Source organism: Eucalyptus grandis, chromosome 11 (genome assembly GCF_016545825.1).
Source record: "Eucalyptus grandis isolate ANBG69807.140 chromosome 11, ASM1654582v1, whole genome shotgun sequence".
In the NCBI taxonomy this organism is placed as follows: domain Eukaryota; kingdom Viridiplantae; phylum Streptophyta; class Magnoliopsida; order Myrtales; family Myrtaceae; genus Eucalyptus; species Eucalyptus grandis.
The window spans coordinates 28,714,129-28,786,217 of record NC_052622.1 but is presented as its reverse complement, the minus strand read 5'-3'; the positions used below and the strand labels follow the sequence as shown (position 1 = coordinate 28,786,217).

The following is a 72,089-nucleotide window of genomic DNA, read 5'->3' as shown; positions in this document are numbered from 1 at the left end:
ATATCTATAAATTTTACCTCAGGTTTCAACATCATCTATATACACTATGGACACATTTCCCGTGTAACACAAGAAAAAGAAAGCAAACAATTGAAGATTTGCTGCTTCTAACTGGTCTATATAACTTATAGACTTAATGTCCCCAGCATAACCAGCACTTATCATGAGAGTTGTTAGAGTAATTAAATATTATACCACATATTCATATAAAAATTGGTTATGGTCTCATAAGATTTTACATGGTATTAGAACAAAAAGTCCTGAGTTCAAATCTTTATAGGCCCTCATTTGCCTCCCCAATTATATATTCCCCTGCTTTAGACTTAGGCTAGGCTTAGGCCAAAGTCCAACCTGTGCGTGAGATGGAGTATTAGAGTAATTAAATATTAAATCCCATCTTTGTCTAATAGCTTAGACAATGATCCCACAAAATCTTCACAAAAGTATTTCTTGAATCACAAGCAACTGCACCACTTCAACATCATTGGCTGGGCACGGTTTGTTCCTTCTAACTAGTCTATGTAACTTCCTTGAATTATTCCTGATTGAAGGTTGAATTGCTCAATCTAACCACCTGCTGTTTCCAAAATTCAAAATTTCCGAATGCACTAATTATGCAAGCTTGCCAAAAGATCTGCTTGTCAAAGACAATTGTAACTTCACCTTCACTAGAGCATGTAGGCACTGTTTTATGGTATATATGGAAGGAGCGCAACAACTCCTATCTTCAAGAACCAAGTTCTTGATCCGATAAGCACCCTCGAGGAAGTAGAGATCGAGCGAAATTTTTTTGAGAAATGAAATACAAACAATAACTTCATAGAGCAAAGAAGTAGAAGCCAACCTCGGATTTGGATTCCCTTGAGAAAAGGTTAACATAGATGGGTCATTCGAAGGAGTCCCAGATGCAGCGATCGTTTGCATATGCCGCAATTATACTAGAAGGATCATCAATGGATTTGTGAAATTGGTGAAGGCAGCCTTTGCAGTTCATGCCGAATCCCTAGCCCTAAACAAAGCTCTAAAGTACCTATTGAAGAGGAAACATGAAGACATCTCCTTGGATATTGATTGTGCCGAACTATTAAAGGTGCATTTGGTACAAGTTGTTGGAGAAAACTCCTATGATGTTTTGAAGCTGAAAAAACTTATCTAAGTTTTATTCTGAAGAATGCTAGACTTCTGTGTCAAAGTCTATCTTACATCAAAAGTCTACCCACTCTGACAAGTTCCAGACTAAACACAAGAATGAGGATTTAATCAGACTTAGAATTATTTTTTTCCTTTCAAGGTTTCAGTACATACAAGATATATCAGGCTTTCTGGTTGGAAATATCACCTACCATATTGGTTATCTTTATTGGAATCAATTTGGAAAAAGCAAATCCTTTTTGGAAGGCAAGTTCATTTGGAAAGAATCTACTTATGGAAACCGATATCTTGATTGTATGGGTAAACATGATTGACAGGCTTTCATCTGAACCTTCAAATGGCTCGAGATCTCCGTGATTGATTCTGTCCAACGGGTAAATTGGAAGAATTCATTTGGAAAGTGCAATGGTCGAAAAGACATAGATGAGTATTTAAGGAGGTTTTTCAAGTCATTCGAAGATGTGCGTGAAAGAAGAATTCCAAAGTCTGAAACTTCTGAATCACTCGTTCTTTATCATTTAGTGCTTAAACTTGTATTCAAAAGAGAGAAACTCTAAAGAGTGACTTTGTGAGAGCAATATAATCATCTCACTGAAAAGTCAAGATCACAGGGCTGTAACATTCTCTTTCGATTCATAGTGGAATATAGCCAGAAAGCTGTCAGCATGGAAGAGTGGATATAGGCTTCATCTAAGCTGAACCACTATAAATCTTGTGTTTATTTTTCTCTTCCCTAAACTCCTTTGCTTTATTTTTTGCGACATACTTTTGTGCCTTGAGATAGTTGTTAAAGTCTGAATCCTTCTGCAAAGTCAGTAGTAAATCAGACTTAGTTTAAAAATTAAAGTATTTTTTACTGCAGTTCACAAAATCTGTTTTAAACACCTATTCACCCCCATTAGGTGTTTATAGGGCACGTTTGGTTCAACTTTGGGGAAATGGCTTTGCATTTCCTCAAGTATCTTTAGAGGAATGGGCATTTGATGAAGGCAAATGTGTTTGGGTACTCTATTTTGGTATATTTTGCAAAGTGGCTTTGAGGTGAAAGGAAAAAGGAAAAAAAGAAAAGGAAAAAGGAGGAGGAGGAGATGCTCAAGGAGAGGGGAATGAACAGGAGGCAGCCAGAGCTGGTGGTTGTGGTGGTGGGGAGGCGGCATGTCGCGCAACCCACGAACCGTCGCTTGGGTTGCGGCCTCAAGTGGCGTAGTAGAGGGGAACGAACAGGAGGCAGCCAAAGCTGGTGGCAGTGGTGGTGGGGAGGCGACGGGTCGTGCGACCCACGCACCGTTGTCGCTTGAGGCCGTGACCTAGGCGGCGTCTCCTAAGGCCGTGACCTAGGCGACGGCGGTGCGTAGGTCACATGACCCAGGCGCTAGCGGTGCATGGGTTGCACAACCCAAACGGTGTCGCCTGAGGCCGAGCGACCCAAGTGCGGGCAGTGCATAGGTCACACGACCCACACATCGTCGTCACGGCCTCTAGTGACGCTTCTTGGTGACCAGCTCCGGCCGGCTGAGCTTCACCGACAGGTTCAAAGAGGAAGACGATGAACAGTAAACTTTTAGGGTAAAAGGGGAAGACGCAATTATTAATGAGGACAATATTGGAAGGAAAGAAAATCATTAAACCCCTATTTAGCATTTCAAAGGCAAGCATTTGGTTAAGGAGCCTTCAAATGTTGAACCAACACCCTAAAATTTTTCCCAATGGGCTTAAAGCCCCTTGGGAATGCTGAACCAAATGGGGCCATACTAGCCCTTACAATTGGTATTAGAGCATGTGTGCTTATTTTATTGAAGTGTTTTTGCTTCTAAGCTAAAGATCTTCTATGGCTAGTATATTGGCTCTAGGATTGCTTGAGGGACAAAGCAACACCAAACCTCTTTATTTCGATGGAAAGGAGTACAATGTGTGGAAGAACAAGATGAAGGCGTTTCTCAAATCCAGAGATCCCTTGAAGTGGGATGCTGTTGAAATCATAATCAATCCTAAAGCAACATCAGCTTCAGACAAAGGGAAAGAAGTGATTGATGTTGATTAAACAACACAAACTAAAATTACCAAGAGACAGGCTCTTGATGCAAAAACAATTTACTCTTTGTACTGTGCTTTGTATTTTACTGAATATAATCGAATTTTTTCTTATGAAACAGCAAAAGAAGTTTGGGACAGATTACATGTTACCTATAAGGGGACTGACCGTGTGAAGAAAACAAAGATAAATATTCTGCTTGGACAATATTTAGCCTTCATAATGAAGCTTGGAGAATCTATCTCCGATATGTTTGGTCGCTTCACAGAAATCGTAAATGGCCTAGCTTATTAAGGTCAACCAATTTCTGGATCAATGAAAGTCAACAAACTACTGCGTAGACTTTCAAAGGACTGGAATCATGTGAAGACTTCAATCAAAGAGACTCAAAGGATTATGCCTCTATTACTAGATGAACTAATAGGCACACTTCAGTTGTACGAAGTGGAGTAGATCAATGATGAGAAAGATCCAAAAGGTAAGAAATCAATTGCTTTAAAATCTAACATTGATTCTGATGATACAGATTCAGAATATGATATGGATGACGAAGAAATAGCATTTATGATAAAGAAATTCAGAAGACTAAACAGAAAAGGTAGAATGTTCAATTGGAAGAGGCAGGGCTTGCAGAATTTCCAAAAGAAACCTACAGAAGAAGCTGAAACTAACAAGGATGTAATATGCTTCGAGTGTAAGAAAAAGGGGCATATCAGACAAAACTGTCCATTGTTGAAAAAGAGAATAGGGAAGATTGAGAAATACAAAAAGGCTCTTAAAGCAGAAACTTGGAGTGACACCGAATGTAAAGAAAGAGAAGAAGAATTCGCAAACATATGTCTGATGGCTCACTCAGATTTAGACTCAAAATCAGAAATAGACACTGATTCAGACAACGACAAAGAAGTTGAGGTTAGTAACTCAGAAATTCATGTTAAAGTCTCTATGTATATAGATGAACTTTGCCTCAATTTTAAATCCTCTCTTAAAAGGATCTCTGAACTGAAGAAGGAGAATTCTAAGCTCAGGCAATAGGAAGTTTCTTGGAAACAAAAGTTTGAAAGTCTGAAAAGAAGTTTTGATGAGTTGAAAGAAAATTATGAATCTCTTTCAAAGGAAAATGTTGTTTTGAAAAAGGAAATCTCACACATTACAAAAAGATTTTCAAAAGGTTCAGAAAAACAAAAACAAAAATTCTTACAACTCAAATACCCTATTTTAACAAATCTGGTCTAGGTATGAGTTCTGAAACTATTCATTTAATTGATTTTCCTAAAGTAAAAGAGATACTTAAGCAAAGGTCTGCAAAGAGCTTTTACAAAAATTATTTTCAGAAAATATTTGTTAAACCTATTGGCTGAAGTGTTTTAAGATGTTTTAAGTGTAATAGCTCAAAATATTTCAAGAAAGATTGTCCCAAGGTTTGGAGACCGATTAAGAAAGATTGGACAAAAACTATTTTTAATACTAACACTCTGGACCCAAGAAAATTTGGGTACCAAAGAAAGTTTGAGTATTTTATTTTTTTTTTTTTATTTTATTTTTTTTATTTTTTCAGATCACAGGTCACTATTAAAAGAAAGATTAAATGGTACTTGGATAGTGGTTGTTCTAGGTATATGACAGGAGACTCAAGTTGTTTCGTAAAGCTTGACAAACTTAATGGAGGAAAAGTTTCTTTTGGAGGAAATACTAAATGAAATATTATAGGCTGTCGAACTGTGAAGATTGGAAGTCTCACTATCAATAATGTTTCCTTGGTGAAAGGTTTAAATTACAATCTTCTGAGTATAAGTCAGCTTTGTGATACTAGTTCAGAATAAACTTTCAAGAAGGCATTTGTTCTGGAATAAGTCAAGACTTCTCTCATTCCTTTACTAGGCGAAGGCATGGCAACATATAACTTATGGACTTAAATCCAGAAAGCTCTCAGTGCCTTATTTCTATTCAAGATGAGGCAAGTCTTTGACATCAGAAGCTTGGTCATATAAATATGAAGCAGATTGCCAAGGTTTCCTCTAAGAAGCTCGTTCGAGGGCTTCCTAATTTGGGTTATCAAAAGTTTGGTTTATGCACTCCCTGTGTCTAAGTAACCTCAAGGACCATACGAAACCAAAATTTAGTTTGCCTGTTCTGAATCAACGTTCCTTTACTTTGAAAAGCCGAAGCCCATACTATATACGGAACTTTCAAATGAGAAATACACGAAACGATTTTGGTGGAGATTTCTGCTTAAAATCCTCTCCTGCCCCATCAAACTTGTTGATATGACATCTTTATATTGTCCTAACAATATGGTAAAATGGTATCACGGATCACGTATGTATATTGACAATGAGTAATGGATGGAGACTTCCAGAAAAGAAATCCATCAACCGGTGGTCCAACTCCATTAGGACCATAATAATGACTACTTCAGCAAAATGCATGTAAAGAATGGGCTAATAAGGTCGGAAGCATCAGTGGTCCAGATTGACGACTTTTTTTTTTTTTTTTTTTGGTCGAAAGATTGATGACTTGATTTGATGCTTTTGGACATAGAGTCCTATTGCATTAGACTGTTCAAGTTGCAATAAAGTTACACGCGATGTATATTGGAAGAAGAGACTTTTAATGTGCGTATTCTTTCTTCTCTTGTTCACATAGGCAGATGCGTTGTCAGACTAAAATTTTCTTGAACCTTTCGAGTATAGTTACCCCGACAGTCACCTATTGCCCATTGGTGTCGCACAAGTTGAGAAAGTCTAGCGTCATTTTGAAAACAGGAGTAGCGTGATAACGCATTTCCTTTGCTCAGCCCAGTCACCATTTTTACAACACGAAGTAAGAATGGTTTATGGCCCAGTCACCATTTTGATTGAATACCTACAACCCGAAGTAAGAATTGTTTACGCGGGCACGGATGGACACTATTTTCTTTCATATCTGGTTAGGGGAAATCTCTAATTTGCGGGTTACATACATGAAGGCAACCCGCATTTAATTAGAACTATAAGTAAGCAGCAATAAAAAATCAAAGTAAGCCGAACCTATCCTCTCCTCAGCCGGCTTACACTCCCTTGCTCCCTGCTTTGTCACCTCTGGAACCACGTCGTTGTCATCTCTGTTACCACCCACCACCATGTCATATATAATCACAATCTACCAAGGAGAATGGTAAGAAGGCCAACGACAAAGTGACGACCACGACAGCTTGAAGGGGCTGATGGCAACGTGGAGGGCGACATTGGCGGAGCTGCATTTCAGAGTAAGACAGTATAGTTGTGTGTGCGAGAGAGATGGTCGTTTTTCTTTTGTTTGCTAATATTTTTACCTGTAAAAATATTCGTTAACTAAGTCAAGTCTAAAATTGCCAACAGTAATGTGGCCCTGCTGCTAAACAGTCTGAGTTCGATTCCCATGAGCACCATATACACATATATATACATAGAAGAGAGGTGAGAAACTAAAAGAAAAATCCAAAATTTTTGTGCAAATCCATCACCAATCGGAATGTAGAAAGAAGATTTTTTTTCTATATCTTAAGCGAAGTATCATCTGAGTTGAATTACCTATGTCAAACCATAGTGGAACTGCCATGTCCGTATGTGGAATTTTACAAAAATAATTCATTCAACGATAATTATGAAATCACATTATATATGGCTCCGTCTCTTTCTTAAGTTACTAGAAATTGTTGTTTCCTTCTTTTCTTTTAGCATGGACTAAAGCTTTTTGTAAATGTGTAATATAGGTCCTGTTAATGAGTATCCTAATATATTTCTTAATTATCTAATTATATAAATTTTGATTTTCAAAATATTTATTATAAGTAACATGAAAAAAAAAAGTGCTTTAAAACTATAAGTTTTCATAATTTGATTACTAAATAAGCATCTCGATGGCATTCGGCACTACATGATTTTCTTAGATATAATTTTGATGTTTTCTAGAGATTTTTAAAATAATCATCTTATTTCTTATGATTATGCATATCAATGAGATTCTTGTGTATTTGATTTGCATATCCTTGATTGATCGTATTTGATCTAATCATGTGTCATCTAATAATGTTTATCATAGGCCATGTAATTTTCATTAGGTAACACTTAGATAAACTGAAAATTCCTTAATTCTTTCTTCCTTAATACTTAGCTTGGTATTAGAGTTAGATGATCCTATGATGCTAAGGTGCACCATGTGAACAACAATGCACACCAAGAGCAGATACTGTATATCATGTCATCCTCCTTTTCAATAACTACTAATATCTCTCTCAATGTTGATCCACAACATTGTTCCGAAATAACACCAGCCAATCTCTCAATGGTGTTCGTAATAATGCTAGCAACAAAGATCGCATTTCTATCCACAGACAAACACCACCACCAAACTCACCGCCCTTAGATCTATTTCATAGTAGTGCCAGTCACATCAACCACATTTCTTCACATTACTCATAACAACGCTATTAGCACTAGTTGCATTTGTTCACTAGTCCATAGATGAACACCACATTAGATCTGCTATGATAAGAGCCTCCTGCCACATAGCTTGCACAACATCTACAACAATTAGAGGCAATTGATTCCAAAAGGTGGATAAGTTCTAAATATGGAACCTAACTTATTAGAACCGATTCTCAGTTTTTGGGACATGGAATTTACTCTAGGACCTGCATTGTTTTTCTAGTCCATATCTAGTGTCTACTCGAGAACATTTTTTGTTCCTTTTTTTTTTCTTTTATTTTATACAACAAAATCATATGAATAACAAAACTATTCAAAGTAAAAGATGAATGAGAGCGAGTGACTAAAAGCGAGTCAAGAACGACCCGAGGGTTGTGAGGTTCAAACAAGTGAGGGTGAGCTATGAGCAAATCTATGGTGCACTTAATCTTATGACTTGGTCATACTTCGATACAGTGTGCCTAAGTAACCTCAAGGACCATACAAAACCAAAATTTAGTTTGCTTGTTCTGAATCAACGTTCCTTTACTTTGAAAAGCCGAAGCCCATTATCGCGACCTCCCCGAAGCGAGTCAGACCACTTAAGGGTTCGGCTAAGGGATTGTTAAGTCTAGATTTAATTCGGGCTCTTCCAAGCCCATACTAATTCGTGACTTAGATTCAAGTATTTAACATGCAAATGAATTTTATCTAGGAGTCGCTACTAATCAGTTTATGGTAGATCGATTAGACACCTAAGTAAAATAGCCGGAGAATTATTTTACTCCTACGAACCAGAGATATTGGGTATGGAGACTTTGTTACAGTAGATTTCTCCAATACCCTTTCGATTTTTTTTTTTTTTATTTTCAAAAATGTTTTTGCAGGCAGTTTGAATTTATTTTAACTCAAATCACTATCATGCAGTGGGGTGATCACACGGATGCTCAACCATTATTAAACATTCAATAGATAAAATAAATTGCACCAAAAAAATTCAACACACTAAAGCAAGTAATTTTTTTTTTTTTTTGGGATTTTATCTTATCTTGAAATTAAAACTTACATATATAACACGCACTTTTAACTACATGGCCTAACCCTACTAACAAGCAACTTCTTAACTAAATGAACCTAACATGCAGACTATTTGACATGCACCTATTTTTGTATTTTTTTTTTTAATTCGTAATAAAAAAAATTAAACTATCGAAAAATGAATAATTTTCTATTATGTTTTAGGGGTTAATTTGACTTAAACCCTATCCTATCTTAGAAAAATATTTTTTAAAGAAAAATGAGATTATCAAAATGTGCAAACGTTATCTAAGAGTTTGTCTATATATATAAATTCAATCCTAATCCATTCCAAAAATTATCTAAAAGTGCAATCCTAAAAAATGCAATCCTAATTTACTAAACTAACACACTCAGATGCAAGATTTGATTTGATTTTTTTTTTTTTTATGTTTTCCAAGACAAGCATTCTACCTAAACCACTCAAGATATTCATCAAATGAAGGATTAAAATAATTGAAAAAATAATCCGTTGTCTCATGGATTAAATTAACAATTATTTTAACCATAAACATCACAACATATAAGAAAGTTCAAAATAATTAAAAATTTGATCCGAAGTCTTACAGATCAAATTAATAATTATAACAATTTAAGAATTAAAATATTATCAAAATACCCCAAAAATCAATATAATTTTAAAAAAAAATGATCTGACGTCCTACGGATATTTTTAATAATTACAATAATTTTGGACAAAATCTTATGGATAATGCCTAAAATATTCATAAAATAAACATCAACATCCAATATTCCAATTTGAACATTAATAACAAAACTTGATAAATAAATGAAAAGAAAAAACTAAAAAAAAACTACCTTGACTTCTTTTTTTCTAAAAACAAGGGACCGGTCGCGGGATTTGCGGCCAAATATAAATAAGGTAGCAGAAAAAGGAGGGAATGCAGAACCTGTTTTTTGGGTCAGTTATTACGGGTTACGTATAGCTTGTATGGTGCACTTAATCATATGACTTGGTCAAGCTTCGATAAAGTGTGCCTAAGTAACCTCAAGGACCATACGAAACCAAAATTTAATTTGCTTGTTCTGAATCAACGTTCCTTTACTTTGAAAAGCCGAAGCCCATACTATATACGGAACTTTCAAATGAGAAATACACGAAACGATTTTGGTGGAGATTTCTGCTTAAAATCCTCTCCTGCCCCATCAAACTTGTTGATATGACATCTTTATATTGTCCTAACAATATGGTAAAATGGTAACACGGATCACGTATGTATATTGACAATGAGTCATGGATGGAGACTTCCAGAAAAGAAATCCATCAACCGGTGGTCCAACTCCATTAGGACCATAATAATGACTACTTCAGCAAAATGCATGTAAAGAATGGGCTAATAAGGTCGGAAGCATCAGTGGTCCAGATTGACGACTTTTTTTTTTTTTTTTTGGTCGAAAGATTGATGACTTGATTTGATGCTTTTGGACATAGAGTCCTATTGCATTAGACTGTTCAAGTTGCAATAAAGTTACACGCGATGTATATTGGAAGAAGAGACTTTTAATGTGCGTATTCTTTCTTCTCTTGTTCACATAGGCAGATGCGTTGTCAGACTAAAATTTTCTTGAACCTTTCGAGTATAGTTACCCCGACAGTCACCTATTGCCCATTGGTGTCGCACAAGTTGAGAAAGTCTAGCGTCATTTTGAAAACAGGAGTAGCGTGATAACGCATTTCCTTTGCTCAGCCCAGTCACCATTTTTACAACACGAAGTAAGAATGGTTTATGGCCCAGTCACCATTTTGATTGAATACCTACAACCCGAAGTAAGAATTGTTTACGCGGGCACGGATGGACGCTATTTTCTTTCATATCTGGTTAGGGGAAATCTCTAATTTGCGGGTTACATACATGAAGGCAATCCGCATTTAATTAGAACTATAAGTAAGCAGCAATAAAAAATCAAAGTAAGCCGAACCTATCCTCTCCTCAGCCGGCTTACACTCCCTTGCTCCCTGCTTTGTCACCTCTGAAACCACGTCGTTGTCATCTTTGTTACCACCCACCACCATGTCATATATAATCACAATCTACCAAGGAGAATGGTAAGAAGGCCAACGACAAAGTGACGACCACGACAGCTTGAAGGGGCTGATGGCAACGTGGAGGGCGACATTGGCGGAGCTGCATTTCAGAGTAAGACAGTATAGTTGTGTGTGCGAGAGAGATGGTTGTTTTTCTTTTGTTTGCTAAGATTTTTACCTGTAAAAATATTCGTTAACTAAGTCAAGTCTAAAATTGCCAACAGTAATGTGCCCTGCTGGTAAACAGTCTGAGTTCGATTCCCATGAGCACCATATACACATATATACATAGAAGAGAGGTGTGCAACTAAAAGAAAAATCCAAAATTTTTGTGCAGATCCATCACCAATCGGAATGTGGAAAGAAGATTTTTTTTCTATATCTTGAGCGAAGTATCATCTGAGTTGAATTACCTATGTCAATCCATAGTGGAACTGCCATGTCCGTTTGTGGAATTTTACAAAAATAATTCATTCAACGATAAGTATGAAATCACATTATATATGGCTCCGTCTCTTTCTTAAGTTACTAGAAATTGTTGTTTCCCTCTTTTCTTTTAGCATGGACTAAAGCTTTTTGTAAGTAATATTGGTCCTCTTAATGGGTATCCTAATATATTTCTTAATTATCTAATTATAAAAATTTTGATTTTCAAAATATTTATAATAAGTATCATGAAAAAAAGTGCATTCAAACTATAAGTTTTTGTAATTTGATTGCTAAATAAGCATCTCGATGGCATTCAGCGCTACATGATTTTCTTAGTTATAATTTTGATGTTTTCTAGAGATTTTTAAAATAATCATCTTATTTCTTATGATTATGCATATCAATGAGATTCTCGTATATTTGATTTGCATATCCTTGATTGATTGTATTTGATCTAATCATGTGTCATCTAATAATGTTTATAATAGGCCATGTAATTTTCATTAGGTAACACTTAGATAAACTGAAAATTCCTTAATTCTTTCTTCCTTAATACTTAGCTTGGTATTAGAGTTAGACGATCCTATGATGCTAAGGTGCACCATGTGAACAACAATGCACACCAAGAGCAGATACTGTATATCATGTCATCCTCCTTTTCAATAACTACTAATATCTCTCTCAACGTTGATCCACAACATTGTTCCGAAATAACACCAGTCAATCTCTCAATGGTGTTCATAATAATGCTAGCAACAAAGATCGCATTTCTATACACAGACAAACACCACCACCAAACTCACCGCCCTTAGATCTATTTCATAGTAACGCCAGTCACATCAACCACATTTCTTCACATTACTCATAACAACGCTAGTAGCACTGGTTGCATTTGTTCACTGGTCCATAGATGAACACCACATTAGATCATGACAAGAGCCTCCTACCACATAGCTTGCACAACATCTACAACAATTAGAGATGATTGATTCCAAGGTGGATAAATTCTAAATATGGAACCTAACTTATTAGAACCAATTCTCAGTTTTTGGGACATGGAATTAACTCTAGGACTTGCCCTGTTTTTCTAGTCCATATCTAGTGTCTACTCGAGAACATTTTTTTCTTCCTTTTTTTGTTCCTTTCATTTTATACAACAGGATCATATGACTAACAAAACTATTCAAAGATAGATTGAGAATAAGATGCCAAGAGAAATACTAGGTTTTTCTAGGAATTATGTGATCAGTTCCAAATTTGATCCGGTTAGTTAGAATTAGGAATTGAACCTCTCCAATGAAAACTTGGATTGGATAGAATCAATTCGATTCAGTTTCTAGATAGAATCAGTCTAGTTGTACGATGCTAATGACAGCACATAACAACCACAAAAACAATGACGTCAAGTTGTCTCTTCAGCACACTAATTTAGTACACTAAGGGCGCGTTTGGTAACGTTTCTGTTCAAAAATTGTTCCAGGGAACATAAATAGAAAAAATTATTTCTGTTCCAGGGAACAATTTTTGAACAGAAGAAGACGTTTGGTAAACTTGTTCTGGGAATAAAAAATGAACAGAAACACGTTTGGTAAATTTGTATTCTTTTTTTTGTTTCTTTTAATTTTTTTAATATTTTTATTTTATTTTTCTTATTTTTCTTTCTTTTGTCTTTTTTCTTTTTTTCTTCTTTTGCCGATCGCCGACCTCGGCCATGGCCGGCGATCGGCCGACGAGGGCCGGCGACCTCGCCCAGCCATGGCAAGGCTCGCCGTGGTTGGGCGAGGCTCGGCCTCACCTTGGCGGGCGAGCTTGGGCTCGCCCAAACCGGGAGCCCAAGCTCGCCTAGCCATGGCAAGGCTCGCCGTGGTTAGGCGAGGCTCAACCTCGCCTTGGCCGGGCGAACTTGGGCTCGCCCAGCCTTGTCTCGCGCCGGCGAGGCTCGGCCTCGCCGGGCCACCGCTAGGCCGTCGAGCCTCACCGGTGGGGGCGAGCTCGGGCTCGCGGGATCCGGGCGAGCCCAAGCTCGCCCGGCCAAGGCGAGGCCGAGTCTTGCCGGGGCTGGCGATGCTCGGCCTTGCCGGGGCCGACGACTCTCCGGCGAGGTCACCGGCCCTCGATGGCCGGTCGCCGGCCATGGCCGAGGCCGACGACCGGCCAAAAGAAAAAGAAAAATAGAGGAGAGAGAAAATTTGTTCTTAAAAATTGTTCCGAAACAAGAAACTTGTTTTTTTTTTCTCGTTTCTATTCCAAATGTGTTCCTTGGAACAAAAAAATAGATTTGGAACAAAAACGCAAACAAACACGTTTCGTTGTTCTTTTTTTGCTCCCCGAACAAAAAAAACAAAAATTTTGTTCAAAAACAGAAAAAAAAAAAAAAGAATGAAAACAAACAGGCCCTAAACTGCCATGGTGATTCACCTAACATTTTTTAGGTTTTTTCATCCAAACTAAATTGAATTCTATGCACCTTGAATTTGAGGTGCTGTTGGAGATATTACTGATATTTTCTGGGGATATTTGGAATATTTCCACATTTCTTGTGATTGTAGATTTATTTTGAAGATTATTCATATGTTAATTGTCCACATCCTTGATTGATCGTACTTAATTTTATTAATTAGATAGTAATCTAATAAAGCATGTAAATAGACTCATGTACTATTCATTAGATAATACAATAATATACATAAAATTTAATTATTCTCTCTTCCTTAATTCTTATCACATCTTATCCACTTCATCACCTAGGGGAAGGTAAGATTGCCATTCACCCAAATACAATCAATCCTCAACGGCACCCATGCGTCATCACCACGGGTGATTTCAACATAAGCATCGGGCGGATGTTTAAAACTTTGACCAAGTAGAGGACAACCGATATTTATCACCATATTTATTGATTCAAGTGAAACTAACGATTTTTAAAATAATCATCATTTATAACACAATTGAATCTAAGCAGGTTCTTAAAAGGCTCGAGGAGAAAAAAAACAGGATGAAGAATCGCCAAGGGACAGGACTCTCCAATGTCACCTCTCGTATTCCCTCCTAAGAAGGGAAAAAAAACATCTACCTAAGAATGGAGGGGCCTTCCGTTGTAAATATAGATACCATGTCATCTCTTTAGAGATGGCTGTCACCGGGTAGAATAGTGCCATGGCTATGCATGCCTAGGGTAAGGAGGTAGAGCTTCAAAGAGTTCCTATTAGGTTAGCATGTGTTTCATACAATGTCTTGTGACCGACTTGCCAACCTGGTATTTCTTGGTTTACAAGACACTGTGTGACAAAAGAAAAGTACATAAATAACTGTAAACTTTTAATACAGTCCTTATTGGCAACAGTGCAGTGTCACTGCAAGCCATTTCAAGACGTTAACAAATCTTTAACAAAGTGGAGGACAAACGATCTATATCTCTGCGTTATTACTTCTGTGTGTCCTATTAACAAACTTATCGCTTGGCGGACAAGCAAGAGGGGACCAAGTTCCCCGTCCGATGTTTAGCCCCATAGTGATGTCACGGAAAATGAAAGGAGAAAGATAATTTAAGCCCCAATAAAAAGAAATTCAATTAATTATGTGCCCCAATATGATAGCAAAAATCAAGATGCACCAAATAAATTATACATGCCTATTCAATTCGTGGTCACCTTAAAATAGAAAAAACATTGATATGGACATATAAACATTTAATTCCAGCTAAGATACTAGATCTCTATTCAATATATCTGATATGAAGTGAAAGTATATAAACTTTTGCCGTTGTCAAAGGAGGAGACTTTGGCAAACCTTCGATGCAAGGAACATGGTCCATATCATTAATATTTAGCACTTGCTTTAATTTTTCTTATTTGTCTCATCGTTCCAAAATTTGAGAATAACTAAAGGCCGGTGCAACTTCAGATAAAAGATTTCGAATCGTACTACATATCTATGTGATATATAAAAGATTTGCCCATCCCTAACGACTACATCGTTTTTGTCCCCTTATCAAAATGTATTAAAATATCTTTTAGTAATTATTTCATTACATAGATCGAGTATCTGTTCTATTCTGGCGAATTAAGAAAAAATCATTGATTTGAGGGGGAGCATATGCATTGCATTCCACCTGTATTTATTTTTATTTTTTTGATGCCCCAGGAACTGCCGTACAGCCGGCAGTCGGCTACGTAAACCTAAGGCGACGCTAGCGCAAGGACTCACCTCCCACGGCGCCGCACTTAAGTCACGCAATTGCACATACGGTAACTCGAACCCCCCAATCGAGATGAGGGAAACGCCTGAACCAACGTGCGCACAGCGGGGTGGGACCTTCTACCTATATTAGTTGTTGGAAAAAACTCCGTTATTATTTTGAAGTTGACAAAACGTTTCCATCAATATAGTCTAAAGACTTGCAAACTCTATCGTTAAAGTCTGAAGACCTCTAGACTCAAGATTTAAAGTCTACCATCACTGACAGTTTCTAGAGACGAAAAGAAGACTTATTCAGATGCGAGTTTATCTTTAAGAATTTGGTTTGTACGATTGAAGAAGATCTTACGGCTGGAGATATCATCTCGTGATTAATTATTCTTATTGAAATCAATTCGGATAATCAAATCTATTGATTGGCGAAGTATACTTGGAAGGTTCTACTTATGGAAACCTAGATCCTGATTGTATAAGCGAGCAAGATTGGTGGGCTATCATCACATTCCTTAAATAACTCGAGATTTCCTTGATTGATTCTGTCCAACAGGTAGATTGGAAAAACTCATTTGAAAAGTGTTAATGGTTATAAAGGCATGGATGAGTATATAAGGAAGACTTTCAAGTTATTCGAGTGTGTGCTTGAAAGAAAATTTCCAAAGTCTGAAACTCCTAGTTCTTTGCTATTTCAATCATTGAGCTTAAGTTGTACTCAAAAGAGGGATCAAATACTTGTGAGACATTGAGGAAGTGTAGTAAAGTTTCTACACTGTGGAATCAAGGATGTGAGACTGTAAAATCTTTTTTGATTCTTAGTGAAATTTAGCCAGTGGGCTGTTAATGCGGGAGAGTGGACGTAGGCTTGGTCTAAGCCGAACCACTATAAACCTTGTGTTTCAATTTTCTTTCCCTGAACTCTTTACCTTAATTCGTAGCTTTATATAACTATTTATAGTCTTTTACATCTTCAGTCTATTATCATCAAAAGATAAGTCAATTTATTATGTCTTGCTAAACTTCTTTTAACACCTACTCACCGCCTCTAGGTGTCCTTACTAGCCCTATCAATTGGTATCAGAGCTTGTGTGCTCATACAATTGAAGTGTTTTTACTTTTGAGTTAAAGATCTATGGCTAGTATGTTGGCTCCAGGTTTGGTTGAAGGCCAGAGTAACACTAGACCTCCTTACTTTGATGGAAATGAATACAACGTATGGAAAAACAAGATGAAGGCATTCCTAAGATCGAAAGATCCTATGGAATGGGATGTGGTAGAAAAAGGAATCATTCCTAAAGATGCATCAGTTTCAGAAAGAGGAAAAGAAGTTGCAGACGCTAGCGAAATGATACAAGAAGAAATAACCAAGAGACAAGCTCTTGATGTTAAAGCAATTTACTTTTTATATTGTGTTTTATCTCCTACTGAGTATAACAGAATTTCTTCTTGTGAGACGGCCAAAGAAGTCTAGGATATGCTACATATTACTTATGAAGGAACTTATCGAGTGAAAGAAACAAAAATCAATATTCTACTCAGACAGTATGAAGCCTTCAAGATGAAGCTAGGAGAATCTATCACTTACATGTTTAGTTGTTTTATAGATATTGTAAACGGTCTAGAGTATTAGGGATAGCCAATCTTAGGACCAATGAATGTTAACAAATTGCTGCGTGGACTCTCCAAAGACTGGAATCACGTGAAGACTTCAATAAGGGAAACTTAAAGGATCATGCCGCTTTCTGTAGACGAGCTGGTTGGCACACTTCAATCTTATGAAGTGAAGCAAATCAACGAGAAAGAAGATCCCAAAGGTAAGAAGTCAATTGCTTTAAAATCTAACAATGATTCTGATGATATAGACTTTGAAGATGATAAGGACGATGAAGAGCTAGTACTTATGATAAGGAGATTCAGGAAACTGAACAAAAAGGGAAGAAGATTTAATTGGCAGAAGCAAAGCACTCAAAAGTTTCAAAACAAATCAACTGAGGATAATGAAGCCAACAAAGATGTGATCTATTTTGAATACAAGAAAAATGGACACATCAGACCCAACTGTCCTCTATTGAAGAAAAGAATGGAAGAGCTGAAAAATACAGAAAGGCACTCAAAGCAGAGACATGGAGTGATACTAAATACGAAAAAAGTGATGAAGATTATGCCAATATTTGTCTAATGGCAAAATCAGAATCAAGCTTAGACTCTGAGATAGATTTAGACTTAGACTCATACTCAAATAGCGAAATCGAGGTAAGCAATTTAAAAATTCCTACTAAAGTCTCGAAATACATTAATGAACTTTGTATTAGTCTCAAAACCTCTCTTAAAAGGATTTCCGAGCTAAAAAGGGAGAATTCTACACTTAAGCAATAGGAAAATTCTTGGAAAGAAAAGTTTGAAATTCTAGACAAAAGTTTTGTTGTTTCAAAAGAAAATACATTTTTTAAAAATGACATTTCAAATATCTCAAAAAGGTTTTCAATAGGATCTGAAAAGTTTGAAAAGATTATTTCAATACAAAGATCTTATTTCAACAAATCAAGCTTGGGAATGACTTCGAAAACTATTCCTCTAATTGATTTTCTAAAAGTAAAGGAAAGAATCAAACAAATACCTATAAAAACTTTTACAGAAACCATTTTCAAAAAGTCTTTGTAAAACCTGTTGGCCGAAGTGCTCTCAAGTGTTCAAAATGCAACAGTTCAGAAAATTTTGAGAAATAATGTCCTATGGTTTGGAGACCTATTAAGAAAGAATGGGCAAAGACTGTATATTGCACTAATTCCCCTAGACCCAAGAAAATGTGGGTATCAAAAAAAGCTTGAGTTTCTTTTTTAATTACAGGTCACTATAAAAAAAAAAGGTTAAATGGTATTTGGATAGTGGCTGTTCGAGACACATGACTGGAGATTCAAGTTGTTTTATAAAACTTGTGCAAATAAATTGTGGAAAAGTCTCTTTTGGTGGAAATAGCAAAGGAAGAATTGTTGGGTGTGGAACTGTAAAGATTGGAAGTCTCACAATCAACAATATCTCCTTGATGGAACTAAATTACAATCTACTTAGCATTAGCCAATTGTGCAACACTTGATTCAAAATCAATTTTCAAGAAGGAATATATGTTTGGGAACTAGTAAAGATGTTTCTCAATCCTTTACTAGACAAAGACATTGGAACATTACCACCGATCGTAATGGCTCCGCTGAATAAGAGCTCCATTGATCCTTCCTCAAAGGTGAGGGGTTCAAAACTCAGTAGAGGCATTTGGTGTCTTAAGTGTGGTGCCGAGGTGGTGGGTCCTCCGCTAGCGTCACCCCAGGGTTTGCTCGCCGGCTACTGACTGTACGGGGTTCCTTGGGTCATAAATAAAAAAAAAAAGACATTGGCATATTTATCTTCTGGATATAAAACCAGAAATATCTCAATGTCTATCTAATATAAATTCAAGATGAAGCGAATCTTTGGCATCGAAAGCTTGGCCATGTCAACATGAAGCAAATTGCCAAGATCTCATCCAAGAAGCTTGTTCGTGGATTGCCCAACCTGAAGTATCAAAAATCTGACTTATGCACACCATGTGTGTTGGGAAAACGGGTTAGAAGTTCTTTTAAACCAATAAATCAGAAATCTACTAATCGTGTTTTGCAGTTTCTGCATATGGATCTCTTTAGATCAACCAGAACTCAAAGTATTGGTGGAAAGAGATATTGCCTAGTAATTGTGGATGATTATTCTCGATTTACTTGGGTTTACTTTCTGGCAAGTAAGTAAGTCTAAAACCTTTTCTCACTTTTCAAAATTTGCCAAGAAAGTTCAGAATGAGAAAGGATATGCCATTTCAAGCATACAGACAGACCATGGAGAATCAATTGATTCAGACTCAACCTGAAGAATTTGAACTTGCTCCAAACTTTACAAAGCCTACCTCCCCTGAAATGGCTCAAACTTCTGAAGAACAACAACGAACGGAAGTTGAAGAATCAACTGAAGTAGAAGATCATCAAACTATCAGACCGACCAGTAACTAAAAGCACAAGTCTAGTCATCCCAAAGAACTCATAATCGATGACATTGATGAAGGGATTCGCATCAGATCCAAAAAACAAGAAGAGTCTAGTGTCGTGGCACTTATTTTTGAAATAGAACCCAAAAGCATAGAAGAAACTTTTAGCTGACGAAAGCTGAATTAAAGGTACGCAAGAAGAACTCAGATAGTTCAGCATTAACGATGTCTAGGAACTAACTCCTAAATCAAAAGATAAATCTATTATTGGAGCTAAATGGGTTTTCAGGAACAAAATGGACGAAAAAGAAAAGGTGGTCAGAAACAAAGCAAGACTCGTGGCCAAAGGATATACGCAAGAAGAATGGATAGACTATGATGAGACCTACGCACCAGTAGCAAGGTTAGAAGCAATTAGATTATTACTTACTTTTGCCTGTTATAAAAATTTCAAATTATTCCAAATGGACGTCAAAAGTGCATTCCTAAATGGATTTATCCAAGAAGAAGCCTATGTGGAACAACCTCCTGGATTTGCAGACCCAAAAAGACCAGACTCAGTATTCAGACTGAAAAATACTCTATATGGATTAAAGCAAGCACCTCAAGCATGGTACGACAGGTTAAGTAAGTTTTTAATTTAAAATGGTTTTGTCAAACGAAAAGTGGATATTACCTTGTTTATTAAAAGAGAAGGTACAAACTTTTTACTTGTTCAAATCTATGTTGATGATATCATATTTGTATCACCTAAGAAAACCTGTGCAAGAAGTTTTCTAAGTCTATGCATGATAAATTTAAAATGAGCATGATGGGTGAACTATCATTCTTTCTTGGATTACAAGTGAAACAATTGAAGGAATGAATTTTCATTCATCAAGAAAAATATGCAAAAGATCTCGTTAAAAAATTTGAATTGGAGAATTGCAAAAAGACTAAGATACCAATATCAAGTTCTTCGAAGCTGGACAAAGATGAAGGAGGAAAGAAAGTTGACCAGAAGCTTTACAGAAGTATTATTGGTTCACTTCTTTATCTTGCTGCTTCTAAACCTGACATTTTGTTTAGTGTTTGCATTTGTGCTAGATTTCAATCAGATCCCAAAGAATCTCATCTAAGTGCTACAAAACGCATCATCAAATACATTGCAACTACTTCAAAGTTAGGTCTGTGGTATCCCAAAGAATGAGACTTTACTCTCCTTAGATATTTAGACGCAGATTTAGCGGGTTGCAAAGTTGATAGAAATAATACTTCCGGTACTTGTCAATTGCTAGGAAACAGGACAGTATCTTGGTTCTCAAGGAAGTAAAATACTGTAGCTCTTTCAACAGTAGAAGCAGAGTATGTGGCTCTTGGAAGTTGTTGTTCTCAAATCTTATAAATAAAACAACAACTGAGAGACTTTGGAATCGAAAACCCATGCATCGAGATTAAATGTGACAACATTAGCGCAATTAATCTCACAAAGAATCCAATTCTTCATTCAATGGCAAAACAGATAGAGATTCGACATCACTTTATTAGAAATCATGTTCAAAATGGAGAAGTTATGATTCAATTCATTGATTTAAAGAATCAACTGGCAGACATATTTACAAAGTCACTGGGAAAAAACCTATTTGAGTCTATTTGCACCAGACTGAACATCACATCTTTTATCCAGTAAAGTCTGAAGGTACTCAGACTCAGAGGTAAAGTCTGAAAGTGTTTAGACTCAAAAGACCAAGAGTTATGACTATAAGTTATTTCAATACTAGCAATTTAATTTTTGGTTAAAGACTTGAAAATGTACGGTTACTTTTTAATCGCTAATTGATTGAAATTATCTTTCCAAGTTTTTGAATTTATGGCAGTTATTCATTTTCAAAAAGGCAATTATTCATTTTCAAAAAGGCAGTTATTCATTTTCGAAAAAGCATTTTTATGACGATTCATTTACCTTGCTTCACTTGCTTTATATACTGTTGAAATTCGTCTTCTCTGTTTTCATTCTCAAACCCTAAAATACTAAACTCTCGTTTGCTTTCACTTTCACTCTCAATTAACCCAAAAAGTTTTCACATTTTCGAGCAAGTTTGAGAATTTCTCCCTTGAAGCGACAATGTCTTCGAGAAAGTTTTCGAGAATCGCAAGCAGGGGACCACGACACATGCCTAAGGGTCCTACTCACTTCGACTTGACCGAGGAAGAAGATTATTCTCATCAGCAACAACCAAGTAAGCAACAACATTCTCAATAGCGTCAATCTCCTCCACCGCCTCAACCAGAAAAAGAAATAGTGGAAGAAATTGAGCCTGTAAGAACGTTGAGACTTAATGTTGCTTTCTCGCTTTACTATAAGTTGAAAGAATGAGGTACTGCAATGTCTTTGATTGACGAGTTTCTTAGAGAAAGAGGATTCAAGAATGAAACCTTATTTTTGCGAGAGATGGAAAACTTAGGAGTTGCAGAGAAAGGGTTGGCTAAAAAGACCTTTGCAAATTTTCCAGGTGACCCGCGTTTTGGTACTGCTAATCAAACACAAGAACAGGACGACAATGAACGAATGTTTGCACATTTTCAGCCTAGGATGGGAGTGGCTGTTAATGCTGTTGGTGATGGAGCGAGCATTTTCCACTTTAAGGAGCACAAGAAAGTTTTCTTGAATTTACTGAAAAGAGGGGTTATGAACCCTAGGAGTGTTGACTTTGATTTTCTCGATTCAGTAAAAGTAAATCTGCGAGAGAAGTTTGCACTTCTTCAATTGGAGCATTTTTGTTCTAAATCTACAATTGCTTATCTGGAACTCACAGAATACTTCTATTCGAATTTATCCTTTTTGGATGCGAACAGTTTCTCTTTCACAGTAAGGAATAAGGAGTTTTTGGAAAGAGGGTGTTTCCAACCAATTAGTGTGTCCATTGCTCATGCTACTTCGGAATTGGTATGAGACAAGAATGTTGAAGGCAAGATCTCCTACTCTAGGATGAATGCCTCAAACATCTTGTTGCACAAAATTGTGACCAACTGCATCTGTCCAAAATCTACATCAAAGACAGATGTCTATCATTCTGAAGTAAAGCTAATGTATGCCATCAATGCTGGCTACAAATTCTCTTTGCCTCACACCATCCTATTTTATATGTACAATGGTGAAAGACAAGAGACAACTCCCTCATTTTGCTCTTATCACGCGCATTTTTCGACATTTTAAAATCCACATCCCTGCACCTTTATGTATAACAAACATTACTCCAATGGTGATTGGATTTAAAATGGTCACCAAGATGCGACTGAAAGAGCTTAATAGGGTATTGGAGCGCATAAAAAAGAAATTTGTCAAATTGAAACAAGACTCTATAGCAGCCAAGAGAAAAGGCAAGGAGCCCATGGATGCTCCAGTGAAGAGAAAGAGATCTCTCATCTTGCAGAACAAAGATGATGAGGATGAGATGACTCTTTCAAACTTGAAAAGTTTTGTTAGCTTTCGCGAGACTAGAGAAGAGACTGAGAGAAGAGAAGAAGAAGAAGAAGAAGAAGAAGAAGAAGAAGAAGAAGAAGAAGAAGAAGAGAAGAGGAAGATGAAGGAAGAAGAGAAGGAGAGGAAGAAGAGGCTTGAGATGACTCTCTTGAGCCTACATTGACTGTATCCTTGTCAAACAATTCTGAAAAGACAAGGAGTGGAACTGCTAGTGAGAAAGCAAAAATAAAAACATCACTCTCTTGCTGAAGCAGAACAGGAAGAAGAATCCTTTTATCCTCCTAAAGGCACACAAACAAGGGGAGATGCGGAAAAACAATGTATTTCTTCGCCTATTCTCACTAGTGATGTTAGTTGGTCTGTAACAGATCCAGAAGATGTGTATGCCTCTCACCATCTAGAACCAGAATTCGAGACATTCACTCCAAGTCACAATAGACAAACTGCTGAAGACCCTTCACTCTCAAAACTCCAGGAATATATTCAGCTGGACCCAGTGCTGTATTAACTTATTCAACGGACTTGTCACGCATAATGGATGTTCTGCTGGATTTAAAGAATGGTCAATATGGTTTGAACTATGAGATAAAAGATCTAAAAAAGGCTCTCTTGACTACTTCAGTGTCATTGCAAAAACAACTACTCACCCTAAAGACTCAAGTACAGACAAATGTGAAGGGTGAAGATTTACAGCCGCTAAAGGAGACTATAGCAAATCTTGAGAAGACAGTGAATTCTATGGGAGAATTCCAGCTTGTTCGCCTGTCCAAACAACCTTGACTCTAATCTCACTATTTTCAAACAACTCTTTTTATTTGTTCTACACTTTTTGCTGTTAACTAAAAGGGGGAGAAGTTTGATGCATATTTGACTTTGGTTTGGACTATTTTACCTTTGAATTTATCTTTTGTTTGGTTATGGATTGGACTTTTTGACTTTGAACTGTTTGATTTGATCTTTTGATGCTTGCAGTAACTTAGGTCGTGATAATGATTATGGAAGGATAGATATTTTGCAGGACTAACATGTTTTCTGTGATTGCAGAATCGTTACTATCAATGTCCTAATCTACTTATCTTTTATGAGATATCTTGTTTTGCTTAAGTGTTGTTTTGCAGGACAAAAGTGTTCAAATCTGTGGGAAAGTTTTGTCACCATAAAAAATGGGGAGATTGTTGGAGAAAACTCCCTTATTTTTTTGAAGTTGACAAAATGTTTCTATCAATATAGTCTGAAGACTTATAGACTCTATCGTCAAAGTCTGAAAACCTCCAGACTCAAGATTTAAAGTCTACCTTCACTAACAGTTTCTAGACCGACGAAGAGAAGACTTATTAAGATGTGAGTTTATCTTTAAGGATTTAGTTCGTACGGTTGAAGAAGATTTTACGGCTGGAGATAGCATCTCGTGATTAATTATTCTTATTGAAATCAATTTGGATAATCAGATCTGTTGATTGGCGAAGTATACTTGGAATGTTCTACTATGAAAACCTAGATTATGATTGTATGGGCGAACATAATTGGTGGGCTATCATCACATTCCTTAAATAACTCGAGATTTCCTTGATTGATTCTATCCAACGAGTAAATTAGAAAAACTCCTTTGGAAAGTGCCAACGGTTATAAAGGCATGGAGAAGTATATAAGGAAGACGCTTAAGTTATTCGAGTGTGTGCGTAAAAGAAAAATTCCAAAGTCTGAAGCTCGTAATTCTTTGCTATTTTAATCACTGAGCTTAAGTTGTACTCAAAAGAGGGATCAAACACTTGTGAGACCTTAAGGAAATGTAATAGAGTTTATACACTATGGAATTAAGGACGTGAGACTTTAAAATCTCTTTTGATTCTTAGTGAAATCTAGCCAATGGGCTGTCAGTGCGGGAGAGTGGATGTAGGCTTGGTCTAGGCCGAACCACTATAAACCTTTTGATTTCAATTTTCTTTCCCTGAACTCTTTACCTTAATTCGTAGCTTCAAATAACTGTTTATAGTCTTTTACATCTTCAGTCTATTATCATAAAAAGACGAGTCAATTTATTAAGTCTTGTAAAACTTCTTTTAATACATATTCACCCCCCCCTCTAGGTGTCATTACTAACCCTATCATTAGTATCACTTCTTTCAGTGAAAAAATCTCATATTCAAAAGGCACCAACGAGAAAAGGACGCTATTATAGCTAGCAATGACAAGGAAAATCTGGAAGAATTGAAAGGTGGAAGAAGATTGTCCATTAATTGCTAAGTTTATTTTCTCCTTTTCCTCAAATGAAAAATTGCCCGCATCCACGTCTGATAATGCTGATTAAGGGGTACATACGCGGTACCCCTAATTAGGGTGGCATTTTTCCCTTTTGTTTTCTTTCCGATCATTTTGATTTTCTAAAGGACTAATCTCAATGTTAAGAAAGCAAATTACGAAATATTGGAAGAAAATCATATACAACAAAATACAATAAACTTAACTTTTACATCGATATGAATTAATATATAAGAGTTAATAATGATAGTTGACCACAGAGTTGACCGTACAGATTTCAAAGACAAAGGATTGGATAATAATAATAATAATAATAATAATAATAATAATAATAATAATAATAATAATAATAATAATAATAATAATAATAATAATAATAATAATAATAATAATAATAATAATAATAATAATAATAACAAGAAGAAGAAGAAGAAGAAGAAGAAGAAGAAGAAGAAGTTGAAAAGCTAAAAATGTACATTAATTTATTTGGAAGATTGGATAAAGGCAATTTCCATGAGATTTCATTCTCGAACAAAAATATATATTTTTGATTTATTTCATCTATTCCATGACCACAAAGGAGGAAGGATACACAGTACATCATAATTTAATGAATTAAAGTTAAATTCTTTCTTTGGCCTTATCATCAATTATAAGAGTTATCTTGTACAGTTCATTTTTATTAGGTTACACTCGGGAGCAATTGGTTGGAAGAAACTTATTGTAAAATGACCAATTAATTTTTGTCACACTTGGTTGGAGGAAAAACTGTACACAAAGTCTTAAACTTATTGTGTGATGGTTAATTCAGTTTTAAACCTTTTAATTGTGTCATTTTAGACTTAAAACATTTTAGCGATTTGCCAATTTAGTCATTTCGCCCAAAATTAATTGGAAATCACTAATGTGAATGTCGACCAACTAGCGGGGCTATCTTAAATGGCTAACTGGCATTGCCATGGACACTTTTTTCATTTTTATTAAATTTTTCAGAGTTATCAGTTTTTTCTTTTTATTACCTTTTTTTTTTCTTTCTGTTCCTTTCGCCCATGGCTAGTACTTGGCCATGGCCAGCAATTGGCCACAAGTAAGGTTGTTGTGGCTTGGGTGAGGGCTACGCTCACCAAATCTAGTGAGGTGACCCTCATTTGTGGCCAGTCTATGGTCATGGCTGCGTATTGATCATATGCAAATGGAAAAGGAAAGGAAGGAAAGGAAAAATGGAACAAAAAACAAAAACAAAAATTGAAAAAAAAAATACAAATATTGTTTACATCAGCACTAGTATGCCACATAGGATGGCCAATGACTAGGGGTGTGCAACCGGACTGGGTATACTCGAGAATTGGACTGGCCCACCCAAAAAATAGGGTCGGGAACAGGTTCCGGTTGAAACTGGTCGAGGAACCGGTTCCCAAAATTCAGAACCGGTTTAAACTGGTCCGAGAACCAGTTCCAAGTGATTACCCACCTATAAACCGGTTCCTTGACCGGTTTTGTAAGTGGAGGTCTAAAACCCTATTTTTTCCCATGATTTCTATTCTTATTTCTATAATCATATGACGTTTTTCCTGTTAGCTCTCTCAGACACGTATGACACTCCTCTTTTGTCGTTCTCCTTCCTCACTCACTTCCCTCCCTCACCAGCTCCCTCTTGCACCGTGTGACAAACGGATGGCGTTCATCGCCACCAAATTCTTGCGTACCACGTGGATTAGCTCATCTAAGTTCTCTTTTGTAGGAAGAGTTATGCTTGCATAAATGAACAAATTCATGTAGTAGTTGTGGGAATAAGACTAATATTAGACCCATGTTTGTTGCTAATGTTTATGCAATGTTATGGTTTTTGATTTCCCTTATGATTTTATTTATGATCATTAGCCATATGGATCCTTAATTTTTTCGTTTAGTAAAAAAGTTAATGTATTTATTTATTACAAGTGCTTAATGTTTTAATACAAATTATGAGGATTACGTTATTTTCTCACGTATTATTGTAAAATTCAAAGTCGTATAGGATATCGGAAGGTTCCAAAACAGGTTCCAGTGGAAATAAGATTGACCCTGAAACCGGACCGGAAAAACATGGTGGGTTGGGTACAGTATTCAATACAAACATGGTTGGGTATAGAGTCTAAAAAAGGGGAACCGATTATAACAGGGTCGGGTACAGGGTCCGGGTCTAGACCCTACCCATCCTGGACTCGATCACCCCCTACTAATGACCAACCGGTGTCTACATCAATAATATCTGGCCAAAATTAAATTAACAAATTGTTAAAAGATTTATAACTAAATTGCCAATCTCGTCCAACCATTAAGAAAAAAATTGACAAATGTTCAAAAAGTTTAATGCTAAATTAACATAATTGAAAAGTTTAAGACTAAATTCGCATAATTGAAATGTTTAAGATTGAATGGATCATTACATGATAAGTTTAAGATTGTTTAGACAATTATCCCCTCAGAACTATGGCAACGAAATACTATATCCATTTTGTTTGATAAGTTGGTGGTCTCGTCAAAGGTGGTGAAAATAACATTTCATCCTTGTTGCTCAATTCAATGGTGGAATTTGTGGTCGATTATCCATGCAAATGCAGCAAGCACAAAATTTTACCGCCATCGCTCCATGTAATGGTGACAATGTTTTGATTGCCTTGTCGTTGCTCAATGCAACGTCCAAAAAATGTTTGATTTTGTCATTGTGGATCAATGCAATATCAATGAAATAAAAATTTCTAAGCCTTAGGTGTTTTCTAGTATGCTCTACTACGACAAAGTTAATATTTCATTTCTATCGGGTGGATCAATGGCCACATGTTGGATGTATGCCCTAAAGCTACCTTGTAATAGTTACATATTAGGGATTTCAGTTGTACTATCATTATTATTATTTAATTAATGGCAGTGACGTATTCATTCATTTATCCAATTATTTTACATTTACGAATGATTATACAAAATCAGTTGCAACTAAACCTATTCTTGAGACGTTAAGAATATATGTGACGGGTTCATAGTTAGACTAAATCTTTAAATCGTTCCGGTCAATGGATTATTGACTGAATATTAATAATCCCGTTGAGACCGGTGTGTTCTTAATTTCACAATTAAGTATTGGATACTTAAGGGAATGATGAGTCGCAAGTCATTGGGTATTGTGATGCCTGAGTTAGAACACGAGCGTTTGTATTAGACAAGTTTACTGAACGTAACACATATAGAATGATTAGCGACATGAAAGCTTTTAGTGTGGTCAATGTCTAATTGTTCATGCTTTTGTCTTGTGTAAATAATCCTTAGACCTGAGACATAGTGTTAACTTGTGTATCAAACAATTATGGTTCACAGGTGCACGTAATATTGGGTCATTGATCCGTCTTTATATCTTATGGTCATAGTTTGTTCATATACAAAGTTACAGGTGTATGCAATATGGAATCTGTCTATTTGTTACATGCAAGACATAATAATGATGTCCTATGCAATCTAATTATGACAATGCATTGAAATCCTCGACCGGGGTTGTAATCGAGAATAAATTGTTTATGTCTTGAATAAAATGCATGTCAATTAGATTTGTGCATATGATCGAATTGGTGATTTGACAAATATTCCATGGTTTTTGTTCAATTGAGACATAGTAAGAAAAAATGATTGAATTACACTGTAACCAAAGTGGATAGGTTCATTATGTTCTTAAAACAATCACACTATCTGGGTGGCCATGACATATTACTAGATGTCAATCATGGCTTGTAAGACCCAAAGATTAATCGCAACAATTAATCGCAACAATTAATTCTTTTGTGAGTACTAATGTGTTAGTACAAATCTTACTACCAGCTTAGTGATGAACCTAGGGATGTCACATACCCTAAACAATTAGGATAACGTAGAACAAGAGAGAGAAATAATGTTGCAAATGTGTTTGCAATTACTGCAATCTAATTGTGTCAACTTGAAATTAAATTAAATTGGATTTAATTTAATTTGTATTATAGTCATGATCCTACATGCATATGATGCACATGCATGCCCAAAGTAAATATATGTTAATGTATTCCAAATGCACAGATAAAGATTATGTCATTTTTATTTTTATTTATATATAAAAGAGGGGATTGATTAATTATTATTATTATTATTATTATTATTATTATTATTATTATTATTATTCATTTATTTAATTAATTAAACAATGTGTGTTATTTTTAATAATGATAATTATATTAAAAAAAATTGTAAAGTTTCGTGCATAAAGGTCAGTAATCGTGCATGGATGGTCAGCAATTGCTGACCATGCATGGTTAGCAACGTTGCTGATTTGAGAGGGCATTTTAAAATGCTTAAAGGAGAGATAAAAAAGTTGTTGCCAAAGATAGAGAAAGAAAAGAGCGTGCATGTTCTTGTGTGTTCGTACATGAGAATAAAAATGGATTATCTCTCATTTGGGCCGTGGCTAAAATATCAAGGATACGGGATTGTCTCCATGAAATTGCTAACACAATCATAATGGCGATTATCTAAAAGTTCTCTCTTCCATTCGACGTTCATTAGTGGTGTTTTTGAACTAGAGATCCGATGTTTGTGGGGCTTGAACTGAAGAATATCCGAACCAATTTGTTTAAAGCGTGGTTTGAGAGATAATTGGTTTAACCCCCTTTTATATTCAGATTTTTTATTAAAACGCGCGAACAACGCCTTCGGAGAATCATGTATAGAAATATATCATCTTTGATTCCACTGTGTTTTTTTGTTAATTTTATCTATACATAATTCATAAAACCCCAATATCACATTGGGTCTTTAAGAGTGCGTTTGGTAACATTTTTATTCTTGGAAACACGTTTCTTTAGGAAATAATTTTTTGCTATTTCTATTTTTGGAATAGAAATATAATAGAAATGCATTTGATAAAATCCATGAATTTTTTTGTGATGTAGAATTCTTTTAATTTTTTTAATAATTTTTTATATGTTACTTTTTGTTTTCTTTGTTCCTCTTTTTTTTTTTCCTCCTTTAGCCAGTCATTGGGCGGCGATGACCGGTGGTGCTTAGTTAGAAGAGGAAGAAAAAGAAAAGAAAAATAAATAAATAAAATAACATTTCAGAAATTATTTTCGAGGATAAGAAGCAATTTTTTCCATTTCTTGTTTATGTTCCAAATCTATTCCCTAACAAATTTTTTATTCTACGGAATAGAAAAATTTATTAAAGTTATCAAACAGATTTTTTTATCATTTCTAAAAAAAAATTAGAAAAATAGAAATGTTAATAAACAGAGCCGAAATGGCAACAAACTTTGTGTTTCGTCACCATTTCCTAGCCTATGGCAACGACCTTGGTTTTCGTTGGAGGAGGGAATCGATGGTGACGTAATTATTTTCATCGTTAGAAATTTTTGTCGCCAAAGCTCTGATTTCTTGTAATGCTAGCGAAATGTCTAGGATTTCCAAAGGCAGGCTGTCCAAGGCGCAGATCAACTGCACGATGACATTTTCCAACGTAGTATCCGTTTTAGAAACCTCATAACACGAAAAAGAGGGAAATAAGATTGCGAAATGCAGACAAACCCTCGATGCACCTTTTTTCAATATACGCCTTGTTATATTTCCATCGCCCTCCTCGTAGCCCGAGGCCTGGATCAGTCCCGTAACTGGCAGATATTGATCATGAATATTAACGGTTTCGGGATCACTTTTTCAAGACAATAGTTGTTGTAAGGACTGCAACACTAATTTATGCAATAGTTTTTTTTCTTTTAAACATGATGTAGGATCTCTTAAATGATCCATTTTTAGTTAAAAAATTAATTTCAGTTTTTCACATCTTAAATTAAATTTGCAAATCAATCAACGTATACAGTCCAAACATTACCGATCATTATTCAAAAAGTAAGACATGCATCTTTCTTTGCATAATATCAGGAGCTAACATAAAAATAATAATAATAAATAAAATAAAAATTTTATATACTCGTGCCACATTACCCCCAAACTAAGTTTTGTGTCGTTAAAACCCTCGAACTAATAAACTCACGCCATATTTACTCCCAAACCAATTTTTGTATAATAAAAAATCTCAAACTGCTACACCCATATTTACCCTAGACTAATATACATATGCTAGATTTACCCCCAAGTTATGGTAAATCTAAGATTATTGGAGATAAATATAGCACATTTAAATGGGGAAAATTACCAGAAAATTCCTAAACCTATTATAATTGTGCCGATTTAGTCCTAAACTTAATTTTTTTTACCAATTAAGTTCTAAACCTTTTACAATTATTCCCGATCAGTCCATCCGGCCAAAATTGGCTGGCCGGCACCGGCATGGTAGCTAATCAAGGCGAGTTTTTTTTAATAATATTTTATTTTTGAAATATTTTATTAATTTTTTTAATTTTATATCTACTTTTTTTTTTTTTCTTCTCCTTCTCCCTCCTCCCTCCTCCCTCCTCCCTCCTTCTTCCTTTGGCTTCGACGACCGGCTAACCGATCACCAACCGAGGCAACCGGGCTAGCTCGCCTCGCCGTCACCGGGCGAGGGCGAGCTCGCCCAGCCACCGGCGAGGCGAGCCCGCCGTCGTCGGGTTTGGCAAGGCGAGCCCCACCAGATTTGGCAAGGGGAGCCATGCTGGTCGGCGAGCTCGCGCCCGGTGACGGTAGGGTGAAACCTTGCCGGATCCGGCGAGGTGATCCGGCGGGCTCGCCTCGCGCCGACTAGCTTGTGCCGGCCGACGGCGGGGTGCGCCCGTTGGATTTGGCGAGTGCTAGCCTCGCGATCGCTAGGCGAGGCAAGCCCTCGCCAAATCTGGTGAGGGGGCTCGCCATCGCATCGGCAAGGCCCTCCTCGCCGGATTTGGCAAGGGCTCGCCTCGCTTGGCGACCGCAAGGCGAGCACTCGCCAAATCCAGTGGGGCTCGCCCCACCGTTGCTAGGCACGAGCTTGCCGACCGGCGAGGTGAGCCCACCGGATTGCCTAAGTTCGTTGATCGGCCGCCTTGGCTAATCGCGGAACCAAAGTAAGGAGGAGGGAGGAGGGAGGAGGGAGGAGGGAGGAAGAAGGAAGAGGGAGAAGGAGGAAAAAGAGGAAAAAGGAAAAAAAGATAAAAGATAAAAAGAATTAATAAAATATTTCAAAAAATAAAATATTATTAAAAAAAAGGCTGTCGACGCCGGCCGGCTGCCACGGTAGCACCGGGTCGACTAATTTTGGCCGGATGGACTGATCGGGAATAATTGTAAAAGGTTTATGACTTAATTGGTAAAAAAAAAATAAGTTTAGGACTTAATCGGCACAATTACAATAGGTTTATGACTTTTATGATAATTTTCCCCATTTAAATGTGGAATGAGTGTACCAACCTAAAGTTTTTTGTGACATAAAACTTAGTTTAAAGTATACAGGTGCATCAATTTGGGATAAATGCGGCGCGAGTGAACCAATTCATAAGTTTTGTGACACAAAATTTAGTTTTAGTTAAATGTGACACAAATGCACTTGGGGTTCCTTGTGGTATTAACCATAATATCAGAAAATAAAAAATAAAAAATCTTTTCAAGGTACATATTAAGATATAACCCACAATATAATTTCAACCAGATATTTGGTTACAATAGTTATATGTGTTAATGTTCTCATCGTGTCCAAAAGGAATGACTGTTTTATAAAAGTTACACATTATCGTAACTGGCAATGCTAACCGTAACAAGACTTTTTACTGATATTCATTTACTTGATGTAATAGGTTTTGATTCAGTATAAATGAAATGTAAGATTGCTGGGCTGTCTAAAGAACGAATGTGGTCCTCGAATACTATATGATTCAAGAAATAAGTTTTAGTAGGAAGTCGTAATGACTTTGACATTATTGTCCATAACTTTATTCCATATTTGATTGCGCAACTAACAAAGATCCGGTAACCATGATCACATGAAGATTCCTCGAAGAAAAGGACGAATGTCACCGCGTTTGCACCAACTTCATGAAACCACTATATATAGTAGACCTACACCCCCGAACGTTTACCATACTTGGTAAAGCTTCAAAGGAAAATCTGAGACTAAACAAATGAACTACGAGGTTGTTGGTCTGATAATTGCCCTACTGCTTTGGGTTTTGTGGGCAATGGTGACGGAGCGCCGCCATCGTCGCTTGGAGGAGCGAGGACAGTTGCCGCCAGGGCCACGTTGGTGGCCTGTGGTAGGAAATATATTCCAACTGAGTTGGACTCCGCACAAGTCGTTCGCCAACTTGGCTCGTGAGTACGGTCCAATAATGACTCTTTGGCTTGGCTCCATGTGTACAGTGGTGATCTCATCGGACGAAGTGGCTCGCGAAATGTTCAGGAACCATGACGTCGTTCTTGCAGGAAGAAAGATTTATGAGGCCATGAAGGGCGACTATAGCAACGAAGGCTCGATAATCACAGCTCAATACGGTCCTCACTGGCGCATGAGAACTTATAGAATCAAGAATACAGAAGATGAAGATGAAGAATGACAGTAGATGATCTGTGAAGAAGTTTTCGATTCTGTATTTCCATTCAATTGAACAAAAGAAGATGTTCTCCATAATCATCAACCGATTACAATACCTCTCTGTATATATGCGGAAAACAGAGGACTAACAACTAGAAAAACAAACTAACTAACTTTCGCTAACAAACTTTACAGCTAAGCAAAACAGAACAGCAATCTTGAGACTTTGGTAATCCGCAGCAATCTTGAGACTCAGCAATCTTGAGACTTTGGTAATCCGTGTCTTTGACATCTGTATGATCTCCACCGTTGATGAAACTCATTATCCATGAGTTATCAATTTCTTCAACTCTTTTTGCTTCTTGACTGCCTTCTGGTGATCCACATCTATAATTGTCGAGGACTTCACCTCCTGTGATTGACTTCTCAATATTGCAGACTTGGCTTCTGATCTTGATTCTCTAACAGCGCATGCTGAGGCGCCTTTCCACCACCGAGTTCTTTGTTGCTAGGCGCTTAGACGCCATGGAAAGCGTCCGGAGCAGGTGCGTCGATAGGATGGTGCGATTCATAGAGGATGCAGGAGAGTCCGGCACCAAGTCCATTGATGTCGGGAGATTCTTCTTCTTGATGGCTTTCAATCTCATCGGCAATCTCATGTTCTCCAAAGACCTCTTGGATCCGAAGTCGAAGAGAGGGGCCAAATTTTTTTACCATGCCGGTACATGTTGTCGTTGCAACTGCACATAATTCACGATCATGATAACAATCAGAAAGTAAATTTAAGCATAGAATACGTAAGAAGAAGAGGAAATCGTTATTCTAACGTAAAATAATATAGATCCATATTATTATTGGTGTAATTTCACTTTAATCTTTCAATTAAATGGCCCAAAAATCATTGCCCGAACCCCACATACATGTTCTAAGTATGATGTAGACTTGCAATGGACATGAATTCTCGTGTTTTCACAAAAAAAAAAAAAAAATGGTATGGGAGGGCTATGGGGCGATTTCAAATAAAAAATACCATCGCAATCTGACATGAGATGCAATTTTCCAGGTAAGGTGATGGAGTTGGCCGGGAAGCCGAATGTGGCGGACTTCTTACCGATTTTGAGATGGCTAGATCCACAAGGAATACGAAGGAATACGCAATTCCACGTCGAGCGAGCGTTTGAAATAGCGGGGCAGTTCATCAAAGAAAGAATGGAGAGCATGAGAGAAGGTGAAGTTGCAGAAGATAGGAGGAAGGACTTCTTAGACGTGTTGTTGGAGTTCCGTGGTGATGGTGCAGAGGAGCCTTCAGAGTTTTCTTCAAGAACCATCAATGTCATCGTCTTCGTAAGCTATCTTCTCTCTCTTTTCTTGTGACATACACACAAAACGATATTTTTCAGGGCTATATTTTCTTTCGTCCTTAATTAGAGGAATTGTTTCCAAGGCTTAATATTCATGTGTTACAAACGAGTGCATCTAATTAAGTTTACTTGCGAGTAATATCCGTATTAGTAATTCACTAATTATTGCTACTGTTGGTCGTGTGGCCACTGCTACAATAGATTGGATAAACGTGCAATGGTTTAGCCAATACTAACTCATATGATACAACAAACAAAATTCTCAAGGTCATACGCACGTAGAACCCTAATTACCATGAAATTTCTCAATCCATCGCTTTATACACCATGCTTCGTGGTCTCGGTGATCCTTTGATCCTATTAAGACCTTCCTTGTTATAATTATTGAAGTGTTGATTGCAAAAGAATTGAGATTACAATTACAGATTGAAAGCTTGAGCAATGTTAGGAGTACAAAAGAAATATTAGTACAATCTTTTTCTATAAATGAATGCCAATTTTTTATTGGGTGCTCTACAGCCTGATTGTCTAAGCGGTAGCACTTGGTTCAACACTCACTTAGCTAATCATTCAAGATATCTGTACCACATACTTCAGCAATTAATTAAAACATGTCATTCACGTAATCAGTTTTAGTATGATTTTCCAATAGCTTTAGCATTTTCTCTGAATTCTTTTCAATTTAGTCATGTCTGTTTTTTTTCCTATGATATATACAAACTTTTGACTTAACTAATATTCTCATGAATGTAAACAAACCATGTGGTCCATATATCGAAATACAGCTTCATGCACGAGTTAGGGAAGGTTTACTCCTAAGATTACTCTGAGTGTGAGATATTGGGATTTAAAGACGAACTCTCTTGCATCTAAACTAAGAATTTGACTAGTCTGTCAATTAGTGGAAGAAGCAGTTTACGTTATTGGGTGGGTTTAATGTTTATGTTTACGGAGATCATAAAAACTTTATATAGACATGAATGATGTGGTGAATAAAGTTAATCATAGAGTAAGAACTTGTACTACCTCATATGCACTCTGCACATTTTTAGATTTTATTAACTATGATGCACGGACACATTCAGGGAGCTTCCGTGTTGTGTCAAACATTCCGACACGTGTCCGTCAAGCTCGGACAGGCTCGGACACATTTGAACACGCGATTAACGTGTGTTGAAAAACCTGACACACAATCAACTCTTTCCGACACTCTTCGACTCGCGTGTTTGGAAATTGTGAGAAGCATGGTGGCTTCAAAAGCAGGTCTGCAAGTGCGAAGGTAGAGAAAATTGTTAAAGAAGGCGATGGAAGGCGGATGCAAGGGCAGGGGAGCAGAGGTGAGGTTGCGGAGGTGATGGCGTGGCCATGACTGTAAGGAGGAGGGCCGCGACTGCAATGCATGGTGGATTTCCAAAGGCAGTGGCTGCGGCTGCGGCTATGAAGGAGGGAGGGTCGCAGGTGCAGCGACAAGCGATTGTGACGATGTGATCGAGAGAGAGCAAAGATCAAGATGAAGAGAATCGAGCGAGGAGGAGGAAGAGGAGGCTGCAAAGGAGGGTTTTAACTTTTAACAAAAAGAGTAGATAAAAAAAATAATTAAAATAAGGATTCTAGTGCGGAGGGACGGCTGAGAGGATGATTTTAAATTTTAAGAGAAATGACAACTTTGATGGGTGATGGGGGAAAGAAATGAGGGGAGAAACCGGGGCGGAAGGGGGGGGTCTGGGGGTGGCGGTTTTTGTATGGGGGTTTTGGTGCGTGGGGAAGAGAGGTTTGGGGCCAGCGGTTTTTTTTTTTTTTTTTTGGGGTGTTAGACACGACTTCTTTTTGTTAGAAAAAAAGTGATTTAAAATACTGAATAGTAAATAATAATAAATTTTAATCGTTATAGAATATAATAGATTTTATGTAAACAAATTGATTCTAATCTTTTGTTAGTCGTTAGTTTCATTAATAATTTTTATTAAAGTTAGAAACATGTTTTCAAATATGAGTACACACTAACTATAAATATATATTTCGAATTTCCTATAAATAGATTTATTAATATTATTAGTGTAAATTCATTATAAGCTATTTTTATTATTTATTTATTTGTCAATTCAAATCAAATTAATAAAAAAAATATTCATTTAATATATATCGTGTCCCAGTGTGCCGAAATTATCTATTTTTCAAAAATGACATGTCGGCGTGTTATATTGTGTCGTGTCATATGTCCATGTCACATGTCAGTGCTACTTAAGTTATTAACTTGGTAATATACTCAACTTATGCGAAACTTAACTCACAGTGACCCGTCTCTTTTCCCTTAAAATAAAAATGGTCCCATATCTCTTAAAGATCCGGTTAGTGAGCTGATCACATCAATCATGGAAGGTTGAACCCCCTATTAGCCGCCATTGGACTGATTGTGAGTAAGCAAACATAAGGCCTCTCCTGTAGATGCCGATGCTTATGGCCCATCGCGTTTAATAATGGTAGAGACTATGTAGCATCTTAATCCTCATTGCATTAGCTTTTGTCGTATGGAATGAAGACCAAAACGGTATATAATAAATACGAATTACTTCATCATTTAACTAGCTTTGCGCACGTCATCGCCGATTCTTTTGTTGGTTACCATGAATCAAGGATGATGCACATTTTCGTCAATATTCTTTACTCTTTACAAAAGAGATCTATGAAGTCTCTTGACAAAAAATTCTTAAGCATTTGAATATGAAACAATTATTTAATAACTACATAAATTTCGTCACCTTATTCTATATTCTTAGCTCTCTTTATCATGTATAAACTCCTTTGACTATGGCTGAGTACATTTTACCACATTCATATATGTGGCTAATGATTTTTTGATAGGAAATGTTCACTGCGGGGACGGACACCACGACAAGCACACTTGAATGGGCGATGGCTGAGCTACTCCACAACCCCCATACCCTCGCCAAAGTCCAATCTGAGTTGAGAAGCACCATTGGCTTGAACCGAAAATTCGAAGAAAAGGATGTTGAAATCCTTCCTTACCTCAAAGCAGTCATCAAAGAAACCCTAAGGCTTCATCCACCCCTACCATTCTTGGTCCCGCACATGGCCATGAGCTCTTGCAAGATGCTTGGCTACTACATACCCAAAGAGACCCAAGTTCTAGTCAACGTGTGGGCAATTGGTAGAGACCCCAAGACATGGAAAGATCCTATGAAGTTCAAGCCGGAGAGATTCTTGGAGCCAAACACGGCAGATTACAAGGGACACCATTTCGAGTTCATTCCATTCGGATCAGGGCGTAGAATGTGCCCTGCTGTGCCGCTCGCCTCTCGAGTGCTTCCATTGGCGTTGGGGTCTCTGTTGCATGCATTCGATTGGGTATTAGCAGGCGGCACGAAGCCGGAGGAGATGGACATGAGTGAAAGGATGGGTATCACATTAAGGAAAGCCGTTCCATTAAAGGCAATACCTATTCCACATGGAGGACATGGTAATCAGAGCGGTGGTCATATTGGAGTTGGAAACATGTGAGTTGGTGAACTTTTTCTTCATAAAAGTGATGGATGAAACTTATAAGGTCCTTCTATTGTGGAGTTATTAGAATGAGGAGGAATACTCGGTAATTCCTTTGTCCTATTTCAACTTCACCGTAGAAGTTGAAACATGTGTTTGTATTTGACCGTATCTATCTACTTTTGCCACTAAATCTATGCAATATGAATGCCTTCAAAGAACAATACGCACTCATAACATAGAGTCCCTGCATATAGGAACTTGATAGATGGTATTGATCAAGGGTATAAACTACCCTTTATCGTCATGTTAATTGGCTTTGTTCCAACTGATGGCATAACAAGTGAAAGTTCTTAGATTTATCTTTTTAAATGACAATTCATCCACTGAATGAAATGCAAGAGTACCTGAATATTGGCTATTAATCAATAGAGCAGAAAATTTCATTTATTCTACCATAATAAATACATGAATTTATAACTATAGGTTCTAGAACCTTAGTTTCATGAAAGTTAAAAACAAAAAAATGGAAAAAAGTGCAGGAACATATGAGTAAGCATCAAAAAACCAAAATTAAAAAAATAATAATTTGTGACCTAACTAATCAATGATCCCAAGTACCTCAAGAAAAAAAAAAACGATCTATAAAGTTACAAATAGACTCTCTCAGGTAAAATAAAAAAAATCATATAATAAAATCATATTACATTGCACACTTGAATTATAGGAGTAACACGTTCAAAGGGGTGCCACCAGTGCCAAGCTCGTCCCTCCCTTTGTGGCTGTGCTCACACGTCTCACACCCTTTGGTTGTCTCCCTCCCTCATTCTCTCTTTATCACAAGCGGAGTTCGACAGCATTAGTGTCAAGCTGGTTGCCCATTCGCGAAGTTCAACGCGACACGTAAAGCTATCCCTCGTTGCCTGTAGATCGAGACGCTCAACGCTGCCACTACAACCTTCGAGGACTCTGTCGCAACCTCCCGAGGTTAGATCTCGAAGGGAGCTAAAGGATTGCCAAGCGGGAGCAAATGATTCCTCTCGTGATGCAATGCCTTCGCCTAACTTGGATTTTTTCAACAGGAAGTGTTGCTCTTATCAATCGATAGATCACACTATCAAGAGAAAAATTATCCAAAAAATCCTAAACCTATTACACTTTTGTCAATTCAGTTATAAATATTTTCATTTTTTACTAATCGAGTCCATCCAATCAATTGCTAGTGCTGATGTGGACAATTTTTAATAAATTTTTAATATTATTTTTATTTTTATTTTTATTTTATTTTCTTTCTTTTTTTTTAGCTTTCTTCTTTTCATTTTTCAGTGGCCGACCCGCCACAGGCAACGGCCAATCACCGCCATAGCCGGACTGGCCTCGCTTGCCACAAGCAAGGCTTGACTTGGCTAAGGGAGGCCTACTGAGGCCAGCCTTGCGTAGGCTTGGCAAGGTCGACCCTCGCCCAGGCCAAGAAGCCTGGTTGGGAGTTGGCCAAGTGACGATGATGCCGGGCAAGGCCACCCTAGCCTGAGCGAGAACCAACCTTGCCAAATCTAGCGAGGAGCCCTTGTCAAGGCTTGCCTAGACTAGATCTAGCAAGGCCTCACCTAGGCGAGGGTCGGCCTTGCCTAGACCAAATCTAGCGAGGCCGGCCCTCACCTAGGCAACCCTAGCCTGGGTGAGGGGTTGGCATCGCTAGATTTGGCTTGGGTGAAGCCAAGCTTTGTCGGGCCACGCTTGAGTGAAGGCTCCCCTCACCTGACTGGACCTTACTTGTGGCGGGCGAGGCTGGCCGACTAGCCGTGGCGCGTGGCCAGCCACTGGAAAATGAAAAGAAGAAAGCCAAAAAGAAAATAAAGAAAAATAAAAAGAAGAAAATCAAAAAATCAAAAATAAAAAAATATTAAAATATCATTAAAAATTGTCCACGTTAGTGTTGACGGTCCTACGTGACACCGCTGGCATCCATAATAATACTTTCTAGCCAAAATTAGCTTGATGAATTCAATTAGCATGAAGTGAAAATATTTAGGACTAAATTGACAAAATTAAAAGATTTAGAACTGAATTGGAAAAAATGCAACAGGTTTATGATTTTTTAGACAATTTTCCACACTATCAAGATACAAACACTGCCATCAACCATGTACAATTGATCTTATCGCATTACAAAGTAGCTTGAACCCTACACAAAAATTTCCAAACAAATACAGCGACAATTTTGATAACAGAATAACAAAGAACAACGTCAGTATTCTCCTTTTTGTCCAACCCTCTTCTAGCTGCCTTACTCCTTATATGGCCATCTTCAATCAATCTATTGGAGACTATTTGAGAAGCGAACAGCCATTTGAGGGTTGTTAGGGACTAATGTTGAAGTCGGGATTGCCCATACAATCTTTCAGTCAAACAGCATCGGGTTTTCCAAAATGGAGGCTAGAGCTATCAACCTGTCACTTCGCTGATCCCCCGACTATTTTAAGAAAAGTTGTCAATTGCTTAATGGCCTTTTCCTAGTTCTTCCGCTGCAATTTCTCAGCTGGCGAACGGCTGTGTCTTCTTTGTTCAATGGTCATCTTCCAACGAACACGTTACCATCATCCCTAGGAACTTGATATCTTCACATACTCGGTATTGGATATCAGCATTGATCCTTCCATATTGGCAGAGCATTCCTGATTATGTAGACCAATCAAGATCACTTGTTACTGATTATGACACCATCTGTATTGTGACTTGTGTGAATTGCACCTGGTACTAACTCAACCTAGCCACACATTAGTAGCCGTTAATTGCCACCGTCATTGTCAAAACAACATATGAGATTTTTCCAACACTTAGGCTGCCCAAAATGCCTTGAAATTATAAAGCAAAAGCTCTGCGAGTCTCTTATCCTTTCGCTACTTGATTTTGAAAGGTGTTTGAAGTGGAATGTGATAGAAATGGAGTTGGCATCTAGGCTGTCCTCATCCCAAGCCCAGAAGCCTCTAGTATGTTTCAGCAAGAAGGTGGCAGAATTGAAGAAGAATTATTCTACTTACGACAAGGAGGTTTACGTGATTATGAGGACTCTCGATCATTGGAGTCATTATTTTAATATTTGTTAAAGAAATGATATGCTTCATTAGAACTTGAGCAGCAAGAAGTATACCAAAATTATGATTTGCATTCTTGAGAATGTAGCATTTGCAATCAAAGACTTGAAAGTATACTATTCTTGATTTTCTGCCCTTAAACAGCTCATAGGGTGTTATCTCCAACAATGGCCTCAGAAACACATAATTCACAATGTAACGAGCAATGGCAACTGCTTTTGCCCAAAATGTAAGCAGGAGTATCACTTTCTATCATCATAAATTCTTGCCGTCTCCTGAAGATATTGATTCCTCCTACAACACCATTTTGTTGTTGGAGAATAAGGTGAGGAGAAATTGTGTACAAAACCATTTTTATCACAGAACTCTGAGAAGCTTTTATTTGCTGAAAATCATTCACTTGAGTGTTTACTTCGATAATTTGTCACATGTGACTTTCTAAATAATTTTTTACTCCTCGTGACTTTTTAAAAGGAAATTGAAGTTCATCGTAGAAATTCTACGTCCAATGTGGCATAAATGACCAATATGACGGTCTTTTGTGTGCTAGGAGGGTGAGGTGGAGTGAATCTAGGGGGAGACGTGGAACGAAGAGGGGAAAGAGGACGGCGGAGAATACAAGAATAAGGTTGGGAGGGGTTGGGGTAGGAGGGTCACGGAGACGACGCAGGATGGGGTCAACTTCAATGGTCAGATTGTGGAGGATTGCTGCGATCTCCCATTGAACATGCACTGCATAGTTAAGTCTTCTCATAAATGATATTTCATTGGGGCGCATCGGGTGCTATCAATCAACTCATAAGTTTAACTCATGTTTCGTCAATTGAACCAACACATTTGTTGTTCATGCAAGTATAAGCCAATTTCAGCTACAATTTAATTATATGGATTCCACGAGGAAGTTGCCAATTATGCGATAAATCTGATTTACAAGATTTGTTGTTGACTCCGTGGCTCCTGTTCGATTACCTTGCAACTCATTATTTGTTGATCTTTTAAGGTGGCTATTGGGATTCTAAGCTAGGTGCACAAATTTGGAGGATTGAGTCATGTTTCGATGCATGTGATATTAGTTAATGTTGAGACCCTCCCATTGGGAAATGAAAGGTTTAGATGTAATTTCGAGTTAGGGACCAATGATTTTTAATAAGCACATATTCTCTCAAGCATTTACCTCGCACGACATTGAGATTTTTATGTGAATTTGATTACCCCTTTGAGAATTCTATAAGGAGTAACCACTAGCATTTTAGGGCCAACTAAAAATTAAGTGAGGTGTGGGAGTATACCTCATTTCCTATGCAACCAAAGATCAAGGGTTAGACACTTGATTACACTAGTTATCTATCTAATGTCATTTTGATACCTAAACTCGATTATTCGTCAGCTAAGGTGTCCATACAGTCTTTTTACCAATTATGAGTCCTAAAGTTCTTATATTTTAAATGCCCATGCATTGTTTTTGTATTTATTATGATCTTAAACAAAAACTAACCGCTCAAGTATGAAAATGAATCACAATATAAAAAATGATAAACAAGCCATCACAACGAACACACATTAAATATTAATGAAGTATGAGTAAAAGATATAGTACAGTGAAGTAATTCTTCCAAAGTTGAACTAATTCTAATACTAAAATCTATCAACCTAATCAAGGCCTATTTTTTCTAACTAATTTTTTTTTCAATTTTTAATATTTTATCCTCTAATTTTCAACTACACGAACCCTCACCTCTCTTTGCTCCTCTCTTTGTGGCATCCCGAAAATTCAAGACGACCTCTAAAACGTATTAAAGCCCATGATTAGGTAATGAAATTACCTATGGTTTATGCTTTAGCCATTAGTTTTCTCTTAAGACTAAGTGTTATATGCTTGTGTTCATGAGTCTTTAAATTAGTATTATAGGATAAATTAATAAGAAGAATTTATTCTTGGCTATGCACCTCATAGATTTAATCCATATAGATTAAATGTTACAAGATTATGGCCATATGAAATTGAAAATTTGGAATCTATAAAAGAAAGATTAAAAGTGAATTATTAAAAAGTAAAATAGGGGTTTGATTTGGCTTGGGTCTTAAGGCCCAATGGCATGGACCTTTAATGGGCCAAAATGGCCGGTCCATTGAAGCCCAAGGAGGGGCTGTCGTCGGCCACAAGGGAGAGGCCGGCCCAAATCCTTTCAAGCCCACTCCCAAGCCCATTTTGCATGCCTTGCCAAGTGGCAAAAAGAAGACCCCATGCATTGGCCACTGAGGGAGGCTAATAATCATGACTAATGATGGGATTTAGGGGAAACAAAAAGAGAGGGAGAGTGGCCAGTTGAGGGGTGTCGCCCAAGAGAGAGAGAGAGAGAGAGAGAGAGAGAGAGAGAGAGAGAGAGAGAGAGAGAGAGAGGAACCGAGAGAGGAGAAGAAGGAGCCGCTCGCCCGCACGCTCGTTCGTCCGTCCGTCGCCGACCGTGTGCCTCGTTTGCTTGGTTTTGGAGGCAAGTTAGGATCCATTTTCTACTCTTGCATGTGTGTTTGGAATGGTGTTGAATTTGGGTGATTAGGAGTGAGAAACCGAACCTAGAGTGCTTTGTTTTTGAAATGGCTTGCCGTTTGCGTGTATACTGCCCGACCCAGAATATTGTAGAGGCTTGCATGCGTGTTTTGAGTTGGATTTTGACTTTGATTCCTTCATGAAAGTTGTAGAAAACATCTCCAAGTATAACATACTAAAATTTGAGACAAAAAGGTTTATTTTTATGGGGTGAAACTCTCCTCCTACGAAGACACTAGATCTGGAACTGCTTTGTCGACCTCCTGGTGGTTTTGTGTGTTGTATGTTGCTTTTTAATGAGAATCTCACTTCGACTTCTTCATGAAAGTTGTAGAGAACATCCTAAAGACTAACATAATAAAATTTTAGGTAAAATGAGCAATTATATCCTAGTGAAAAAATTTTCCTTTGAAGACGGTAAATATGGAAACACGGTACTGGATACCCGAGACTTTCTAGACCTGTATGGTGACTATTATTTGAGAATCTCACTTAGATCCCTTAATGAAAGTTTTAGGAGACCTCTTGAATAAAAACATATCCAAATTTCAGAGGAAACGAAGAAATATAAGTAGGCGAAACCTCAATATTTCGGAGATAGTTAAACTGAACCGTTCGGTGCTAGAAACAGGAGCTTCGACCGTCTATAGAAAATTATTTAGAACGAACCTGGCCTAGATGTCTTCATGAAAAATCTACCTTAGAGTCTTGAATATAACCTGGTAAAATTTCAGAATTTTTGAGGTCATTAGGGTATTTTAATCGAAATATTTCAAAAACTGTGCAATCTGACTTTGTCCGAATTCTGCATGTTGCAATGTGTGAGCTATATCTTTTTGTATGAAGCTCTTTTGGGCATGTGTTCTTCATGAAATTTTTACCTTTATGTCTTGTCTATTACATGCTCTAATTTTGTGATTTTTTAGGATCATATGGATATTTAATTTAAATGTTTTCCAAAATTGTGCAAGCTGGAATTAGTAAATTTCAAAAAGGGCATGATATATGGACTATTCTAAGTTGTATGGATCCCATGGATTGTATTGTCATTAGTGATTGTATCTTGCTGCATGTATGATGATGATTGGAAATGCATATAAGAATTAAAATGATGAAAGTGATCTTGGTTGCCATTACATTATGTGCCATGCTGATTTTTATGTTAAATGAGGAAACTGTTGGAGGCGGATGATAATGCCCTAGGAGTGTTAGGATGCCCGGGATGGGGGGTGCCAGATGCCCGGTTGTATTGAGATACATGTCCGGATGTCCTCAGGAGTTTCGAGATGCCCGGAATGGTTGGGTACCAGAAGTCTCAGAGGTTTGTGCCCGAGGGGATGCCTTGTGATGCCAGTTGGGATGCGAGATGCCTGGAATGTGGGGGTGCCGAATGCCCGGTGGTGTATGCCGGAGGTTTTCTCACGATGCCAGGTTGGGGTGCGAGTGATAAAGTATGGGATGCAATTACTGATCCCGGGAAAGAGAGATGTGGTGATCGAATTGAAAGATAAAAGTGGAAATTGAATCATGCATATATGATATGATGATAATATGTTTGAGATATGATGATGATCACCTATGGCATGATGATAATATGTTTGAGATATGATGATGATCACCTATGGCATGATGATATATGTGATATGATGATGATCACCTATGGCATGATGATATGTGTGAGATATGATGATGATCACCTATGGCATGATGATATGTGTGATATGATGATGATCACCTATGGCATGATGATATGTGTGAGATATGATGATGATCACCTATGGCATGATGATATGTGTGATATGATGATGATCACCTATGGCTGATCACCTATGGCATGATGGCGATATGTGTGTGACATGACGATGACCACCTAAGGCATAATGATGTGTATGTGACATGATTGTGATAAGTATATGAGGATGTATGTACATATAGTGTGTTTGCATATGCATGGTTGCAGGGTAAGTTATGCTTGGATGCATGAATGGCATGTACTATGCTATGATTGTCATGATTGAATTGTGTGATGCATTGAGTGGTTATTGGATCTTTTACCTATTGAGTGGCTGTACTCACCTCTTCGAGGACCAACATTTCAGATTAGAAAGATGCCACTCCCTACCGTCACGCGGGGCACCTTCTATGGCCTTCCATCGGATGTAGAGGTAGAGTGTACGGAGATCGACTGCGTCACTGTCCTTGGACTGACATTTGTGCGAGTGTGAGTGCTGGTTATGTACGATGTAGGCCTGGCCAAGGGCCCTGTCATTCAAGAGTTTCTGTCAGTTCATGTCCGCCGAGATGGAGTGTTTAGGGGGATGTTGCCGCCACCACCACCTGACGCGCCAAGATGGGTGTGATGGCCACGTGAGGGTTAGAGAGCTGATGTTTTTTTTTTTTTTGGGGGAATAGCTGCCACTAATAGATGGAGGATGACATGTGATCACTTTAGGGGTCGAAATATCCTTTTGGGATATAGCCACATGTAGCTAAAAATCTTGGCTTTCTTTTGTTGTATCGACCCGAGAAAATCCATCATGAAAATATGTAAATAAAAGTGGCTCGGTTTTATCTTTTCCTATGATATTTAGTGGTGTGCATTGTATCATATTGTTGGAGGGAGAGATGGCGATATTAAATTATGCTTCCGCTAATACGTTGCGCTGGGACCATTTTCAAAAAAAAAAAAAAAAAGACTATGAACTACGATGCTTCTATTAAGAGATGTAACTAGTGTTCATTAGGTGTAGCGATAGGTAACTGTGGCGACCTTAGGTGGTTCAGGGGTGCCACACTCTTTTGTTCTACATTTTCATTCAAACTTATATTTAGATAGGAGTGATCAATTCCTAGTCCAGTCCGATCCTATTCAAGAACCAGGAACTGGATAGGAACTGGACCAACTAGTTGTGGAACTAGGAACCAAATTGATGGTCTAAATCCTTTGTTGTCTAATGGAATCGGTGAATGATTACAACGATGCATTGGTTTCCCCTCCTTAAAAATCAAACATTTGCTATTTATACCCAAAAAGATCAAAATACTTGAAAATTTTTGCGAGCATCACACACTTAACAAATACTATCATGTATCTTAGCCAAAAGGCCGAGAGAGGCATGCTTTGGCAGGCGGACAGTTTGACTTTTACTTACAACCCCTTTTACGGTCTCTATGTGCCCGTCTGATATAGGACTCTTGCCATTTGCATGGAAGGTTGGACACAACAACAGAGACAAGCCAAAAGTCCCACATCAAAGGCATTTATATGGAAGGCTCGACACGTCAAGAGAAACAAACCAAACACATCGAGAGTCCCACGTCAAATGACCATATTGAAATTGTAAGAGGGGTCATGAATAAAAGTTAAGCCATGCATTTTCCCAAAGCATACCTTTCTCAGTTTTTTGTCTAAATATTTGCATCTCAACAACATTGAGAAAATTCCTACTAAGAGTTCAAATTATTTCTTAAATAATTTTGAAGAAATAAAATTAAAATTTTTAAAAATAATTCGTCCAATCCAAATTGTTCCATTCTTGGAAATGAGAATTGGATCAAAATTCCAATTTTTTGGAATCGGAAACCGAACCTGTGCCCTTAGGGACCAAGCCAAACCCTCAATATGGTTGGTTCCTTTTGCTCACCCCTAATTATAGATAAATTTTTCACAATTCTAACTTCAACCGGTTTGGTCCAATCTAGGCGACTTTTCTTATTGTTTTCTCTCATACGTGGCAATGACATAGCTAAAACAAGAAAAATAAACCCAAAACAATGTTGCTTTGGTCCAAGTTTGATGTGTAATATGATATTAATTAAATTAAATTAATTGAAAAAATAAACTATATTAAAAGATGGAAGAGGAGGTGGAGGCAGTAAAACAAGCGAGGGCTGCACAGGCCTCACCGTCATCACCACCTAACCCACCCTAGTCAACGGCAACCCTCGCCAGATTTGGGTGAGGGATGTGACCCTTGCTTATAGTTAGTAGAGTCACCTGTCTCTAATCGGGACCCCACAACCCCAACTGTCCCTTGCCCCACCATTGTCGGTCCATTCTGGCATTTGTTCTGTTTTTTTATTTGTTGAAAAAAGCAACGTGAGACTTCACGTTAACACCACACCACTATTTATAGTGATTAGTCAACCACATTAGTATTTTCATTTACTGTTTTAATGTAATAACTAATTTGAAAAAAAAATTATTACGGTGCCGTGGTCCTTTTTTTCTTTAGCTTCCACCATAGAAGTAATTAAAGGTGTGTATCTTATAAAATTTATATTTAAATTCTTCCACAAGATTAACCGGTTGCCATGAACTTGTGCAACAAATATATGGACAGAATTGCACCGTCACTAATTATTAAATAACAGTACCGTCTTCTTAGTAAAGTTCTTTTCGAATTGGTTGAACACCCTTTCTATTTGCTCCTTTGTATCTTCTTATTCGCTGCTGTCTTATCTCACTTTGTCATCTGTGTGAAAGAAAGGACGCAATGATGTCAAACATGAAACTGAGTAGTATTAAGATTAGGAACTAATACTCGCACCAGTTGAATCAGTTCGAACTATGCTTTAGGGTTCGTTCGTTTCGCAGAAAACAACTTCTGGGAAAATATTTTCCGAAATTTTCGATATTCAGATGGCGAAAAATAGATGGTCAAGGAAAATGTTTTCCGATCAATGGAAAATCTCCCCATCAGATTGTGGAAAATGATTTCCTCTTTTGAAAAGAGGAAATCATTTTCCCGTTCTTACGAGAGCGTGATCTTTTGTTGTGCTTCTTTCCTTACTCATATGCCATTTCTTCCCTCTTTCTCACGAAACCTAGGGTTTTTTTTTATCTCATCCTCCTCCTCCTTCGACATCGACGATCAGCAGTGGCAGAGCATCCCTTCATCCGGCGATGCTGGATCTTTGCCCTCACGAAGCCCTAGGTTTTTTACCTCCTCCTCCTCCTCCTCCTTTGACGCTGACAATTAGCAACGGCAGGACCGGCGGTGCTGGATCTCTGCCCTCACAAAGTCGGGTTTCTGATCTCGTCCTCCTCCTCCTTCAATGTTGATGATTAGCAGCAGCGGAGCGTCCCCCTCATCCAGCGGTGCTCCACTGCCAAATCTGGTGAGCTCGCGGCTCACCAGAGCTTGACAAAACTTTGGCAAGCTTGGGCGAGATTGACCAAGCCTTGAGCTCGCCGAATCTGGCAACCGGGTCTTGGTCGATCGCAAGCGTTGGCCATCGTCAAGCATGCGGCGGAGGAGGAAGGAGGGGGAAGAAAGAGGAGGAAGGAGGAAGGAAAAGAAAAAGGAAAAAGAAAAAGAAAGAATAAAGAATAAAGAATAAAAATTTCGTTTTTTAAAAATACAAATAATTAAAATTTCATTTTTTTAAAAAAAAAAATATAAATGTAGAACTAATTTTTTGGTGAATTAAAAATATTAAAATTCAATTTTGACAATTTTTCCCAAACAATTAAATTAGCTAACGAACAGTGGAAAATATTTTCCACTCAAAATTTAGGTTTCAGTTGAATACTGGAAAATGACTTCTAGGAAAATGTTTTTCAGAAACATAATATTTTCTGCAAAACAAACGGACTCTTAGTCTAACCTTCATTCTCAATTTATTTATGCCCATTGATTGGCTCATTCACCATCGCTTCGCAAGGAAGGTGAGCTCTGAGTTAGCTTAGGCTGTACTTGTCAGGTTCACAGTGGTTCATTTACACTATTTGTAGAAATAAATGAACAAACCAGCGTCTACTGAAATGATTTTGTTGGAACGAATACTCCCTTTTTCTCTTCGGAGATGCATCACTCCCAGCAAGTTTGTCCTTCCTTTGCAATCGTTTTATCCATCTAGGGTTTCTCCACATCAGTTCCATTCGCTTTTGTATATTCTGCAAAAGAAAAGAAAAAAGGCACAAGTCAATTTTGAAACAGATCGATTTTGAATTGAAACGAGTAACAATTTTCTTCAATGACGCATTCAGCAGTGACTTAGTCCCCCTGATGAAAGAATGCTTTACATGTATAATCTGCACAAAACACAATAATGGATGACCTATGTAGAGTTGGAACAATATTACCTTTTTTTTTTCCTCAAAGGTGTTTTTTTCAATTTTGACTTTCGACGTTTTTATCCTTCAACGTCTTGAAAGTCAAAATAATTCCTGCGGCTCTCATATCGCTTGTCGAAATGAACCCTTCCATCGTGCTCCCAGCTCAGCAGATTTTATTTCCAAGAATTCACGTGCAGCAACTCTTGAACCGATATTAATGTCACATCATGCCCTTTGCAAGAAGAGAGTTCTTGAGCTCCCAGCGGCAACTCAAAAGTAAATTTGCACACCCATTAACCAATATAAATGGTAGGATTCGTTCCGATTCTGTTTGAGATCCTTGGCTTTAACCATGGAAAGAATGCTAGTGTCTCGGATTTGTATTGTTAAATAGAGGCCTTACATCTATTTAAAGGGTTAGTTTAGAACATGAGGCTTGAGAAGATCTAGGTCTGTGAGAAATTAAATCTCTCTCTCTCTCTCTCTCTCTCGGATTTGTATTGTTGAATAGAGGCCTTACATCTATTTAAAGGGACAGTTTAGAACATGAGGTTTGAGAACATCTAGGTCTGTGAGAAATTAAACCTCTCTCTCTCTCTCTCTCTCTCTCTCTCTCTCTCAGTGTTTGTTTTCATCGACATCTCCGTTTCTATCACTCCTCTCTTGGTTGTTGTTGTACTATCTTTTCATGTATTAAGCTTCAAATTTTAGATCCTCCGTCATTTTTCCTTTCAAACACAAGTTATTCCATTCCTGTAAAATATGAATCCTCTATCCACAACAAATTTTCTTCCAGATGCTTTTCTGGGAGCCAGAGATGATATTGCTGTGCAAATACAATTGTTATGGACATTGTTTAAAGCTCCATTGCTTATACCACTCCTGAATATGGCCATTCTTCTATGTTCAAGCATGTCTTTGATGTTGTTCATTGAAAAGGTTTACATGAGCATCGTCATTCTTTTGGTGAAGGTGCTCGGTCAAGAACCTGAGAAGCGTTATAGATGGGAACCAATGAAAGACGACATCGAAGCGGGTAACTCTGCTTATCCCACGGTTCTTGTCCAAATCCCGATGTACAATGAAAGAGAGGTTTTCTTCTTTCTTGTTCCAATTGACAGTGCATCATTGACTTTTATCAGAATCAGCTTTGTTCAATTTATTTGATGACATAATTTCGGGTAGATCAGGTTTATCAGTTCTCCATAGGAGCTGCCTGTGGACTGTCATGGCCTTCGGATCGTATGATAATCCAAGTTCTTGACGATTCAACTAATCCAACCATTAAGGTACCAAAAAAACCACCAAGCCATATATAGATCGTTTCATTTAACAAACCCAACAAAAACCCTACATTTTTCTATGAGTTTACTAATTTAGGACATTATTTTTTATTAGTTTCAATATATTATTTTTTCATGAAAATGATAGGATATGGTGAAGCTAGAGTGCCAAAGATGGCAAAGCAAAGGAGTCAACATTAAGTATGAGATAAGGGACAGCAGAAATGGGTATAAAGCAGGGGCTCTCAGGGAAGGCATGAAGAGGAGCTACGCGAAGCAATGCGATTTTGTAGCCATCATTGACGCTGATTTTCAACCGAAGCCTGATTTTTTAAGACGAACTATTCCATTTCTTGTTCACAACCCTGAACTGGCTCTCGTTCAGGCTCGTTGGACATTCGGTAATCTCTCTACTTATCAACGTTTTTCATGCAAATTTTAGGTTTCCGGCCTTGATCACCAGCTAGTAATTTCACATCACTAACTCTCTTATAGAAATTTGCACTACTTTAGGTCATTTGGTTTTTCCACTACGAAAGATGGGATAAAAACATTGGAAGAATAATTCAATGGTTAGATGTCAACTAAATCATAAGTAAGTTGCTCTCGATTATTCAACCATTCGATAACCGAGTCTTTCTTTGATGAGACAAATTAGCAAATCACCTAACATTACGAACTTCAAATGTATGTTTAATAAGGTCTCATAACTTACAGTTCCTTGTTTATAGATTCATTGGGGTTATGCCATATTATAAAATATGTTTTAGCACGACGATGTTACTCCAAATAAATTTGGGATCCATACTAAGTAAGTCCCACTAAAAAAACGCAAGATACTGTGATTAATACATTATAGTAGACTAGGCTTCTTTGGTAAAACTAAAAGATAAATCTTGAAATTTGATCATTGGCTTCAAAGAATTGAATATTAAGTATTTAGAAAATAAATTTTTAATAAAAAAGTAGACAATAACTTAATAGAAAACTGAGTATTATTAATTTCTTATCGAATACTGAATTGTGATTAGTATCTAAACAAGTTCTCTGGGCACTATATCTGGCCAAGTTATGCTAATAAAGCCTTCGGCAACGTTTGAAGGTGACGTGTTCAGCATTTTGCTAACGTTAACACTACAGTGAAAAAAATAGAAAATAAAAATTCCTCTTGTTCCACTCGTAATCTCTCTTAAACAAGATGCAATTGGATTTTGACCTTAAGAAATTTTGTCCAAGTCACACTCCTCCGACGGTGTCCATTGACCTTGTAGGCTTAATTTGATTGAATTTAGTGTTTGCAGTACTTGATTACACAAATTGTGTAAGTAAAAAAAATGATTAAAAAAATTAAAAGTAAAGAGATTTGAAGGATGAAAAGTAGAACAATTCATTTACGAGAAGGGAAGGACTCTTTGTGCATATCTCTGTGTTAGCTTGTGTTCGTCGAAGTGTCTCCCCATTAGAATTTAAAACTTTATTAGTTTAAAATGATTTCTAACACTAAACTTGGTCGATCCATCCTTATGGTACCACATGCTGACAATATTTAACAATAGATGTCTTTTCTATGTGTGTGTATATATATTGGCATGATAAATGGAAATTCATCGCTTCTTGACAATTTAAAGAATGAGTGTTATTCATCTTTTTGTAAAGGGTAAATTTATGCTTTGTCGATACAAGGTATAAATGCTAAGAAAGCCAAATATATAAAGGACTATCCGGGTATTTCTTTGAATTTAGGGACTCTTGGTGAAAGGACATTTTTATTTCTCCCAAAAACTATTAGCTTAATCTACGAACTATAAAACTTTTAAACGACCAAACAAATTGATATTCGTATTTATTCAACAATTAAACACATCGGTTTTCATAAAAATCAAGCCACGAGTCTTGTTCCATCTTACATGAAATTTGAGTATCATAGAGTCCCCCGCCTTAAGCAATTACATCCCCGCTATATCTGCCTAAAGTCTAGGACCTCACTCCAAATTTAAGAGGTGGCTCTTATTATGTAACACTTCATCCCAAAAGAGTTGAAGAGCCGTCTCCACTTGGTACATTGTCCTGCGTAGCAAGTAATTTCCCACCCTATGCTTTACTCAGATTTCATCTATACCCTCTAAGAGAATACTCTAGTTTAAACAATCAAGATAGTGATAACCATTTAGAGATGGGCCGCAGCTATAGATCAAGTCACAAGTCCTTTTGGTTGTGTTTGCTCGTATAGATTTTTAGCCAAAATAGAGTTGGATAGAATAGAATATGAATTCCAGAAAATTCGCTATATCTTCACTATTTGATGAATCATAATTATAAAATCATATATTTTCATATCTTATCTTGTTCATTATCTAATAGGAAATATTTGTGTAAATGAACCGAAAAATGCATAAATAGAGGTGGCAAAAATCTCTCACAATTCACTCGTAAAGAAATCACAAATGCACAGACAAAAACAATCTTTAGCAATCAATCCTCCATAATTGTAGTATCTAAATCTTAAATGGTAAAGGAATTTATTGCAACATTTATGAGTCATAGGTTCGACTATGACAAGAAATGTAAATAAGTTGCGGCAATATTAATGAGATAGATCTACCAACAAATGCTAATTCTAGTAAGAGAGAGAAAGCATGATCATTTACCTTCTACAATTCCAAAAGTAGAGTGTTTAAACTATTTCGCAGCTTTTGTGAAATTTCAACATAAACGAGTGAAAGAGAGAGCTTTAATTCTCTCGTCATTTTTGTGGAGTTTGGACATTAACAAAAGAGCTAAGGAGGAATTGTGAAACTTCAATGGAGAGCTAAAGAAGAGTGGAGAAGGAGAGGGGAGGGTTTTTTTTATTTTTTTTTATAATCTCCTTGGCCATCATTCTTTGAGAATTAGAAAGATCTTTTCCAAATTTGAATTTGTTCATTTAAAATATAGGTTCTACTACTTTATTTTTTATTTACTTATTTTTCTTATTATTTTCCCTCTCTTTTATTTATTTTCTTTATTATTTCTTTTTTATTACCTTCCATCATTCCTTATTTAAAATTATATAAATAATGAACTATACTAATATACTTAAGACATGAAACAAATGTAAATACTAAATATATATAGTATTATTAAAAAAAAGATATTCAAATACATAAATAATAATAGGATTAAATAAGCACAAACTTTGTTTTTACATTTGTTTTGTTATATTGAATCTTTTTTTTTTTTTTTTTTTTTTTTTTTTTTTGGAACTTGTTAGAAGTTCAATAAAAGTAACTTTTATACCATGGACATAAGAATTCTATCCTCTTTTATCTCACTTCCTACATGGGATTTTTTTTTTTCTTCTGGTTTTATTTTTCTTATATTTGGCCTTATCTTGTCTTGGATAGGAACCAAATGCACATTTTGTCTTTTCTCTTAACTATCAATGTAGTTTTTGCGTTTTGTGAAATCATACCTAGGTTATTGTAGTTCATTCGTGTTATGCTCCGTCATGCTCACAGGAATTTTTTTCGTTTCTTTGATGGAGTTTATCTTAATTAATATGAAATGCTGATACGATTTTCTATTCTTGGCTTTCTCTCTCTCTCTCTCTCTCTCTCTCTCTCTCTCTGGCAGTGAATTCGGATGAATGCTTGATGACAAGAATGCAAGAGATGTCATTGGATTACCATTTCACAGTGGAGCAAGAGGTTGGGTCCTCCACATATGCCTTCTTTGGATTTAATGGTAAAGTCCTATTTTCTTTTCCTTCTTATACATTATTATGTACAAAAATTACACTACACAATGCCATGAATGCACGACATCTGACCCCATGAAATTATTTATGAGATATCAAATCATCATTTTATTAGAACATGTGAAGCTGATCTCATGTAATGAGTGTAAAATCATTTTGACACGAAACAATAATGCACCGTTGGCCATGATTTTCATATAAAAGAAATGGGCAATCTCTCAAAAAGTAAACCTACGTGTCTGAAATACCGAAGCATGAACAGAATTCCACATCTAACTCCACAACTAACGCATCTCAATTTTGTTAGAGATATTACGTATTCGTGTTTTGGGATATTATTAATTATATTAGCCATTGCACAGTGACTTAATTTTCCTTTTGCATACCTCAACTTAGATTAATGCAGTCGGACTACACAACATTAAGCTGAACATAAAGAGTAGAAATCCTTTGCGCACTTAACTAATCCGTACTAGTACGGTGTCTTTTCTCCTGAATTTCTTTTTCTTGTTATATATTTAGAAATTCGGAAAACTCTCCTCACATGTCGATTCTACTGAGCATTGTCTAATTTTAAAATCATATGTTTCTATAGTTTTTCTTGGGTCTAAAATATATGTGACCTAACATCGCCCATGCGTGGGCCGTTGCATTGGTTGATGACCTTAAAGCTAGCATGTAGTGCTCTTAAGTGTACGGCAAAGATGAGCTGTGATTGATGGATTTACTTTGATGGAATCCAATCATCTTCCTGTTAAAATACCGACGTAATGTCCCTGTGGCAATGACGATGTATTAAAAAGTTGGCGATTTGTCCAGTATGTCAATAGTTCTCCCAAAGATTAGTCGAATTCTAGAAAAAGTGCATTAATTGTGAAAATTTTGAAAATTAGTTATTGGGTAATCATTCAAAGTTCAAGTAACCTAGTATATGTTTCCCAAGTAGTTATATGGTTATTAGTGGAAATTTTGCTTTGATAGCTATGTCATCACAAGTTAAAAGGACTTTTGTCACCAGAAAATGAAACTCTTTCCTATGTTCAGCCAAATAGACGTCTAGTCGTCAACCTAGAAAATTGGTGGATGTCTTTGAGTGGATCAACTCATCAAGTGCGTTGCAGCTCTCGCTTATGGCCGGTGACTGGTGGAGGGAGATAGGAAAAAAAGAAAATAAAAAAAAGGAGCGAAAAGAAAAGGAAAAAAAATGAAAATTTTAAAAAAATTGCAAAAATCATCCACGTCAACTATTTTTGGTCAAAATTAGTTGGAAAGACTCAAACCTTTAAAATATTTAAGACTAAATTGATTAAATCGAAAATTTTGAGACTGAATTGAACATTTTACAATAGGTTTAAGATTTTTTAGACAATTTTGCCTCTTATATTGTCATCATTCCTCCGATGAACTTTTTCCACATTACACATATTCTTACCTTCAATTTTACATAGAAAGAACAATATTGTATGGAAAATGCATATTTGAAATCTTGCTTTGTATTAAGACCATATTAGATAATCATTTGTCCAGAAATTTCAAACTATTAATAAGGTCACTATAATGCACACTGGTTGGTTCGCTAGTATATTATACTGTTTACAGAAAATTAACTTATTCTAATGTTAAAGCAATCAAATATATGTAAATCAAATAATTTAAGTCAAAATAAGTACGTAAAGAATATAAGCTAGCATGGCCAAAGCTTCAAAGGAAACTCTGAGCTTCTTCTTGAACATTACTTCTTCACTAAAGTGTCTTTAGCATCATTAATCTAGCCCCACTGGCGAATATTTGCTGGGATTGCGTACAGGAACAGCTGGTGTGTGGAGAATTTCTGCAATTAATGAGGCCGGAGGGTGGAAGGAGCGAACCACCGTGGAAGACATGGATTTAGCCGTTCGGGCAAGTCTTAAAGGATGGAAGTTTGTTTATGTGGGTAGTCTTAAGGTACTGTTTGTTCAGGTAAATCTTAATTTTTTCATTATAAAGCACCACAAATAAGTAAAAAGTGGATGTTTCCTTATTGTTCTCATGAAGGTGAAAAGTGAGCTGCCAAGTACCCTTAAGGCTTACCGCTATCAGCAACATCGATGGTCATGTGGTCCGGCAAACCTCTTCAGGAAAATGGTTTTCGATATCATTAAAAACAAAGTGAGTTTCTTTGTTCATCATCAGAAATTGCAAACTATCGTAATTCGATGAACTGAGATTGATACGATTCCACAAGCATTTTTCATTGCAGAAAGTGTCAACGTGGAAGAAGTTGTATGTGATTTACAGCTTCTTTATGGTGAGAAAGATTGTGGCTCATATCGTCACTTTCCTCTTCTACTGCATCGTTCTACCAGCAACTGTTTTAACGCCCGAAGTCGCCGTCCCAAAATGGGCATCTATCTATATTCCTTCAATCATTACTGCTCTAAATGCACTTAGTACACCCAGGTTAATTTCCTACCACAGTCAATTACAAGCAGAATGGAAAATTCATTTTGCTTTCTATCGACAACGGTTACTACATATTGTTGTTGATATATCTCATGACTTGCAGATCACTTCATCTAATGGTTTTCTGGATTCTATTTGAGAATGTAATGTCGTTGCATCGCACCAAGGCTACCATCATTGGCCTACTAGAAGGCAATAGAGTAAACGAATGGATTGTTACAGAAAAACTAGGAGATGCTCTCAAGAACAAAGCCATCACCAGTTTTGCCGAAAGAACTCGGCTCAGATTCACTGAAAGGTACAATCTCCTTACGATGCTCATATGATTTGATACATCGCTTATTTTAATGGTGACCAATGTTAATTAGTTAGCTTGAATTTTGCTTTCAGATTTCACTTCTTAGAGATTGGTGTTGGAGTGTACCTTTGCTTTTGTGGCTGTTACGATGTTGCCTTTGGGAAGAATCACTACTTTCTATTTCTTTATGTGCAAGCCGTTGCCTTCTTTATCATAGGCTTCGGATATGTTGGCATCTTCGTTCCAAAGATATAGCTTCGAACTTGAAGTAAGTAAATTGGATTTGCTTATTTCTTGTGCAGTACTTGCATCATTCATTTCGAAAGGAGTCTTTAAAAGATGGGAAGCAAATATAGGCAGAGTCTTAAGTGTTCAAGTTGATGCGGCTTGAATGAAAGAGTATAACACATCAGAATACATATGCATTACAAAAAGTAGGAAAATAGAACTTGGCTCAAATAATTAAAAAAAAAAAAATATTAGGTACAGGACTAAAAAATAAATGGGGAAATCACCCCAAAAGTTCTTAAGGTTTTGTTGTAACCCAATCTTGCTGCCAATCCCTTTCACAAGGAAAGGAAGGGAAAATGTCGGGTTTAAGGATACTTGACCACAAAAGTTCCCTCACAGTTCTCAATCGTAGGGATGTCATCACCTCACCCCCCGAACGAACCTCTTGTGAGTTCGCTTAATCGTGATCTTGGGCTCTCCCAAACTTATATCTCATGTGACAGCGGAGTGTCACAATCCTACCTTGATGCCACGATACGTCCCAATTGACACTTTTAAGGTTGAAAAAGAATCCGGACGTAAAGATGATTTAAAGGGTATTTTTAACAATCATGATAGCCCTCTCGAGATATACATCCACCAAAGATGACATCACTTCATCTTTATTGGCTTCACTATCTCGAGTATGCTAAATCACAATTGTGAACCTTTTCCTTAAGGCGTTGGAGAAAACTCCTTTAATGTTTTGAAGTTGACAAAACTTATCCAAAGTCTATTCTGAAGATTTCTAGACTTCTATGTTAAAGTTTGAAGACGACCAAACTTTAGTGTCAAAGTCTAAAGACGACCAAACTTTAGTGTCAAAGTCTGAAGACAATCAGACTTTGGTGTCAAAGTTTGTTTAACATCTGAAGTCTGCCCACTCTGACAAATTTTAGAATGAACAAAAGTGAAGAAAGAAGACTTATCCAGATGAGATTATCTTTCTTACTTCAAGAGATCGGTTCGTACAGGTTATATATAGCCTTACGGAAGGAAATTTAACCTAAGTGATTGATTATCTTTATTGGAGACAATTATATCAAATCATTTTGGATTGCAAGTAAATATGGAAAGAATCTACTTATGGAAATCAAGATTCTAATTGCATGGGCAAACAAAATTGACGGGCTTTCATCACAATTTTCAAATGGCTTGAGATCTCCTTAATTGATTCTGTTTGACAAGTTGATTGGAAGAATTTCTTTGGAAAGTGCCAACGGTCGAGAAGGCATGAAGGAGTATTTAAGGCGGACTCTCTAGTTGTTCGACAAAGTGCGTGAAAAAAAAAAAGATTTCAAAGTCTGAAGCTTACCATTTTCTTGTCATTCGATATTCTGAGCTCAAAGTTGTACTCAAAAGAGAGAGAAACTTATAGTGTGACTTCGTGAAAGAGTAGTAGAGACTCTTCATTGTGAAGTTGAGATCACAAGGCTGTAAAATCTCTTTTGACTCTTAGTGGAAACCAGTAGAAGGATATTAGCGTGGAGAGTGGATGTAGGCTTGATCTAAACCGAACCACTATAAGTTCTGTGTTCCTATTCTCTTTCCTGAACTCCTTTATTTTGTTAGTAATTCTATTTAACTGCTAAAGTCTGAACTCGCTCAAAGTCTGTTGTTCTTCAGACTCAGTTTTAGAAGCAAAATATTTTCACTGTTACCTGCGAAAAAATGTCTTCACACCTATTCACCCCTCTCTAGGTGTCCATACTAACACTCACAATTGGTATCAGAGCCTGTGTGCTTATTTCATTGAAGTGTTTTTACTTCTAAGTTAAAGATCTATGGCTAGTATTTTGGCTTTAGGATTGATTGAAGGTCAAAGCAACATTAGACCTCCTTACTTTGATGGAAAGGAGAACAATGCGTGGAATAATAAGATGAAGGCTTTTCTCAAATCCAAAGATTCCCTGGAGTGGAATGTGGTAGAAAAATGGATCAATCCCAAAGCTACATCAACCTCAGAAAGAGGAAAGGAAGTTGTAGATACTGGTGAAACAACACAAGCAGAAATAACCAAGAGACAAGCTCTTGATGCTAAAGCTATCTACTCTTTATATTGTGCCTTATCTCTTACTGAGTTTAACTGAATTTCATCTTGTGAAATAGCAAAAGAAGTTTTGGACAGATTGCATGTTACCTACGAAGGAACTGATCGAGTAAAGGAAATGAAAATCAATATTCTACTCGGATAGTATGAAACCTTCATAATGAAGCCTGGAGAATCTATAACTGATATGTTCAGTTGCTTAACAAAGATTGTAAATGGCCTAGCATATCAAGGTCAGCCAATCTCAAGACCAATGAAAGTCAACAAATTGCTGCATGGGCTTTCGAAAGATTGGAATCATGTGAAAACCTCAATCAAAGAGACTCAAAGGATTATGCCTCTATTAGTAGATGGATTAATAGGTACACTTCAGTCATACGAAGTGGAGCAGATCAATGGTGAGGAAGATCCTAAAGGTAAGAAGTCAATTGCTTTAAAATTTAATGATGATTCCGATGATGCAGATTCAGATGATGACATGGACAATGAGGAGCTAGTGCTTATGATTAAGAAGTTCATAAAGTTGAATAGAAAGGGAAGAAGATTCAACTGGAAGAAGCAAAGCATGCAAAATTTCCGGAAAAGACCAACTGAGGACAATGAAATCAACAAAGATATAATATGCTTTGAATGCAAGAAAAAAGGGGCATATCAAACCTAACTATCCTTTGTTGAAGAAAAAGAAAGGAAGAACTGAGAAATACAAAAATGCTCTCAAAGCTGAAATCTAGAATGACACTGAGTGCAAGGAAAGTGAAGAGGAATATGCCAATATATATCTGATGGCCATTCCGATTCAGACTCAGAATCATAAATAGACTTTGATTCAGATTCAAATCAAGAAGTTAAGGTCACTATCAAAAGGAAGATCAAATGGTATTTGGATAGTGACTGTTCAAGGCAAATGACAAAACACTCAAGCTGCTTTATAAAGCTTGTTAAATTAAATGGAGAAAAAAATTTCTTTTGGAGGAAACATCAAAAGAAGAATTGTAGGTTGTGGAATTGTGAAGATTGGAAGCCTGACAATCAACAATGTTTCCTTGATGGAAGGTTTGAACTACAATCTACTCAGCATAAGCCAGCTTTGTGGCACTGGATTTAAATAAACTTCCAAGAAGGTATTTGTTTTGGAACGAGTCAAGACTTCTCCCAATCTTTCATTGGGTGAAGGCATGGGAATATTTATCTTCTAGATGTAAACCTAGAAAGTTCTCAGTGCCTTATTTCTATTCAAGATGAAGTAAGTCTCTAGCATCGAAAGCTTGGTCATGTTAACATGAAGCAAATTGCCAAGATTTCTTTTAAGAAGCTTGTTCGTGATCTTCCTAACCTAGCTTTTCAAAAGTCTAAACTATGTACTCCGTGTATTTTGGGAAAACAAATTAGAAGTACCTTTAAACCTATAAATCAAGTTTCTACCAATCGAGTTTTGCAGCTTCTGCATATGGACCTTTTCGGACCAACCAAAACTCAGAGTATTGGTGGAAAGAAATATTGCCTAGTAATCGTGGATGATTACTCTCGCTTCACTTGGGTTTACTTTTTGGTAAATAAGTCTGAAGCCTTCTCTTACTTCTCAAAATTTGTGAAAAATGTTAAGAATAAAAAAGGTTATGCTATTTCAAGCATACAAATTGACCATAGAGGTGAGTTTGAGAATCAGGACTTTGCAAAGTTTTATGATGAATCTAGTTTTCAACATGTTTTCTCTTCTCCATACACTCCAGAACAAAATGGGGTTGTGGAAAAGAAAAACAGATCCTTACAAGAGATGGCCAGAACCCTCTTAATTGAGAGCAATATATCCTCTTGATTTTAGGCAGAAGTAGTTTCCACATCTTGCTACATCATCAACAGAGTGTTCTTGAGGCCTATCATAGAGAAAACTTCTTATGAAGTGTATAAAGGAAAGAAACCAAATGTTTCTTACTTTCATGTCTTTGGTTGTAAATGTTTTATTTTGAAGAATGCAAATGATCGATCTGGAAAATTTGAGGAGAAATCAGACGAATGAATCTTCTTGGGCTATTCGACTACAAGCAAGGCCTACAGGGTCTTTAACAAGAAGACTCAATCTGTAAAAGAATCTATAAACGTCAAGTTTCAAGACTATGTGCAGAATCTACCAGACCAGACTCAACTTAAAGAGTCTGAACCTATTCCAGACTTTACAAAGTTTACTTCCCCCAAAGAGGTTCAAACTTCTGGAGAATAGCAACAAGCATATCAAGAAGATTCAACTAAAGTAGAGGATCAACGGACTCTCAGACCAAACAACAACTGGAAGCACAAGTCAAGTCATCCCAAAGAACTTATAATTGGTAGAATTGATGAATGAATTCGTATCAGATCCAAAAGAAAAGAAGAGTCTAGTGCTCTAGCACTTGTTTTTGAAATAGAACCAAAAGGTGTAGACGAAGCCCTATCTGATGAAAGCTGGATAAAAGCTATGCAGGAAGAACTTAGACAATTTAGTATCAATGCTATGTGGGAGCTTATTCCAAAACCCAAAGGAAAATCCGTGATTGGAACGAAATGGGTTTTTAGGAACAAGATAGTTGAGAAAAGAAAAGTGATCAAAAACAAAGCAAGACTCGTGGCAAAAGGATATACACAAGAAGAATGGATAGAGTATGACGAGACCTATGCACCAGTAGCGAGATTAGAAGTAATTAGATTATTACTTATTTTTGCTTGTTATAAAAATTTCAGATTATTCCAGATGGATGTCAAAAGTGCATTCCTAAATGGATTAATACAAGAAGAAGTCTCTGTGAAACAACCACTTAGATTTGAAGATCCAAGGAAACCAGACTCAGTCTACAGATTGAAAAATGCCTTATATGGACTGAAGCAAGCACCTCGAGTCTGGTATGAAAGGTTGAATAAGTTTTTAATTTAGAATGGTTTGAAAAGGGAAAAGTTGATACTACCTTGTTTATAAAGAGAGAAGGAAAAGATTTTATGCTCGTACAAATTTATGTAGATGACATCTTTTTTGGTTCTCCTAACGAAAGTCTCTACAAGAATTTCTCTAGAACTATGCAAGATGAATTCAAAATAAGCATGATGGGTGAGTTAACTTTCTTTCTGGGATTGCAAGTCAGACAATCAAAGAAAGGTATATTTATTCATCAAGACAAGTATGCAAAAGATCTCATCAAGAAATTTGGGTTAGAGAATTGCAAGAAGATGGAGACACCAATGTCGAGCTCTTCGAAACTGGACAAGGATGAAGAAGGGAAGAAAGTAGATCAAAAGCTATACAGAAGCATAATTGGTTCACTTATCTATTTTACTGCATCTAGACTTGACATTTTGTTTAGTATTTGCATCTGTGCTAAATTTCAGCCTGATCCCAGAGAATCTCATTTAAGTGCTGCAAAAAGCATCATTAAATATGTGGCAACTTCTCCAAAGTTGGGCCTGTGGTATCCAAAAGAATGAGACTTTACTCTTCTTGGATATTCAGACACTGATTTAGCAGGTTATAAAGTGAATAGAAAGAGCACTTTTGGAACTTGTCAACTACTGGGAAATATGTTGGTATCTTGGTTCTCAAGGAAGCAGAGTACTGTAACTTTATCAACAGCAGAAGCAGAATATGTGGCTCTTGGGAGTTTTTGTTCTCAAATTTTGTGGACAAGACAACAGCTAAGAGACTTTGGAATTGAAGAATCATGTACTGAGATCAAATATGACAACACCAGTGCTATTAATCTCACTAAGAATCCAATTCTTCATTCAAGGGCAAAGCACATAGAAATTCGACATCATTTTATAAGAGATTATGTATAGAATGGGGAAATTATGATTCAGTTCATTGATTTGAAGAATCAGCTAGTAGACATCTTCCCGAAGCCCCTGGAGAAAAATATATTTGAGTCTATTCGCACCAAGCTGAATATTATTTCTATTTTGGAGTAAAGTCTAAAGTGATCAGACTTAGAATTTCCATACGTTACTTCAATAAGAGAATGTTTTGAATCCAAGTATTTTATTTTTTTGAATGAAAAGGTATGTTTAACCGAACCGTTGCTTGCCTATTTTATTTTTAGAAATTATCTTTTTCGAATTCTTGAATTTTTGGTAGTTTTTATTTTCAATTTATTTTTTTAAAAAGGTAGTTTTCTTTTTCCTTATGACTGTTCGATTATCTCTTTTCTTTGTGACCTTTCATCTTCTTTATATATCCTCTTGTATTTCTTTCGAGCATTTCTTTTCAAAACCCTAAAATACAGACTCTCTACTCTCTTGTCTTTACTCTCTCGTCTCTATTCTCAAGTTTGTTCCGCAAGTTTCCATCTTTTTCACCTGAACCTATATGTGAGATCCTCCAAGCCCTCAAATATGTCTTACCAAAGGAAATCCTCCCGAATTGCTAGCAAAGGGCCTTGAAATGTGCCAGTAGGGCAGACACATTTCGATCTTATAGAAGAAGACTCTCCTCAGACATCTCCATAGCACAACCCGAATGACACTTCACATAATCCTCCTTGTGAACCGTTGGAAGAGGAAGTTGAGCAAGATGTTGTTCCTCTCCATACCTCGACTCCCCAGGTTCTGTACAAGCTTTATGGTCATCTAAAAAGGGGTGGTTCACCAGTGTCCATTATTACTAATTTTCTAGGAGAACACGGTCATAAGAATGAAATGTTGTTTCTAAGAACGATGGAACGTTTAGGAATAGCAAAGAACAGAGCAGCAGATGAGGCTTTCCTTAACTTTCCTGTCAATCCTAGATTTAGCTCTTTCAATCAGCTTGAAAGCAAAGATGATGATGAAGGAATGTTTTCAAAATTTCAGCTGAGGATGGGCATTGCTACTGAAATGCCTGGTGATGGAATGAAACTTTTTTCGTTCTAAGCATCACAGAAGGGTTTACACCTAAATGTTGAAAAGAGGGGTGATGAACCCTCGATCAGTCGATTTTGACTTTTTAGACTTGATCAAGGTGAATTTGAGGGAAAAATTGGCTTTCCTTCAACTTGAAAACTTTTGCTCTGAGACAACTATTGCGTATCTAGGGTTTATTGCCTTTTTTCTATTCAAACCTATCTTTTCTTGACCAAAATCGTTTCAAATTCACTGTGAGTGATAAAGACTATTTAGTAGATGTTGACACATTGACTGACATTATTGAGGTGGAAAGGAGTGGTTTCCAACCAATAAGTGTCTCGGTTGGTCACGCAACAAGATTTCTTGTTAAGGATAGACTACCCGAAGGACGCATCACTTATTCTAGGTTGACATCCTCAAATGTTTTGCTGCATAAAATAGTCACTAACTGCATCAAACCAAAGGCTGCTTCAAAAACAGATGTTTCCAGATTTGAAGCAAGACTTATGTTTGCTATCTCCAATGGTATGAAGCTTTCACTCCCTCATACTATCCTAATGCACATGCATAGGATTGTTATGAATGATAAGGTATAGATGCCTTACTCTGCGCTGGTCACAAAATTGTTCAGACACTTTCATATCCAGTTTCCAACCTCTCTTTGTTCTTGAACTGTTGCTCCTATGGTTACAGGAATGAAAATGGTTTTGAAGATGAGGTAAAGATCTAAACAAGGCTATAAAGTGTTTGAAGAAGGAATCTCCTAGCAAAACCAAGGAAGAGTCTGCTAGAAAAAGGAGGAAAGGCAAGGAACTTATGCAAGAACCTGTCAAGAAGAGAAGATCTCTTATCCTGCAGGACGAAGAGGATGAAGATGATCTTACAATTTCTGCCTTTGCCTTGAAGAATCTTCAAAGTTTTGTTGGTTTTGAGCAACCAAAGGAGATAGAAGAAGGAGAGAGAGCAAAAACAGAGCAAAGAGAAGAAGCAAGAGAAGAAAAAGAATGAGTTGAAGCAACAAGAGAAGAAGGAAGAAGAGCTAAGGAAGAAGGAGAAGGACATGAGGATGACTCTTATGCAGAGATAGCTGCGATCACATTGTCTGAAGACTCAAAAGCAACAAGGAGTGGACCTATAGGAGCACAAACAAAGAAAGCACATCATTCTCGTTCTGAAAATGAGAAGGTTCTAGAAGAATGAATCCCTTCTCCACCTGTAGGCACAAAAACAAGGAGAGCTGTTGAGAAAACAGGGACTTCTTCTCCTTATTTTGCGAGTGATGATATCAATTGATCTCCTACAGACTCGAAAGATATCTATGCTTAAAGCTGAATTTATTCCGACTCTTGGAACTAGACAAGTTGATGTTCCCTCATCTCTGGACTCTCCATGAAATCAATTTGTTGAAGCTAGTGAGCAAATTGCACCAACTGGTGACTATCCAAGGATGATAGAACTCTTTTTGGAGGTAAAAGCTCAGCAATACGCTATGGAGATTGAATTCCAAAAACTTCACAATGCCTTGCGATCCTCTTCTGATTTTCACATTAGCAAAAGATACAGTCTCTGGACATTCAGGTACAGACTCTGAATCAACCTATTCAGATTCTGAAGACTGTTCAAACTCAAGTCGAGAATGTTCATCTCCAGTGCCAGAAGGTTGAAGAGGCAGTGTAGTCCATGGGGGATTTCCAACTAATTCGAATTCCAAGACAAACTTGATTTCATCCTATCTCTTTTTGATTTTGACTTTCTCCACTTTTCGCTGCTGACAAAAAGGGGGAGAACGTGCAGATTTAAGATTTAAACTTTGATTTGAACTTTTGTTTATTGCATTGTTTTGTTTATTGCAGATTTGACTATTTCAAATACTTATATTCTGCAGAACTTAACTTTTGTGGAACTTTTGTAGTCATGATTATGAATATGGATGAATGCTTAAATCTTGATATATGTCTAATTCTTCAAGATTAACATGTTTTCTGTTGTTGCAGAATCAATGCTATCCAGATCCTAAACATATTGTTTTTGTAAGATATCATATACTACCAAAGTGTTGTTTTGCAGGTCATAAGTTCTTAAATCTGCAAGAAAGTTTTGTCACCATAAAAAAGGGGGAGATTGTTGGAGAAAACTCCTTTAATGTTTTGAACTTGACAAAACCTATTTGAAGTATATTCTAAAAATTTCCAGACTTCTGTGTTAAAGTCTTAAGACGACCAAACTTTAGTGTCAAAGTCTAAAGACTGCCAGACTTTAGCGTCAAAGTCTGTTCGACATCAGAAGTCTGCTCACTCTGACAAATTCTAAACTGAATGCAAGTGAAGAAAAAAAACTTATCCAAATGCGAGATTATCTTTTTTACTTCAAGAGATTGGTTCGTAGAGGTTATATATGGCATTCTGGATGGAAATTTCACCTAAGTGATTGATTATCTTTATTGGAGACAATTTAGATATATCAAATCTTTTTTTATTGCAAGTAAATATGGAAAGAATTTACTTATGGAAACCAAGATCCTAATTATATGGGCGAATAGGATTGACGGGCTTTCATCACAATCTTCAAACGGCTCGAGATCTCCTTAATTGATTCTATCCAACGAGTTGATTGGAACAATTTATTTGGAAAGTGCCAACGGTCGAGAAGGCATGAAGGAGTATTTAAGGTAGACTCTCTAGTTGTTCAACAGAGTGCGTGAAAGAAAAATTTCAAAGTCTGAAGTTTACCATTTTCTTGTCATTTGATATTATGAGCTCAAAGTTGTACTCAAAAGAGAGAGAAACTTATAGTGTGACTTCGTGAAAGAGTAGTAGAGACTCTTCATTGTGAAGTTGAGATCACAAGACTGTAAAATCTCTTTTGATTCATAGTGGAAACTAGCAAAAGGCTGTTAGCATGGAGAGTGGACGTGGGCTTGATCTAAGCCGAACCACTATAAATTATGTGTTCCTATTCTTTTTCCTGAACTCCTTTATTTTGTTCTTAGTTCTATTTAACTGCTAAAGTCTGAACTCGCTTAAAGTCTGTTGTTCTTCAGACTCAATTTTAGAAGCAAAATATTTTCACTGTTACTTGCGAAAAATTATCTTCACACCTATACACCCCCCTCTAGGTGTCCATACTAGCACTCACATAAGGTTCATACCCCTCATAACGAATTCATTTATATGATCTAATTGTTTTAAGACAACCTAAAAATAAGACGAGAGTCGCCACTACCCTTGTTTTCAGGGGTCAGCTAGAAAACATTATCAAGAGTTGGAAGCATCCTCTTGATTCCTACACAACCAGATATTTAGGTTTGAGGACTTGGGTTACACCAATATTTCTATTAGCTTCATTTCGGTACCTAACAATATGTTATGTTTACTTAATATGTCTATACATTTCTTCTTTAATTTTTTAGGATCATTTATCCTAAACTAGGCAATCATGCGTGGTTAGTCATTTACATGCTATTCTATTTCTAGAAAATGAAAAAAGAAAGTAATCAATGGAATTGAAATTGCAAGACAATAAGTAAACAATCAAGGAAAGTAGTAAATCTGTCATGCAATCCAAAGAAAGATAAAAAGAGAAATAGAACTAAAGGACAAGAAAGAAAAGAACTTGCAACTCATCAAACTTTTATATAGATAAAAAGAATCCAAGACATATGTCAGGGATGAATGTACAGAATGATGGTTGGAATGGACATCGACCTCCACCATCTTCGTGTCCTCTTCATCTTTAGGATGCTAATCTAAATCTAGTCTAAGTTATAGGTACATACAATAGAAAGAAATAAGTGTACACATCAAAACAATCAAAAGCACAACATCATGTCAAGATCAATCAATCAAAGGAAGTTCAATTTGCAAATCAGATTTGGATCTCGAGGTTAGCCTTTGTAGTTCATGCGTAGGTCCTTCTAAGACATCTACCCCAATTCATTTCATGACTTACAACCATTATTGATCAATTGTGTTCTCGCATGGCCAATAACACTTAGAAGCCTCCTAACCAAGCGGTCTATGTGATTCCAGGATTTTCCCTTGATATCATGCATTGGCCATAGCATACATCTATGAACCACATGCATTATAGGAATTAAACATGCATGCAGGTCTTTTGGACCTTATTTCTCAACCAATCAAACAAGAGAGTGAACCAACGATGGGTCACTTATCACCAAGGGCATGCGTCAATCACGAACACAGGCATTTCTAATTAATGATGTGATTATATGCATGAGGGTACATGTGATGTTTCAAATACTTTTTTTTTTAAAATATCATCCACAAAAAATTTTTGAGACAAAGTGATGTCTCAGCTATGGAAGGCATTTAATTGCCAAGGCTAACTCAGGGTTTGCATAAATGCACTCACAAACATCATAGATATTTTGGATATAATTCAAACCATGACTTTTCACAATATCAAATCAGGTTTTGAAAAAGATTATATAAAAAGGTTGTTTTTAGAAACATCACATATATTCAAGTGATTTCGAGATATGATTTGGAAAATTGATCCATGGGAAGCCTTTTGACAACAAATATCAAAGAATTTAAAGCAACTTTCATGAAGATGGCATGGCCTAAATTCATGCACAAATTAAACTAAGTAATTTAGCTAAATAATCAAAACCAAGTTCATCTTGGAAAATTTCAAACAAAGCATGACAAATCAACAAAATTGGATAATACCCATTGACAATAGTTATGGTAAAATTTTCTAACATCCATGGCATGATACTGAATAACTTTTGAGAAGAAAGTTTTCCTAAATGAGTTAAGCATTTTATAAAAATCAAACAACAAGTGACAATGCATCAGAAAATTGTTAAAACAACAAGACATCATATCTTTGTAACCAAGATTTATCCTATCAAAAGTAGTCTAAAAATCATGAAATTTTCACACAACATAATCAACATAATGACAAACAAGTTTCATTGTAGGACCAAGTCAAGAATCTCTATAGAAGAAATGGTACCAAAATGACAAAGGTCTATTCAAACAGGGGTAAAAATAGGGGTCCGAATTTTGACCCTAGGTCTAGATTCTGTCCTATCTTAGGAAAAATTAAAAAAAGGGACCTAACGACAAGAAAATTGCTTGAAATCAATTGCATTCAAAAGCCCAAAATGTGTTTTACAACTTCCTAGAAGAGTTCGGATCTAAACAAAGTCAATTTGATGCTCTAAGACTGAGGTGGTTTCTAAAAGTGCGCATATTAGTAATTAGAAACCAGAATACAAGCATACACCAATAAGCCTAGAAATCACTTATGCAATGCACAAAAGGCATGAAATTCACAAATGACAAAATATTTGACGACAAAAGATTCAGATAAACATTTAACCCTAATTCGTTATGCAAAAAGTTCATGCAAGTCAATGCCAATGCCAATTGACTTAAGACCTAAATGGCATACTTGATGATTTTGGAATGTGACTAGCCTAATTGAGATATAGTGTTTACATGCTAAATGATGCTTGATCATGACAATTCATATATATGCACAAACCTTGTTATGTGTACTTTAAAAGACAAGAAGACATCAATACAAGATTGAGTCTCTAAAAGACCCAAACGGACAAGGCAAAGTGCATATATGATATGGTTTCGTCCTAACCTCAACATCACCTAGCGACATGGAAAGGTACAATTTCAATCAACTAGTGATGTAGAAAAATCTAACAAAATATTACACATACAGAACATGTGATGATGAATATTTTTTGTTTAGAGTCCAAAACTCAATTGAGATCATGCAAATCATGACAAAAATAGCAAGACAGACATGTAATATGCAAGATTTATTTTGCTGCAACACCCTTTTACCTTAAAGCATGCAATCAATGCACTAAACAACATCAAAACTTTGCAAATTTTGCGTCAGTTGAACCATTATGACATTTGGTTCATCTTTCATGAAGACCTCAAGGTCAAACAAAGCTAATCTCATGCTTAAATCCCCCTAAATTCATCTCGGACCAAAATAGGGCAAATTGACCTTAGCTCATATGTGAATGGTTTTGACCTAGTTAATCATGCCTAAAAATTCTAAAAAAAATTATAGAACTTTTTCCACACAATGACTAACAACTTTCATGAAGGAATATTATCTAGAAATCATCACAGAAACCTACACAAAAATAGCAAAAACTGAAGTCGGAACTAAATCAAAACCTAAATTAGACTCGAAATACTACAAAATTGAGCAACTTCTAAGGTGCTTTTCGAGGCTCCAACATTGTTCAATTGGGGTGCAACCTATCGATTTGAAGCTCAGATGTATATTTTCAAAACCTAGGAAGACTCGAATTAAAATAAGGTCATTTCAAACCTCGTTTTGTTCAAAATAGTAGGTCAGTCTAATAGTACGAAAATCATAGGTTTGAAGCTAATCAAGTTCAATCATCCAAGTTTATCATCAAAGAACAATCAATCACAGCAAATCAACTATTTTAATCCATCAATCAAGCTTCTAAACATAGCATATAATCCTAAAATTGAACCCAGCCTTGACCGGTTAATCCAATCTCGCTTCATGGGGTTTGAGATCGAGAAAATTACCTTTGATGCAGTTTTGTCGATTTTTTTTCACAATCGAGTCAAAGTTTTCGCCAAAACTTTAATCGAATCTCTACGAACCACCAAGGATTGGATCTAGATAGCTAGGACCACTTGCAAAATGCTCGAATTGTTGGTTTGACAGCGAAATGGAATTGGTCCAGTTTGACCTATTTCCAAGACCACCGACGGAGCTTGGAGCTGTCGATGAAGGTTCGGTGGCTGGTTCTTCAAGCCCAGACCACCAGCAGGTTAAAGATCACCTGGACAATTGATTGACGGTGATTGGAAGTGCCTAAGATTGCTGATGACAGCCGGTCCATGCTGTAATAGAACCAGTCCTGCCTAGACCAATTTTGGAATCTTTGGCAAAGATCAGGCCATTAGAGGTATATCAATGGTGGATCTACTAGTTCCTAACCACCATGAGATCGGGAACAGATCTAAAGGAGGATCAACGGGG

The 72,089-nt window shown here is 36.8% G+C and overlaps 2 protein-coding genes across 2 annotated transcripts; both read left to right on the top strand.

Moving 5' to 3' along the window:
* Positions 1-33,166: 33,166 nt before the first annotated feature.
* Positions 33,167-38,456, top strand: LOC104427610 (iridoid oxidase). Its single transcript, XM_039305244.1, has 4 exons — positions 33,167-33,546; positions 34,044-34,297; positions 34,640-34,920; positions 37,800-38,456. The coding sequence occupies exons 1-4, from the start codon at positions 33,167-33,169 to the stop codon at positions 38,454-38,456; spliced, it is 1,572 nt and encodes a 523-aa protein (XP_039161178.1).
* Positions 38,457-50,904: 12,448 nt separating this feature from the next.
* On the top strand, positions 50,905-58,156 carry LOC104427609 (glucomannan 4-beta-mannosyltransferase 9). The gene is made up of 9 exons (XM_010040678.2): positions 50,905-51,234; positions 51,333-51,431; positions 51,574-51,826; positions 55,038-55,148; positions 56,969-57,105; positions 57,196-57,309; positions 57,401-57,600; positions 57,707-57,901; positions 57,994-58,156. Exons 1-9 carry the CDS (start codon positions 50,905-50,907, stop codon positions 58,154-58,156), a joined length of 1,602 nt encoding a protein of 533 aa, XP_010038980.2.
* Positions 58,157-72,089: the final 13,933 nt, after the last annotated feature.

Bases quoted from the DNA above. Each gene is read 5' to 3' on its own strand.
- LOC104427610 (XM_039305244.1), top strand. From the start codon at position 33,167: ATGAACTACGAGGTTGTTGGTCTGATAATTGCCCTACTGCTTTGGGTT. The intron at 34,298-34,639 runs GTACATGTTGTC...GCAATTTTCCAG, and splicing joins CAAATTTTTTTACCATGCCG to GTAAGGTGATGGAGTTGGCC. The intron at 34,921-37,799 runs GTAAGCTATCTT...ATTTTTTGATAG, and splicing joins CCATCAATGTCATCGTCTTC to GAAATGTTCACTGCGGGGAC.
- LOC104427609 (XM_010040678.2), top strand. From the start codon at position 50,905: ATGAATCCTCTATCCACAACAAATTTTCTTCCAGATGCTTTTCTGGGA. The intron at 51,432-51,573 runs GTACCAAAAAAA...TGAAAATGATAG, and splicing joins CAACTAATCCAACCATTAAG to GATATGGTGAAGCTAGAGTG. The intron at 57,601-57,706 runs GTTAATTTCCTA...CATGACTTGCAG, and splicing joins AATGCACTTAGTACACCCAG to ATCACTTCATCTAATGGTTT.